Source organism: Myotis nattereri, assembly GCF_964212035.1.
Source record: "Myotis nattereri genome assembly, chromosome: 10".
NCBI lineage: Eukaryota > Metazoa > Chordata > Mammalia > Chiroptera > Vespertilionidae > Myotis > Myotis nattereri.
Genome location: NC_138085.1, coordinates 46,218,377 through 46,275,397, shown reverse-complemented (window position 1 = coordinate 46,275,397; position 57,021 = coordinate 46,218,377). Strand labels below are relative to the sequence as shown.

Here is a 57,021-nt window from a genome sequence, read left to right as displayed (position 1 = left end):
GAGGGGGGAACAGTGGAATCTAGAACTGCCAGGAGCCACAAGATGGAGCGATAACATGGTATGTATCACATCTAGCTATACCGGAAAACATTTTCCTGCACTTTTCAGTTAATAGAGCTGTGATGACTATATGTACCTTCTTATTTGTTATATTCTTGATGATCTGGCATTTGGGGCTTTGATCCTGGAGAGACTGCCCCTCCCAGGGCTAGCAGCTAATTCCTAGAGATCAAAAATGACTCCCTCCGCTCCTCTGCCTCAGAACATACAAATCAACAAATCCAGATATCACATTGTAATGATTTCCTTTATTAAACCCTTACACGCCAAGCCAATATTCCCCTAAAATTTAGGACCTAAATCATCTCAGGGCCAAGTACCAGACAACTGGATACCACCCCTATAGGCTAGAATTTACTGAAATTAATAAAAAGAAAGAAGGCCTGTGTGCTGGGAAGGGGCCATGAGACCAAATCTCAAGGCCTGGCCTGGTGCCAGCACTGACAACTCTGTCTGGGGCATAGTTTATGGCCTCTCTGGATGGGAGTAGTCTTATTTTTCTTATTATTTAAGCAAGCAAGCGTTTACAGAAGCCAAAATAGCAAGGTTAAAATTTCAAGCAGCAGTTTTTATATAAGATGGATGCTTCACTATGAACATTCCTGTATAGGTTTCATGGTGAATGTATGTTTTCATTTCTCTGGGGTAAATGCTTAAGCATACAATTTCCGGGTTGCATGGTATAATGTTTAGTTTTATAAAAAACTGACAGACTATTTTCCAGACTGAATGTATCATTTTACATTCTGAACTGCAATGTATGAGATCCAGTTTCTGCACCCTTATCAGCATTTGGTGTGATCACTATTTTTAATTTTAGTTATTTAATATTCTAATAGGTGTATAGTAGTATCTAATTGTGGTGTTTTTATTTTTTAAATATTTTTATTGATTTTTAGAGAAAAAGGAAGGGAGAGGGAGAGAGAGAGAGAAAGAGAGAGAGAGACATTGATGTGGAAGTGGGACATTGATTGGTTACCTCCTGCACACCTAGCGAAGATCAGACCTGCAACCTGGCATGTGCCCTGTCCAGGAATCTAATTGGCAACCTTTTGGTGCATGGGACAATACCCAACCAACTGAGCCACACTGGCCAGGGCTCTAATTGTATTTTAATTTACATTTTCATAATGGCTAATGATGTTGAATATGTTTCCCTTGTCTCAAATGGATATTTTTTAAATGATCTCTAAAGATCCACTTCTGGGGAAGGTGAGAGGGAACTAATATTAATGATGAGCATTAAATGGGACTTAAAATGTATCTGTAATGTGTGATATTTTAGAAGAATGAATTAATGTATTGTTTATGTAATTAACTGTTAACTGAAAAAATGCACAGAATAATAAACAGAAGCAGTATTTATCATGGAAAGAACTCAGACTTCAAATCAGATAGACTTGAGTTTTCAGGGGTGGGCAAACTTTTTGACTTGAGGGCCACAATGGGTTCTTAAACTGGACCGGAGGGCCGGAACAAAAGCATGGATGGAGTGTTTGTGTGAACTAATATAAATTCAAAGTAAACATCGTTACATAAAAGAGTAAGGTCTTTTTTTTTTTTTTTCAGTTTTATTCATTTCAAACGGGCCGTAGTTTGCCCACGGCTGGTTTAGGTTCTATGCTCCTATCAGGTATGAGACTTCAGGTAGTTGATTTTAACTCACTTCTTTAGTCTCACTTCTCTTACCTGTAAAATGGTGATAATAACACCCGCCTCATAGGATTGTTGTGAGGATTTAATTAAATTAGATAATATATTAAAAGGGCTTAGTATAGTGGTAGGAAAGAGTTAATAGATAGTAAGCTATTGTTCCTGCTAAAATTGAGATTTTGTTATTTTCTGTACTGCTTAATTGTTTAGCCTCTGACTCCTCTGAACATCTAGCAAATAGGCTAGTGTTCATTTTTTGGAATAGTATCATGCTGTAACATGTCTAGTGATCTCATTCTATGCGTCCTAAATGAGTAATAGATTACACTTTCAGGTTGTACAAAGTCAATACTAGCAAGTCCCTAATAAACTATTTTTCCTTGAGGTCCTCAAAATTTATGAAAATATCTATAGTGCTTAACAAAGCCTTTTTCTACATCACTGTGGTTGTGAGACCAAACTAACAATGAAAAGTATTCCTGTCCCATAATCTTAACCAAAGAGTAATGAGCAATCACTTAACCTTAAGAATGACCAAACAGGTTTGAACAGGACTATCTGTTTCTCTGAGGCAACTTAACATTCCAAGATAAAATCTCACCACCCCCCACCCCATGTTCAAAAGGAAATTTGAGTTCTCTGCACTATGTGATAAATGAAGGTGTCGTATTACCAAAGCTTCGTGGCAGGTCTCTAATATGAGTTAGTCCACTTGAGCATATTTCAGTTTCTTTGCCATTGGAGATGACCAGTCTGTCATTAATGACAACATTCTTTTAGGTGCCAACACATGACATTTATAATTTACAGTGGGAATTTAATTCAACTGTGTCAATTAGCTAAGTTTACCTTAACAAATATAAGTGATCACATTTCTAGAAATGTGAATGCAGATTATGAGGGTGAACATGGTGAATCCTATTCTGGTTAATTATGGGGGAAAAAAGAAAACGAGGGAAGAGAAATAAGGAAGAAACAAGAGGTAAGACTATGTGATGATCTTAATGCTCACCCTAGTTAGAATATCACACATAAAAAAACAAAGAGAACATGAATTTCAATGTTATAACTGTGACTTGTAAAATAATAATTATAATAATAAAAATAATATCTTTTATAAATCAAAAGAGTAATGCATTTATTGGGGTAAAAAACAAACAAAAAAACCACATACCAAACAGAATTGCGTGAAGTGAGAAAAGTTTTAAAAAGTGGCCAAGATCACAAAGCTAAGTCTTCTAACAGTGAAGACTAGAACCCAGGTCTTCTAATTCATGGTTCAGTACGCTGTCCATGCGATTCTTATTCCAAAATACTGTGTGTGTGTGTGTGTGTGTGTGTGTGTATTATCATTTAGCTTCTCTGCATCTAGTCTGCTCATCTTTAAAATAGGGGTCGTCAGATTGAGAAGAGAGAAAAAAAATAAATAAAAAATAAGGTGTAACAAATCTGAAGGTGGTCATGGGCATCTGAGGGCTATTTTTAAGATTCTGCCGAAGAACAGTGATACTGTTCTTTCATAATAGTGAGACTGATTATTACAGGGTGTGCCCCAAACGTTACTGCAGCACATCAGTCACGGAGAGTATATACTCCGCCTGGCAACAGTTCAGCACAACAGCCAAAATTAATCAGCAAAGTGTACTCAGTGGGATCCTCGTACTGAAAAGATGGGAAACCACTGGACTAGATAGCTATGCTGCTTTAGTGGTGACAGAGAGTTAACTCCCTGCTCACTGCTCTCGCTGTTGGCACCTTATCTGAAAAGCCAGGACCAGGAGAAGAGCCGGAGTTTGAAGAGGGTTCACAGCTTGATCGGGGAGTTGGTGGTGAAGATCTCCGCTGGACTCATAAAGATCATACTGCAGATAAGAAGCCACCCCGGAAGGCAGGCGAATTAGACTCACAGGCCTCCAGGCCAAAGCAGGGCCTGTGCTTAGCCTTCCTAGGTTTTATTTATATTTCCATAAATTCACGTATTTTTGTTTCAGACTTGTTTCTTAGGCTGCAAGGCCTGAAACAGCCTTGCTGTTTCACACTTCACTGTTGGGGGATTTGGCCATGAACATATATCCCTTTTTAATTTTTCATTAGAGATGTTTTTAAAAAATATATTTTTATTGATTTCAGAGAGGAAGGAAAAGGGAGAGAGAGTGATGGAAATATTAGCGATGAGAGAGAACCATTGACTGGCTGCCTCCTGCATGCCCCTTCCTGGGGATGGAGCCCACAACCCGGGCATGTGCCCTGACTGGGAATTGAATCATGACCTCCTGGTCCATACGTCGACACTCAACCACTGAGCCACGCCAGCTGGGGTAGAGATGAAAATTAATCACTGCCCGCATAAGCCTTGTGTTTCTTTTCTTTTCAATAGCAAATTACTAGCATGGGATTTTTAATCACAATGTTGAGGTAACAATATCTTATTTAGATTAAAGATATATAAACTTCTGAATTTAATCAAATTTTATGCATTTTATCTAGATCATTCGAATGATTCTTAAATTGAAATTTTTGCTGTTTCGCTCTTTCTTTCAATGATGACAGATCACTTGGAGGTCAGGAACTCACATTTTGATGTTGGATTCTATTGTCAGGCACACTTCTCCCTAACTCCTGTGTAAAGAGTAACTCAAACTTCTTGGTTATTTTTAAAAACCATTTAGGGGTATTGAACCCTTATCAAAAATTCATCTTTTAATGGTCAACTTCTGAGAGTAATGACAGCTTTAGGCAACAATATGAATGAATGAATCTAACATAATGTGGAACAAAAGAAACAAAAGAGTATATACTGTAATGATTCCGTTTATCTGTATTATCAAAAGCAAGTGGCCCTAACGCTGTGACACCTTAATGACCAAACGGCGGGTGGGCGGGACTGCAAGTGCAGTGAGGCACGCACAGGTGGGCGGAGCTGCATGATTTCATGCGCTGGGCTTCTAGTATAAAATAAAAAATTGAGCCCTCTCCAGTTTTGCTCAGTGGATAGAGTTTCAGCCTGCTGACTGAAGGGTCCAGGGTTCAATTCCCGTCAAGGGCACATGCCTGGGTTGCAGGCTCGATCCCCAGGAGGGGGCATGCAGAAGGCAGCAGATTAATGATACTCTCTCATCATGGATGTTTCTATCTCTCTCTCCCTCTCCCCTCCTCTCTGAAATCAATAAAAATATATTTTTAAAAAATCTAAAGTTGCCGAAACCGGTTTGGCTCAGTGGATAGAGCGTCGGCCTGCGGACTGAAAGGTCCCAGGTTCGATTCCAGTCAAGGGCATGTACCTGGGTTGCGGGCATATCCCCAGTGGGAGATGTGCAGGAGGCAGCTGATCGATGTTTCTCTCTCATCGATGTTTCTAACTCTCTATCTCTCTCCCTTCCTCTCTGTAAAAAATCAATAAAATATATTTTAAAAAAAAATCTAAAGTTGACAAATTTAATCTATGTTGTTAGAAGCTGTGTAATGTTTTCCTTTGTGGTGGAGAGGTGAGGCAGTGATTAAGAAGTGGTGTGGGGCATCTTCTGGGGTGCTTGTAATATTGTAATTCTTATTTATTTAGTTAATATATTTTTATTGATTTTAGAGAGGAAGAGAGAGGGAGAGAGAGATAGAAACATCAATAATGAGAGATAATCATTGATCCGTCAGCTGCTTCCTGCATGCCCCACACTGGGGTTGGAGCCTACAACCTGAGCATGTGCCCTGACTGGGAATTGAACTGGTGATCTCTAGGTTCATGGGTCGACGCTCAACCACTGAGCTACACTGGCTGGGAGAGTTTTGCTCTTAAATTTATATCTTCCATTCATTTTGAGTTAAAATTTTGTATATAGTGAAGTGAAGGGAGAGGGAAAATTAACCTTTTGAATGAGGCATTTCACAACTATAATTCCAACTAAAATTATAGCTAATGTATGCTTAAGTACCCATCAGATTTATTTTTTAATTTAAAAAATCATTTAATTAACCTAGTTTCAAAACTGTCATTCTTCTACTTGAAAGCAACTGTAGTGGCTAATTAGGTCAAAACCTATTAGTTTTGGAAATGACAAATTGTGAGCCAAACACATTGTACTTGTTTCCTGGTCCAATCAGGCAACAATCATTGGTGGTTGCTTAAACTATTAAGCGACAAGTTCCTGGGGAACTCTGTAGTCGATCATCCAGGAACACCGAAACCCACTGACTAATCTTAGCAACACTAAACACAGGACACCCAGAGCTAACTACAAGCTTACAAAAAATATGGGGGCTAGAGGAACAAGAAAAACGACACTGTGTGGATACAACCAATACAGAATGTGTGAAATTCTAGAGGATAAATGATACAGTTTCTATGACAACAACAAAAAGGTATAAAAAAAGACAGAGGGAAAAATTTAAAAAAATAAAGACAGAGGGAAGTGTTATAGACTAAAATGATCTTGAGACATATTAACTAAATGCAATGTGTAGCCTTTATTTAGATCCTGAAAAAAAAATAAATAAATAAAAACACCGTAAGAGGATATTTTTGAGACAAGGAAAACAACATGGATTGACTTTTAGAAAAAGTAAGAATTTATTAATTTTGTTGGCTATAATAATGGTGTTGGGATTATGTTTTTAAAGTCTGGTAGGAACACATACAGAAGTATTTATTTATAAGATTTTGAAACCACCTATTTATCTGCCTTGCTTTTAACAACAACATGCCTGAAGCTCCAACTAATCAACTTAGTTCAGCTTTTCTGGGGCTGAGCATGTGAGGACCACCTAAAATGTGGGGCCACATTAGAAAAGTAAAATGACAATTATGTACTTGGTATAGAGGCAGGAAACAGTCAGCTATAGTATCATATCCGAATTTGCATAATCAAGAGGCTCTGCTGCATTTTCGTTAGTGTCGTGAGTAGACCATCGTTTATACTTTCTACCATTTGCATGTATTGTTTTTATAATTAGAAGAAAACAACAGGTGTTATGTCTTAAAAAGTAAAAATTAGTAATCCAGAAGAAAAAAAGGTAGGGGCATTAGCAGTAGAGAGCACGTTTAAAAGTATGTAACTAATAAATAATGAGGAATAAAGAAATAAAATGGAATCACTACGGTCAAGCTGTTAAATTACTAAAATCAAGCATGCTGAGGAATGAGGAAATTATTCTATTCTTGCCTCACCTAGCCTGGGGACTTAAACTTTTAAACTTCTCGGCTGAGCGTCAATGCCTAGATGTACATTATTTCCACCGATAACCATCTGAACAACTCAGGAAAAATCGCTCCATTATCCAGACCATGACTAGACACTTGGAAGATTACCATCTTGGACCAACCCATGAGCGAAGACTGCAGGACTGGTCCTTCCCTAGCATGTTCTTTTTTACTCGAAGAACTCGCAGCTTCTCTTTCTCCTTTGGGACACTCTGGATATTAACTAGCTGTGTTTTCAGTTTGCACACCCTAAGTCCCTTGAGTAAATCTTTGTCCTTTATTTCTGGCCAAAGCCTCCTGACCGGGGTTGTCTGATTTCAAAGCCGAGGCTCTGGGTTCAAATAGGTGCACGCACTGAAGAGGTGGCGCTGCAGGAAGAAAGTGGTCCCAGAAGCAAGGACATACGAAGCCCTGCTCCACGGTGCGCCCGGGAAGGACCTCCAGCTTTGCTCCCCCTCCCGCTGGCCGCGGCACCTTCCCGGCTCCTGCGACAGCCCCGGGGGCCGGCCTGAGCCTTCCGCGGAAGGGTAAGCGGCGCCCTACACGCCTGCGGCGCCTGCTTAGGGAGAAGGCGGCAGCGCCCACCCGGGCGCCTACTGTACTGGGCCGGCGAAGCGCCGGAAACCAGACAGAGAGCGTCACTCGAGTGGGCGGTGCCCGTGAGGGCGGAACCGGAGCCGCAGCGGAGGGCGGGGCTTCGGAGCTCCTCCGCTTCCTATTGGACCAAACTGCTGTTAGTCACGGCCTCCTTTCCGTCCCCACCTTTTCCGCGCTGGCCGTCAGTTAAATGACGGGCGGGGCGGGGCGGGGCCGGGCCAGTGGCGACTTCCGGTAAGGGAAGAGAGTTGCAGCCTAGGAGGGGCTGCCGAGAGGTGGAGGAGGAAGAGGGAAGCTCCGGGCGGCGGCTGCAGTAGGTGCTGGCTGTAGGTTGTCGGGGGCAGCGGCGGCTCTCTCGCAGGCGGACGATGGACAGCCAGGGCAGGAAGGTGGTGGTGTGCGACAACGGCACCGGGGTAAGCTCCCGACGGGGAGGCCGCGGTGGCCCCGGGTCTGGGTGGGGCGCACGGGCCCTGGGCGCTTGGGGTTGCACCCTGGGCCCTCGAGCCGTCCGGGCCAACGGGCGCGGGGCAGCCCTTTCCGCCTCCGTGGATGTAGCGAGCGAGGGCCCTGGTCTCCCCGAGCTTACCACCCCCTCATCCATCCGGGTCGGGGCGGCGGGCGAGGCCGGCGCTGCCCGGGGACCCATGCCTGCTGCCCTGCAGGGGCCGGCTCCACGCCCCACGCTGGGCGATCTGGCTAAAGGGTCGGAGGGTAAAAGACGAGGTGAGTTCGCGAAGGGCTTCGTTGCCCCGGGTCGCCGGTGTGTGAAAAGGGGAAAGACCCAGAGGCCTTCCTTTTCCTGTGTAGGTACCGAATGGCAGGCAGGAAACGGGTTTAAAGAAGAAAAAAAAAAAAAAGGAAGTACTGTCAGTGCAAGCCTCAGCCCTTCAGCAGTTTTGAGGTTTTGTGTGTTTTTTTCTTTTTGAGGGAAGTAGAGACCAGATCGGAGTGCATAATTCACTTTTTGTTCTGCATGCCGGGAATTTTGCCCACGGCGGCCCCGCGGAGACCTGCGTGTTCCATTGAATGGTCTTGGGACGTCCAGACCCTCAAGGGGTCCCAGTGTTAGTTCTGCTGACCTTGCGGGAAGTTCATCCGTGTTGGCACCTCCCTCCCCCCGGTTTTAATTTTTTTAAATCTTCACCCGGGGATATGCTTTTATTTTATATTATTGATTTTAGAGAGAGGGGGAGGGAGAGGAAGAGAGAAACATGGATGTGAGAGAGAGAAAAACATCATGGGTTGCCTCCTATTCGCCCCCCGGATCAAACCCGAAACTTGGGTAGGTGCCCTGACCGGCATCCAACAGAGACCCTTTGGTGCACGGACGCTCCAACCAACCAACTGAGCCACACTGGCCAGGACCCCCCGTTTTCGTCCTTAGGTACAGATTACAGATAATGTTGGTCTTTAAGAGTCTAAAACGCAAATAATTGTAAAAATCGGAGTAAAACACTGATTAAGAAATTATTTGAAAGCTGTTTTCTTTCAAACGCGCACACCACCCCTCCCCCCCCCCCCCACCCCCGCTTTAAAAATGTATTTTGGGCAGCCAAGGCAGAAAATTAGAAGACAGATGCTTACGTTGGATGAGTTCCATAGAGGTAATTTTCTCCTACATTACAGTGCTGTCTAACCATTTTGGAGTTGCATATTTTGTGACTTTTCTCCCCCTTCTTCCATAAATGTGACATATGAATTAAAAAAGATTTTACGTGAACTTTCAAATTGGATTGTTGAGGAGGGGAAAAGACCTAATATTCACTGCCATAATACTTCCCTTGATGGAATTTGTTACAGACTTTTACAAGTAATAATTACACTAGCTTTATCTGAACTTAGTTAAAAATGGTCTGTGAGTAATAAGGGTGTTATCATATAATGGGACATCATACAAAATGAAATACTTAAAAAACAGAGGCAGATCTACTGCTATGGAAAGTTGTCTAAGATTTATTGTTAAGTTAAAAAATGATCCAGTTATGTGAGTGTTCTTTATTAAAAATATTTATATGTTCACAGACTTGTGTGTGTATATGAAAGTCTTGGAGGGATACATAAAAAAATGTTCATAGTGATTTCCTGTGAGACTAGGGATAACGGAGTGAGGGAAGATAAGGACTTCATGACTCTAATTATTGGGAAAATGTTCTTTGTGTTTTTAACAGGACGTACTGTTAATTATCTTTAAACAAAAGAAACTATAAACATTTGTTTTATAGTTAAAACTCAGTTAAAGGTACTTTTTAAGAGATATTAGTCTCAAGTTGACCTCTATATAAACTTAAAGCTTTAAAAATTGAATTTAAAACATTTTGTTTTGTGAATATGCCAGATAATTCTCTTTAGAAATCTGAGCCATTTATGTTTTAATGGATTTCTCTTTTTCTTTTTTAATTTTTAGAAAAAGTGGAAGGAAGGGGGGCAGGGAGAGAGAGAGAGAGAGAGAGAGAGAGAGAGAGAGAGAGAGATTGGTTATAGAGACATATTGCTTCCTGCACGCCCGGACCAGGGCTGGGGGATGGAGCTTGCAACTGAGGTATGGGCCCTTGACCCGAATCGAACCTGGGACCCTTCAGTCCACTGAGCCAAATCAGCTAGGGCTGGATTCCTCTTTTTTTGTGGGGGACGGGTGATTCCTCTTTTTTGAAGGCTAATGAACCCTATATTTGTAATGAGTTTTGTGATACTCAATTAGAATAGGGATGTTAACTGTGAGCTCATTAAAGAAAAATTTGTTTTTAATTTATGAGAGAGAGAAAGAGAGAGAGAGAGAGAGATATGATAGATATCAATGGGCTGCCTCTAGCACACATCTGGACCACCAGGGTTTGAACCTGCAACCTGGGTATGTGCCCTGACCAGGAATCGAACCTGCACCTTTTGGTGTATGGGACAACACTCCAACTGAGCTACACCGGCCAGGGTCATGAGCTCATTTTTATGTTACTATTTCATTAGTTTATCTATGTTAGGAAGCTGATTGTATATTGTTGATTAGTCTTATTCTAATTAATAATTTAAGGATCTTGTTCTTTAAGAGAAAAGATCAGTTACTATTACCTACATAGGAAAAAGTGTAGCTGGTTCAAGTAAAAACTTATTTGGTGTTACATTTCTTATTTTTAAATTTTATTCAGATTTTCTATAGGCATAATCAACTTCAAATGAAGGGACAGTTCTGATATGTCCCAGTTTCGATTCCAGTCCAGGGCACATGCCTGGGTTATGGGCTCGATCCCAGTAGGGGGCGAGCAGGAGGCAGCTGATCGATGATTCTCTCTCATCATTGATGTTTCTATCTCTTCCTCTCTGAAATCAATAAAAAATATATTAAAAATAATAATAAATAACAATTTAGAAAAATAGAAACCACTTAGATTCTATATTCTTTTTTATAGTCATCTTGATTTTATTTGGTTAACTGAAGGTATAATGATTCCTTTACAATGATATATTAAACAAGATATTCAAATTTAATTTCTAAAAACTTGTGGAAATAGTTCTTACCCTAAAGCAACTTGCCTCTTACACGTTTTAGGTTTTAAAGTTTTAATTATAGGCAATTTGAGAAGTTGATGATTTTTTTAACTCCTCTGGCAGGCCCTAAGTCGAATGCTCTAAGAGTAAGTGAGTTCTTATGATCACATGCTGACTGTTGGCCCTTGTTCTGCTTCCTCACTAGCCCCCAACCAGTTTCTCATTAGGGCAGCCTAGAGGAGTAAAACTCATCCAATTCTAATGATTTGCTTCATCCTCATAACTGTTCATAGCTACCACCTAAAATAGAGCCACTGAAAGTGGCCAAATAGGTGAAAATCTAGATATCTGCTTAGGTTTAGATGCCTTTCAAGAGTTCTACCTAGGCCTCTGGTGTTGTGTATTCTGTTATCAAATTTGGGTGATTTCATCAGCAGTGAGTTAGTTCACCACCCACAGTGCAGACACCTGCCTACTATGTGACTGGTAGTTTTTAGGTCCTAGTGATACAAAGTAGCTTATAATGCTAGGATAACTGTATTTTCACTAGTGGCCCAGTGCACCTATTCGTGCATGTGTACATTGAAAGGAAAATAATTAGAAGAAATATTTTAATATTGCTATTTTCCCTTTCTCTGTAATGGACACTGGTCGCTGTCTGCTGGGCAGTTGGTGGGGTGATTGGGCCGCTCGCATCTGCCTTGGCCTGGCGCTGCCTGCTCACCTGCTCCACCATCCCGCCACAGTCCTGCCCTCGAAGGGCCCATCAGGGGCTGGCAGCACCTCCACTGCCACCTGCTGCCAGCGCCACGTTGCGGACGCCCACCATGTTCCGTGCCGCCCCCTGCTGGTCAGTGCACGTCATAGTAAGCGGTCAAACTTCTGGTTGAGGGGACAATTTGCATATTAGGCTTTTATTCTATAGGATTATATAGGATTTATAATTCCCATTTATATTTGCATATGGCCTGCTCTATCTGGCTTATGTTAATTTATTTTGTTGAATTCAGAAGTGTTTGGAATAGAAATAAAAAACAAATTTGATTTTCCCTGGCTGATGTGGTTTAGTAGTTAGAGTGTCTGCCCGCACACTGAAGGGTCTTGGGTTTTATTCCTGGTCAAGGGCACTGTACCTGGGTTGCAATTTCCATCTCTGGTCCTCGTCAGTGTGGGAAGCAGCCAATTGTGTGTGTGTGTGTGTGTCTCTCTCTCTCTCTCTCTCTTCCTCCCTCTTCCTTCCCTCCCTCCTTCTCTTCCTTCCACTCTAAAAATCAATGGAAAAAATAGCCCCAGGTGAGGATTAAGGGAAAAAAACCTCACAACACAACACATTTGGTTTTACCTGTAAAATGCTTTGGAATAAATAGAGTGAATATTTTGGTTGAGATCAGGATAATCACTATGAAATTAAAGTAATATACTAGTACTATCAGATAAAATTAATAAAGAAAAATACAGCCGAAACCGGTTTGGCTCAGTGGATAGAGCGTCGGCCTGCGGACTGAAAGGTCCCAGGTTCGATTCCGGTCAAGGGCATGTACCTGGGTTGCGGGCACATCCCCAGTAGGAGATGTGCAGGAGGCGGCTGATCAATGTTTCTCTCCCATCGATGTTTCTAACTATCTCTCTCTCTCTCCCTTCCTCTCTGTAAAAAATCAATAAAATATATTTTTAAAAAAAATACAATAAGTCCAAGTGAAGCTTTATAAATCTGTTTATATTTTGAGAGGAAAAATACTTTTAGAGCAAATGTACAGGAACTCTTTTTTCATCTTTGCTTGAAAGAACATTATAGTGTTCATGTTCTTACCATTAGATGACTCAGTAGGAAGTAAGGGAGCTAGTTTAAACCACAGTCCTATGAAAAGGAAACTATATATGGTAAAAAGCTATTTCTTAAACACAGACTTATTGCACACAATGAGAGAACTAAGTCTCCAAGTCTTAAAATGATTGGAGTGGGGGGGGGGGGAATTTCAAGGTTTAAATGATGCTAAATGAGTAGCTTAGGAAAGAATATTTTCATTTCATCACATCATGGTTTAGATTTAGATTTTTTAAAATACAGACTTTTTTTGCAATAAACGAAATGCTGGATTGCCTGTTAGTTTCTCTTATCAAGAAATAGGTTATTGTAATAATATTCGTGTTGTTATAGCTATTTGTGCTTTCACATTTGAAGTAATGTGAAATAGTGCAGTTGTTGCCGTTGTGACCGAATTATCTTATACCCTGTAGGAATGCTAACACTAGATTACTATGGCAGCAAATGCTTGCAATAAACTACTTAAGCAGAGTAATTTCATTAACAAGTGAGTGATAGCTTTAATTTGAAATAAAAGCCACATTTTCCTTTTTTGTAAAGCACAGGAATAGCAGGTTTACAATTATTTTTCTAGTTTCAGGTGGGGAGGGATTGCCCCAGTTTTTGTCTTCTTACCTCAGGCACTTGGGAAATATTTTGTCCCTTGAAATATATTCAAACAAGAGTTTTAAGATATGAACTACGCATCTGAACAGTTACAGTCAGAAAACATTGAGTGATGTGATTGTTTACAGATTTGCCACGTTGCATGATTCTGAAAGTGAGGCCTGATCATGAGAGGAGAGGCATATCAACCTTCCCAGGACTTGACTTGTGCCCCATCCGAAGCTCTTCCACCTTCACCTTCTATTATGATTTCGCACTTAAATCATTTATTTACATTTAATATGCTGAAAATGGCTCTCCCAGACTTACCGATTCTTTTTTCAGTCAATTCATTTTACAATTTTCCTTAATACTTTGAGGTAAACATAAGAACTTTATTTACTTTCTATATTTGGAATACATATATAATTTATGATTAATGCTTATATTGGGCAGGTGATCATGACAAATTTTATTTATGTAGAAATTTCAGTATGGCGAGGACAATAACAGATTCTCTACCCTTCCACAACATTTCAGTTCACAACAAGTGAGCTGGATTTTGACTTAGTTCTGATCGGGGCAGAGCCCAGCATGGCCTGGCAGGGACAAGGAGTCCCTCGTCTTCTCCGTCTGAAGGCAGGAACAGAAGGCAGTGCTGCCATACGCCAAAGAGCAGATAAACAAAGCCCCAAGTCCACTCACCTCTGGCTCAACTCATCTTTAAAGCCTGTTCCTAACATATATTGCCACTGGCCTGAACACTTTCCCAGAGCTCCTCCACACACATCAGGCCCACATTTTAGAGTGGGGAGGGGCAGGACACAGGAGAGGTTACCCAAAAGTACCCAAATGCAGGCCCCGAAGGGAAGAGAATCACTGCACTAGTGGGTACCAGGTTTCCAGAGTCTCCTCTCCATCAGGACCACACAGCACCGAGAAGCAGTGGTGACAGTATGTCTAAAGATGGAGTCCTGGAGGGCTGAGAGGCATAACCTATATTTCTGTGCTGCCAAAAGGCTACAGCTAAAGCTGAAACATTTCTCAGCAGCCTCCCTGCTAACCTTCCCTTCCCCCCTGAAGTTTTTAATGACATTTTTCTTGCAATGTCTGCTCTTAAAAATAAGACTAAACACTATATTATTGGTATAAGAATTTAAAGACCCTTGGTTCTATTTTCAGTTTTACTGTAGTTGTTAAGTCTGCTAGTATATCAGTTCCTTACGCATAAAATGGAAGTATTAAAGTCAATAATGATATGCCTTCATTGGAGAAGTACGCTATCTGAATATGAAATTGTTACCTGATATTACTAAATATATTTATCTAAATATAAAACTGTTAATAGCCCAAAATGCCTAATAAATGTTTATTTTAATATTATGCTAGCCCAGATTCCATTTAATTTTTCCCATTTTGGAAAATGAGTTGCTTAAGTGAATTGCCAGAGATGAATGCAAGCGTGCTTTAGAATGAAAACTTTAGCTCTGTTGTTCATTTTCTAACATTTCTCTATTAAAAATACTTGTTGTTGCCCTGGCTGGGTGGCTTGGGTGGTTAGAGCAATGTCCTGACACACCAAGGTTGTGGGTTAGATTCTCTGGTTAGGGCTCATACAAGAATCAACCAATGAATGCATAAATGGGTGGAACAACAAATTAATGTTTCTCTCTCTCCCTCTCCATCTCTAAAATCAATAAATAAGTTTTATGCCCTAACCAGTTTGACTCAGTGGATAGAGCGTCGGCCTGTGGACTGAAGGGTCCCAGGTTTGATTCTGGTCAAGGGCACGTACCTTTGTTGCAGACACATCACCAGTAGGGTGTGTGCAGGAGGCAGCTGATCGATGTTTCTAACTCTCTATCCCTCTCCTTTCCTCTCTGTAAAAAAAATCAATAAAATATATTAATAATAATAATAATAAATAAAATCAATAAATAAGTTTTTAAAAAAGTAGTTGTTGACTGAATTTGTCCATTTCCCTCAATATTACTTTTTTTTAAATTGAATTTTTAGAGGAAAGAGAGAAAAAGATCTAAGTGAGAGCAAAACATCAATTGGCTGCCTCCTGCATGCCTCCCACTGGGGATCCTGCCACCACGCCATCCTGGCATATGCCCTGACTGGGGAATGAACCGGCAATCTTTCAGTACATGGGATGATGCCTAACCACCTGAGCCACGCTGGCCAAGGCTCAAATACTTCTTGTGTGACCACTGTGTGCCAGGACCTCTTTGAGGCATCAGGATCTAACATGAATTGCTCAGCTAAGCTCCCTGCTCTCCTAAGGCTTTCTCTGTAGTGAGGGACTTAGGCACTAAGTAATCAGTTTTCTGGTAAATAAACATGAACTCCAGTAGTAGTCAATGCCATAAAGGAAATAAAATGAGATACGATAGATTGGACGACCAGTTTAGATAATTTGAAAGTATCCAGTTTAAAATATTGTATAAATGCAAAGTGGTATTTTTCAGAGATCTATTTTTTAAATGTTTGATTGATTTCAGAGAGAGGAAGGTAGAGAGAGAGAGAGAGAGAGAGAGAGAGAGAGAGAGAGAGAGAGAGACATTGATCGGCTTCCTCCTGAGCCCCCTGTACTGGGAGGGAGAGAGAGAGAGAGAGAGAGAGAGAGAGAGAGACAGACATTGATCGGCTGCCTCCTGAGCCCCCTATACTGGGAATTGAGCCTGCATTCCGAGCATGTCCCCTCATCAGAAAAGGTATCTGCGACTTCCTGGTTCATGGGATGACGCTCAACCAACTGAGCCACACCAGCCTGGCTCAGATACTGTTTTTAAATGGATATGGTACATACCTTGACTAACCCACTTTTACTCTCTTCCAGTTTGTGAAGTGTGGATATGCAGGCTCTAACTTTCCAGAACACATCTTCCCAGCTTTGGTTGGAAGACCTATTATCAGATCAACCACCAAAGTGGGAAACATTGAAATCAAGGTAATATTTTATTTATTGATAAATGAGGTTCAAAACCTATGAGATGTTCTTTGAATTAAGTAGTTTTAAAATATGCCATGAAAAGCAAAGGGGGAGGGCAGAATTTCTTATATTTTTAATTGATATCAGTACCTGAAGAAAGGCATAAAAACAAATTAATTTTACCTAACTTTACGTATGGCTTTGATGCCATTACTCTCTGAATGGAGTAAATCATTCAAGATTTTTATATGAATGTGAATTATTAAAAGAAAGCCTGGCATTTTTACGTTTTTCAGTTCCATATATTTGTCATCATGTATGTTAGTGTTTCCTTGGGACCTTAGACTTTTCCTTTTCATGTTCTTATGGCCTGATCCCCCTACATTTTTATATAGTTAGTCAGGAAAACACAGGGTGTAAATCTTATTGTTTCCTTTTCTCACTGATGTAATAACTGTTTTCCATGATGTGCAGGAGGAAGCGTACAAGTTTTTATGTGGTCTTGCATTATTACCTTACCAGAAAGAGAAAAGCGGGAAGGTTATCATTCCCTACTCACTGTACCTGACACTAGAGACTCAGCATTAAGGATGATGGATTTTTCTCCCATATTAAAGGGATTGGAAATCAAATGGGAGTTATGATATTGTAGAAGAAAAAAGAAACAGATCAACCAAAAGGACTGTTGTCACCAATTGACTTAAATTCTTCTGGTGGCCTAGGGGTCAGGTTATACAAAATGCAGTAGAATTTAGGGGCTCTTTCACTGAATTATTTGTGAACAAGCTAGCATTGTTGGTCTTATCTGGACAATCTTTGGCAAGACTTCAGTGAACTATTAAGATTATGAGTCACTTGAAACATGAGTTAGGGCGAACCTCTTTGGGACATTTGTTTGAACTTTCTAGTAAGGTGGTAATAGGCAGTAGAGATTTGCTACTTGGTAGCTCTCTGCTCTTGGGATTAGAGTTGAATTAGCAATGAATAAAAATATAAATTGAAACTTAGGTTCTTGTTAATTTCTTAAAGACTTAAAATAGTGAATTATTCTCGCCTCTTGTTATTTTACGGATAGTCCCACTCAAGATGTTTTCATTTTAGGGTCTTTTCTTTTGGGAAATTTATGGGATTCCTTATTCTCTTTTTGTGAATTTTTGTTCTGATTGAATTCGATCTTAAGTAGACTTTGCTTAAAATTTAATTAATAATAGTGAGAAGGATAAATTTTTAAATGGAGTGGAAAGTCTTTTTATTCAGTATCAGGTTTGTAAAAAAGAATTTTAATGTACTTATGGATATTAACAGTTTTGAGATATTAAGATATATCACATATAGCCATTTTTATTCTTCAACATAGGCACAAATTTTAGCTCCCATTTTCTTGCCTTTTTTTTTTTACTCCCCCTCCCCCATTTTCTTGCTTTTTAAGGCCAACTGATAGAATTGAAACTAGTCTGTATACTAATGAGGTGTTTTTTACTAAGGAATCCCCAGTCGCATTGCTTGTATGGTGTGGCATTCTGTGTTCTGTTGGCTCAGTACTGCTCAATCTGCTTATTAGTCTTCTTTCAAGTTAAATTGTTCTTCCAGGAAAAGACAGAAACCTGTAAAATTTAACTTGACTGCTGGAGCTTGGAAACACAACCCTAACCTTATCCTCTGCTTACCCAGCTACGCCTTCCTGTTATCATTTATTTTCCTTAATTAAGGTTCTTAAATTCAGTGATGAATTTAAAGAAACTTAACTTTTTGGAATTCCTCTGTCTAGTGCATTGACTTAGACTTTTTGTGTCTTGTTAGCTAAAATGTGGTGGTAGACTGGAAAAAAACCAAAACCTCGAAATTTAAATTGTTTAATGAGTTAATTTTCTTTTAGAAGTAATAACTTTCCTTGTTAATTTGGCCCTAATTATTAACTCCGTAAAATATAGTGGTACTGCATCTGACCTCAACCTAATTGTTCTCTATTGCTTGTATGTTTTAAAAATTTCAGTGAGGATTTTATTTAGGCCTTTTCTGACTCTTACTTCTACCTTCTCTCTCTTCACCTTTCTTGACCTGTTGAAGTAGAATAACAAAAAGATGGTAAGTGAGGTTACACACATGCTCTCTGTTTGTTTTCCACTTTTGCTTGGTGGGACAGTAGTTATTGTTTTGTGTCCCTTTAGTATTGGGGAGGGGGGTAGTTCCATATTTTAATTTTAAGTACTTTGATCCTGTACTTTCCTGATTGCATACAATGGACCAAACCAGAACTGATTTACTAACATAGATTTGAATTGTTTTTCTTGTGTTTCTTATAGATGAATGTTATAATTAAAATGGAATGTGGTGTGCATAATATTAGAAACCAAGTAGTTTTTTATAGGCTATGTGTGATCCAAAAGATTGGGGTGAAGTTGTTACATTTGGATAAATTCACTATATTGATCAATGTCAAATTGAACATTGCCCATCATACATAGCTTGTATATATATTTGCATCCAATACAGTATCATGTGTTTTTAATAAACAGTAAAATCTTAATATGCAAATGAAATATAGATAGTAAAGAGTGGGGAAATTCCTATACTATCCTTATTGACGAGCAGATTTTATAACATCTGAGGGGAAATAAGTACACGGTGAGTCTTATCAGACTTTTCCATAAACAACAGGTTTCTCCCTAAGTAAACGTGGCACCTTTTTCTTTCGAACTAGAAGCTTCTGGGTACATCCCAGACAATTTACTCTTTCATTGTGTTTTTTCAGTGGTAGTCTAAATGCTTCTGTAGTAGGTTGTTTTCAAATTTGTTTTTTAATATTTGTAAGCAGCTTTGACAAAGATGAATGATAGGCATTTCTAGGGATATATGTTTTAACTAGTAGCATTAACTTTGTGGAGTTTTCTTTAGATTAAGCAAAAACATTTAAAAGTGGAAATTCTTATATTTATCTTAAATAAAAGATCATGCCTTTTCTTAATATCCTAAGAAAATTTGAGGCTATTTGTAGAGAACTGTGTAGACTTAATTTCACAAATATTTTTTAAGGAAATTCCTTCTAGGAACTTAATTGTGGTTTTAAAGTGTTTTTGCTCTATTTTTCAATTTGAGGTGACATTGTTCAAATGATTCTTGGCAAATATAACTTATATTGCTTGCTTCTCATAATATATAAATGCTTTTTAAACAGCATCTCTGAACAGTTACTATAACTTTTCATTCTTTCAGGTAATAGGTGATGGTTTAGGCTTGAGGTCCATTAATGAGGTGGGTGGTAAAAATCTGAGGCCTGATCTGATCGCTTATAACTTGGTTCTGAGGTATGAGGGCAAGCTTGACAAAACTCTTAAGATTTTTGGTTTTGGGAAGGAGAAATGTTCTAAGGAAAATTACATGTTTAAGATTTGGGTAAATTTAGGTAGCTTGAGATACTCAAATTTTAAACTAACCTAATAAGTTAAAACTTGTTTTCTTCCATTTTAAATGTTGTCTTTGTTCAGAGGGATGGTAAGATACTTGATGCCAGACATTTCTTTCAGTTAGTCTTGTAGAGTATGTATTTCCTAGATGTAGATACACGAGGCTTTTATTTTTAGTTGGCATTAGGTCTGACATACTTAAGCTCCTATTCTTGCATGGAATGAAAATTAATATTTTGATAAAATTTGTTCAAATGTATTGTGAATGTATATTGATTTATGTAAATTATCTAATTATCTAGTGTAGTACCTTGTACAACACAAAGATATATTCTAAAGGAAAGTAAGTAACAAAATTGTGTATTAAATTATATTTGTTAATGGCCAAAAGTAATATAAGCACTTACAGGTATAAATATCTCCCTTAACATTTTATTAAGAAGTGTTTAAAATATACAGCAAAGTTGAAAAAATTTTATAGTAAAGTCCATACACCCATCACTTAGATCCTGACATTAACATTTGCTGTAATATCACATATTTATCCATCTCTCCATTCATCAGTCTGTCTTGCTTTTTGATGTATTTCAAAGTATTGGTATACTTCACCCTAAATAATTCAACATACCCATGTAATTAAGTAGAGTTCACAAATACAGGGTTTTAGTGTTGCATTCTCCTATCAGATAATGCTAAATAGTTAATGTTGAAGTCATTTGAATATTAAGTTGTGTTAAATTAATTTTATAAAATACTAGTTGCAATACATAAGTTTTAGAGAACATTTCTAGGACCTGCTCTCCCCTCCCTTTTTGTTGTTGCTTCAGTGGATTTTGCAGAAACCTTTTGAAAGGTCTCTGCAAAATCATGGTTTTACCTCTGATCCTTTAAAAAATTACTTTTAAACGTTTTACTCATATACACAAGTTGTCTTCCAAAAATGTATACATACTTTGAATAATCATAAAGGCAGTATTTATTATTCTTAAAAGAAAAAAACATCAATTGAGCTAACAGCTATTAAAGTATGTATACATTTTGGGGGACACCCTGTATATTTAAAGCTCTGTTTTAAGACTTTAATTTTGCTGTTTCTTTTATTTCCCCCATGTTTTAAACTTAAGGTATTACAGCATATAGTTGCTATGTCTGGTGCTAGTTTTTAAAAAATTCGTCAGTACATGTAGAAATTAGGATTATTCAATATCTTGATTAGCTGATTTCTAAAATAAGTTTAAGTTCTAGGACATCATTAACTTTCTTATACATACAAAATTTGGCTTTTCAAATGTGGGTCATCTTAAATATGCTCTCATTGGAGACAAGACTTGTGAGTATTCTGCTTCATGTGTCATAATTTTCTAGCCTTACACTTAAAGATAAAAAACGTTGCTCATGAGATAATTTTAAAGAACTGTTCCCCTGTGTCTTATTTTTTTGTATATCTACAAATTTTAATTTCTCTTGATGAGGCCTGTATAGAAACTTAATTCTAATTCGGACATGTAGGTAGAAGTTTGTAAAATGTACAAGTTATATGGTGCATATATGCTTTATTGTAGTGTAAAAAGAATCATTTTTTTGCTTCTTTCATTATGCTTTATAATACTTGTCATTTTGGTATTTAGTACAAAGAAATGTGCTGCATGCATTGAGCATTTTTCTGCCAGTTTTTTCCCCCTGATGTGCTATTTCACATATCACAGGCCTTATTTTTTGAATATTTGAGCAAAAGAAACAGATGAAACCTCATACAAAACCCTCCAAAATATGAAAATATGGGGTTTATTTGTGCTAATGCCCTTCTTTTGGAAACATATGTATTAAAGGTAAGGTCATTTTATTGATTTAAACCACATTGTATATAAAAATGTATTAAAGTTGGTAAGGCATTGTTCTTGAAATAAAAGATTTTTAACTTGTGGAATGAAATACTTAATCTGAATGTGCCAGAAAGATTAAAATTATTCCAAAATTCAACCAAAATCTGAGAATATAATTTTCTGAAGGTATTTTATGCAAAATTTGATTGGTCTTAAGCTTTGATATTATAATTTTTAGGATCTTATGGTTGGTGATGAGGCAAGTGAATTACGCTCAATGTTAGAAGTTAACTACCCTATGGAAAATGGCATAGTTCGAAATTGGGATGACATGAAACACCTGTGGGACTATACATTTGGACCAGAGAAACTTAACATAGATACCAGAAATTGTAAAATCTTACTCACAGAACCTCCTATGAACCCAACCAAAAACAGAGAGAAGATTGTAGAGGTAAGTTTTTAGATAGAATGTATAATGTATATATTTCTATGTTTGCTTGTTTTTTCTTTCTAAAAATGTTCTTTCTTTTATCCTACCGTTGTTGTTAAAGATAAAGGGAATAAAAACAATTGTTGTTTTCCCCCATATCCTGTTTACTGAGCACCTAACTATATGCTAGTCATTATTTCTAAGTCGGCTATGTTGGTAAATGAAACAAAATTTTGCCACCGTGGAGCTTCCATTCTAGAAGGGCAACACACACACCCACCCACACACACACACACACACACACACAAGTGACTTAATTGAATGGGTTGTTAGAAGATAATAGATGCTAACGGGGAAAAAGAGCAGATTAAGGGAGATGGGGAGTGGGGGAAGGTTGCATTTGTACATAGGATGTGGTAGTGGCCCTGTGTGAGAAGGTGATGTTTAAACAAAGACAAATTAAGAGAGTTGGCCAGGATATATGGGGAAGAGCATTTCAGTCAGACAAAGGGAGGAGTCAGAGTAAAGGTCTTAGAGTGAGTGTAAGCCTAGCATATTAAAGAGTCAACTAAGAAGCCAGTGTGCAAGAGCAACAGGAGAGTAGCTCAAAGAAGTAAAGGGGCCAGATTATCTAGGACCTTGTAGGCTCTTTTTCTTTCTTTTTTTTTTTTTAAATACATTTTATTGATTTCAGAGAGGAAGGGAGAGGGAGAGAGAGAGAGAGCTAGAAACATCAGTGATGAGAAAGAATCGCTGATCAGTTGCCTTCTGCACGCTCCCCTACTGGAGATGGAGACCGCAACCTGGGCACCCATGACTGGAATCGAACCTGGGACCCTTCAGTCCGCAGGCCAACGTTCTGTCTACTCAGCCAGACCAGTTAGGGCAACCTTGTAGACTCTTAAAGGAAATTAGACTTTCACTTCAAGTAAAATGAAGGGCTATTACAGGGAAGGGACGTGTTCAGATTTAGGTTTTTGTGGCTGCTGTGTTGAGTAGATTATAAGGAGACAAAGTTGGAAGAGAATCCTGTTTAGAGACTTTTTCAACTATCTTTGCAAAAGATAATCATTATTAGGATTGGGGTAATAGCAGTGAAGTAATTAGAAGTGGCCAGATTGTGGATCTATTTTGAAGGTTGGGCCCAGAATTTTCTGATGCATTACATATGGGTAAGAGGGTATGGCGCCAAAGGTTTGACATGGACAACTGGAAGGATGGGTTAGGATTGGGGGTGGGGGCAGAGATGGATCAGGAGTTTCATTTTGGACATATTAGGTCCTCATTAGACATCTAAGCAAAAATGTCAAATAGATAGTTCTGTAAAATAAGATCAGGTCAAGAGAAAAGTGTGAGGTTGAGGGTTTAAACTTAGGAGACATCAGGTCATAATATGGCTCACCAACGAAGTGAGAGTAGACAGTAGTCCACAGGCTTAGGACCTGGGAGACAGGAGGAACAATTGGAATGAGATTGAAAAGGTTACTGAGCTAGGCAGTTACAGAGAGTAAGAATTCTACATTCTTAGTTTAGATGAGTATCTTCTCAAGGTTGTCTTTCATTTTGTTATATATGAGGTAGAAACTTTTAATAACTTAGTATTTTAGTAGCTTTCAGTTACTACTTAATGTAAATATTTTGTATTCTGTCTGTGTTTAGATGTTGATGGAAAATTGGGAAGGGTTTTAGAAGAGATTGTATCCCTTTTACTATTTGATTAAGCATACACACACACACACACACACACACACACACACACACAAACACACACACTCTAGAGGCCTGGCGCACGACATTCGTGCACTGTGGAGGGAGGAGGGGGGCCTCAGCCTGGCCTGCGCCCTCTTGCAGTCTGGGACTCTTCAGGGGATGTCCGCCTGCCGTGGAGGTGGGAGAGGCAGCCCAGCTTCTGGCTGAGTGGCGCTTCCCCTGTGGGAGCCCCCTGACCATCAGGGGGCAGCTCCTGCGTCGAGCGTCTGCCCCCTGGTGGTCAGTGTGTGTCATAGCCACAGGTCGTTCTGCCGTTCAGTCGATTTGCATGTGTTTTATTATATAGGATATGTGTGCAAAAATGCCATGAGTTGGTTTCACAGTGCTCTAAGGTCTCACCTTTTTATCTTTTTATTTTTACTCAAGAGTGCAAATTTGGCTATGAATAATAATGTCCTACTTTAATCTCATCCAGAATGTTGGTTTTAGTACAAGTGCGTTTTACTGGCCTTATAAATAAAAACAAGTTTTAACAGACTTTCAGGTTGATAAATGCAAGCCCTCTTCCATTTTCATCCCTGTCGAGGGGGATTAAAGGATAATGGAATAGAGTACTAGTTAGAATATCTAATTGCTAACTGATAAGAATGCATTTCAGAGTTGTAAAATTTAAATTCTATATAGTGAATGTGGTCAGTTGTAAAATTTCTAAATATCTAGATATTCAGAGTGGTAGTCAGCCCCTACTAGTTAAGGTAGCGGTTCTCAACCTGTGGGTCGCGACCCCTTTGGGGTCGAATGACCCTTTCACAGGAGTTGCCTAATACCATCGGAAAACACATAATTACATATTGTTTTTGTGATTAATCACTATGCTTTAATTATGTTCAATTTGTAACAATGAAAATACATCCTGCATATCAGATATATACATTACGATTCTAACAGTAGCAAAATTAGTTATGAAGTAGCAACGAAAATAATTTTATGGTTGGGGGTCACCACAACATGAGGAACTATATTAAAGGGTCACGGCATTAGGAAGGTTGAGAACCACTGAGTTAAGGAATGCTCAGTATAGAAGACCAAAAAAAGTCCTGCCAGCATTGTTCCCAGCCAACCTGGACTTCAGGGAATGAGCATGGTTTTGCCTAGAGAGGACACTAGGAAACTCCTTTTCCCTCCAATGTATTCAGCTGAGTGGAGCTACAGCCTTGGCTCAGGTAGGGAGTGTGGGCTCAGCAGTAGCTAGGCAGTTCTGTATCTGCCAACATTCAGGAATTGCTGCATTATTTTTTGCCTTCCTGTCCTGATATTTAAAAAAAAAAAAAAATATATATATATATATATATATACATATATATATATATATGTAGATATATCTATATCCATCTATATATATAATTATTATTTTTTTTTTACAGAGAGGAAGGGAGAGGGATAGAGAGTTAGAAACATCAATGAGAGAGAAACATCGATCAGCTGCCTCTTGCACACCCCCTACTGGAATGTGCCCGCAACCAAGGTACATGCCCTTGACCGGAATCGAGCCTGGGACCCTTCAGTCCGGAGGCTGATGCTCAATCCACTGAGCCAAACTGGTTAGGGTTAAAAAATATATTTTGATTGATTTCACAGAGGGAGAGGGAGAGGCATAGAAACATCAATGATAAGAATCATTGATAAAAAATAAACCATTGGTCAGCTGCCTCCAACATGTCCCTCCCTACTGGGGATCGAGCCCCCAACCCAGTCAGGGCACTGCCTCTGTTGGGGAATTGAACAGTGACCTCCTGGTTCATAGGTTGATGCTCAAGCACTGAACCATACCAGCTGGGCTCTGCTCTACTATTTTACTGACACTTTTTTTCTTTTAAACTCTTGGAGGTAGTTTGTCTTTGAATTAAAAAAATATTTCCCTTAAAGGACATCAATTAAGAAAGGCTTGTTCAAATGTAAAATGCTTTTACTCTAATTAGCCATTAACAAAAACATTCCGAAATCTTTGCTTTGTAGCACTTATGAAATGCTTGGGGACTCAGTATATATCCAAAAACCTGTCCCTAAAATTGGAGCTCTGACAGCAGAAGTTAATCGAGGCGAAAAGCGCTAAAGTAAATGGAGGACTCTTTTAAGTTTCTTGGTTCTATTTTGGCCAAAAACATAATTAGAATATGTAACTTCTAAATACAATTGTTGTTGTTTTTTTTTCTTTGCATTTTCAGGTAATGTTTGAAACTTACCAGTTTTCTGGTGTATATGTAGCCATCCAAGCTGTTCTGACTTTGTATGCTCAAGGTAGGTGAAGCTTAACTTCTAGAATAATCGATTCAGCAGATATTTATTATGTTTTATGTCAAAGGAATTTGATTTTTCACTAAGTTTTAAATCCCAGAAAAGCACAGCATTTACATATTTATTTAGTTATTTTAAATATTTTCAGTTTTTAAAAATTGTCAAATACATTTTATTTTCCTAAGTAAAAAAAGATTTCTCAATTTTTAAAAAAGTACTATGTTCCCTTTTTAGGTTATTTTGAAGTAAAAAATTTTTTATGCAGTGGAGAATGAATATGGAATTTGGCTTCAGAATTGGTAGATTAAAAAAAAAAAAAGCAGATCTAAAAACATTAGTATAGCCCGGCTGGCATGGCTCAGTGGTTGAGCATCAACCTATGAACCAGGAGGTCATGGGTTTGATTCCTAGTCAGGGCACATGCCCAGGTTGCAGGCTCGATCCCCAGTGTGAGGCATGCAGGAGGTAACCTATCAATGATTCTCTTTCATCATTGATGTTTCTATCTTTCTATCCCTCTCGCTTCTTCTCTGAAATAAATAAAAATATATTAAAATAAATAAATAAATAAATAAATAAATAAATAAATAAATACTAGTCAAAAGAATGCTTGTCAGATACATAAGTACCAAGAAGAAGGTATACATTTGGGAGTACTTTCCTAACTTTTGAGATGTAGATTTAATGGAGGGGGCTACTATGTTTTCTTGGGATTGCCATTAGTACCCGCCTTCCTATCTATTGGGAATAAAATATTGGTTATGTCGTGGAGAATTCTTTATATTCTGATGGTCTCATTAAGGATTGTGGGGCTGTCAGGTGCCACAGAGTCTGTGAGGTACTTGAAATATAAAATTCTAGTCTATCTGGGAAAAAGATATAGAAACAGATAATTTTAATTCAGCACACTAGAGAAAGTTTCTGAAGGAGGTGACACCTGAGCTAACATAAGTCTCAAGCCCTAGCACTTAAGCAGCAGTGTGTATGATCTAGTACAGTGATGGCAAACCTTTTGAGCTCGGTGTGTCAGCATTTTGAAAAACCCAAACTTAACTCTGGTGCCATGTCACATATAGAAATTTTTTAATATTTGCAACCATAGTAAAACAAAGACTTATATTTTTGATATTTATTTTATACTAGAGGCCCGGTGCACAAAAATTTGTGCACTCGGGGGGGCGGGGGGGTCCCTCAGCCTGGCCTGTGCCCTCTTGCAGTCTGGGACCCCTCGGGAGATGTCCACCTGCTGGCATAGGCCCTCTCCCCAGGGGATCGGGCCTAAGCTGGCAGTCAGACATCCCTCTGGCAGCCTGGGAGCCCTCGGGGGATGTCCACTTGCCAGTGGGGAGCAGGCCTAAGCTGCAGTTGGACATCCTTAGTGCTGCAGAGGAGGTGGGAGAGGCTCCCGCCCCCACCGCTGTGCTGGCAGCTGGCAGCCTGGCTTGTGGCTGAACAGAGCTCCCCCTGTGGGAGCGCACTGACCGCCAGGGGGCAGCTCCTACATTGAGCATTTGCCCGCTGGTTGTCAGTGTGTGTATAGTGACCAGTCATTCCCAGTCGTTCTGCTGTTAGGGTCAATTTGCATATTACCCTTTTATTATATAGGATAGAGGCCTGGTGCAAGGGTGGAGGCAGGCTGGTTTGCCCTGAAGGGTGTCCCAGATCAGGGTAGGGGTCCCGCTGGGGTGCCTGGCCAGCCTGGGTGAGGGGCTGATGGCTGTTTGCAGGCTGGCCAACCCCCCCAGTGGGGACCCTTATCCCATGGGGGTGTGGCCATCCTGGGTGAGGGGCTGAGGGCCATTTTCAGGCTGGCCACGCCCCCTGGCAACCCAAGCTCCCAGCCTCTCCTTTTTTTTTTTTTCTGGGATTTATTTATCTTCTATAATTGAAACTTTGTAGCCTTGAGTGGAGCCCAGGGCCGGCCAGGGCAGGCGGGAAGCTTGGCTTCCTCCATCGCCAGGGGCAACCCAAGCCTCCTGCTCGCTCCAGCTCCGTGGCCACTGCCATCTTAGTTGGGTTAATTTGCATACTCTCTCCTGATGGGCTGGTGGGTGTGGCTTGTGCGCAGCAGAGGGACAGTTAATTTGCATGTTTCTCTTTTATTATATAGGATATTTAAATGCCATTTAACAAAGAAAAATCAACCAAAAAAATGAGTTTGCATGTCATAGGTTCCCCATCACTGATCTAGTACTTAGAAAACACACTTTAATATTAAGGTGAGTCATCTGACTCTACATGTGGATTAGTAAAAATCACCATTTAAAAAACACATACTGGGTGTTTTAAAGCTGTCTTTATTACTACATATAGATACTTAGAAAATACGTAGAGGAACTAAGTGTGGCATGTACTTTAACACTCTGTTGTGTAGAGGATAAGGCAGTGAGTAAACTAGACTGGTCTCCTTGCCTTTAAAGCAATTACAGTCCAGCTATGAGTAGTTTCTCCTTTGAAGAAGGAATCAAATTTCACTTTCTGCCTGGCTGGTGTGACTCTGTGGTTGAGTATTGACCTGTGAACCAGGAGGTCACAGTTCGATTCCTGGTCGGGGCACATGCCCAGGTTGGGGGCTCAATTTCCAGTAGGGGGATGCAGAAGGCAGCAGATCAATGATTCTCTCTCATCCTTGATACTTCTCTCTTTTCTCCTTCTCCCTTCCTCTCTGAAATCAATTTTTTAAATTAATTTGTTACTTTACAAGGAGTGATTATCTGCATGTAGGTAATTTTGTTTCATTAAAATAAAATAAATTTCAGAATTTATTTTAGAAAATAATTTGGAAAAAAATAGATACAATTTTTTTAAAATCTAAGCTTTGAAACTGGTGATTATAGTTCTAGTTCTGCTGAAATGGAATTTTTGTTTGACTTGCACTTGAATAAAATTGACCTTAACAGATTTTTCTAGCAATATTCATAAATTTATTTTCATCCAATGAGAAGTTATCCTCTCTTAATTCCTGATATTTAACTATTTTTGTTTAACTGTTGAATATTTAATTGGAGAAATGATAATCTAGCAATGATAATCAAAAGAACTCAAGCCATAGTAAAATTCTCCTTCTAAAGAACTTGTTTAGTACTACTAGTTTATAAAAAGGTAGGGAGAAGCATTCAGAACCATGAACGAAGGTGTTTATTTTAAATTGATATTTGAGAGAGAGAGACAGAAACATTGATTCGTTGTTCCACTTATTTATGCATTCATTGGTTGATTCTTGTATGTGCCCTGACCAGGAATCAAACCTGCAACCTTGGTGTATCGGGATGATTCTCTAACCAACTTAGCTGCCTGGTCAGGGCCCATGGAAGGTTTTTTGAATAAGAGAGGTGGTGACATGGTGATTTAGGGAAGTATGTTTGACCTCATGTACAGACAGAAGTGAAGGGAATAAGTGGAATTAGAGAATTTGGGCTGGAGATTAGAGTGGTCAGGGAAGCTATAAACGAAAAGGTAGGTACTGGATTAAGTCTTAAAAGACCCCATTGAAATTGAGGTGGAAAAAATACATAATCCAATGACAGAAGGGTCACTGAAAATGGGTCAAATATGTACAGGGGAAGAAAGACCAGTATGCAAGCTGGTGCGAGTGGTAGGAAACAAGGTGAGGTGGTATGGGAAGGCCTATTTGGAAAATAAATGTAAATACCTGCTGTAATTAATATTACTGGGAGTATTTTTGAATTATTGATGTTGTGGATGCCTTTCTATTTTTTGAAATGGAAAGTTTCTTAAGAGAATGCAACGTTAAAAGGCTGTATATGATTGTCATGAAGCTTAGAATATCAAGGAAAAACAAATTATTATGTTAGCTTCCAAAGGAGGTGGTTTGAATAAATGTATTCAAAGACAAATCATTACAATTAGAAACTATAGTGCACGCAAGTTTAAGTTGATAAGAAAAGGAGAGAGCCGAGAGCCTATTCGGGAATGGGAAAATGATAAAGGAATGCTTAAGCACGTTACAGATAATGCATGTTCTGGTTCCAAAATATTTTTTTTTTTAATAATTAGAAAATGGTTTGGGTTTTTTTGGGGGGGTTCCCCCCAAATTAATGCTGGTGCAAAAGGCAAAACACTAACTTTTGCAGCCATTTATATTTTTAAATAGCACAAATGAGAAACAAGGCAGCTTCTTTGCTGGTTCTTTTATTATAAGGTTTAATTGACATTGTCTTTCTGGTTTCTGATGAATAATTGAGGTTACCTTTGACTAACCAAGATCACTTGTTCTCAGATTTCTAACTAATATCAGCAGGAATTTTCCTGAAACAGCACAGTTTGAATATACTATATGGAAAAAATAATAATACAGACTAGATTGTTTCAACGGGTTCACGATCCACTTGTGTAGTATTTACCTTTCACATCGCTTTTCACAAAAGTTATTCAATATATTTTAGAAAATTTTACTTGAGGGGAATTCAGAGATGAATATTAAGTTGGAAAGAAAAATAAAGAATTGCACTGAGCATTAAGAACATGTGTTTTTCAGTCCTATGTCTCAGGATTGGTTTTCCCCCCATTTCTTGGGGTAATACATGATTAGACTAAAATTCTCAGAAGCGGTATGTGAGAGAATACCAACTTTAGTGTCTGTATTAGGAACACACTTTAAAATAAATAATAAAGAAATGCTGGCTTCTAGACCATTACGATTGGTGAAGTTTCTAGTTTGGCTTCTATACTAATAGTTGAAATTTTCTGGCTTTGATTTTTCTGATTTGGCTCTACTGTACTTAAAACCTCATGTTTCTTACACAGGCTTATTGACTGGAGTAGTGGTGGACTCTGGAGATGGTGTAACTCACATTTGCCCAGTTTATGAAGGCTTTTCGCTCCCTCACCTTACCAGAAGACTGGATATTGCTGGGAGGGATATTACCAGATATCTTATCAAGGTAAGCAAAAGACGATGTCCTAGAAATTAGATTTGTAGTTTGACTTAACACAAAGTTGAATGTATCATCTCAGGATTCTAGCAAATCTGCTGCATCATTAGTAAAATGGCCCGGTTGCTCCATTATCCATATAAAAATCCATATGAGATTTATGGACGAGATCTCTGGTATACTAATGAGAATATGTTATTTCATTATATAATTATGTTTGCTATTCCTGAGGAAGGGATAGAGAGGTATTTAAAAGATGGAAGATACCATAAAACTGCCTTGAACAACTTAGGCAGGCTTTTCTGCCATAAAACCTTACTTTGAACAGATATATATTAAAGCTATAATCTTGCTTGGGTTGACTGTTCTTGTCCTTCCCCATAAAACGCATCGATAGCAAAGTAATATTTGATTAAAAATAGGGCCCAGATGTGCCTGACTTTAATATTTAGTAATTTTCATGGAATATATCTAGTTTTCAGTGTTTGCTATTTTAAAGTTTACTTCTTACTCTAATTAGTTATAATTTTCTTTAAAACATTGCTGGAGAAAGTATATGAGGTCACTGTTTGGAGGCATGAGTACTTTTTTAATGTTTTTTAAAAAAATGGTTAGAGTATTGTCTGTACCAGAATTCTGTAGTTAGTGTATCTCCTCTGGGTCAGTGGCTCTCAACCAGGGACGGTGCTGTCCTACAGAGGCATTTTGCAATGTCTGGAGACATGTTTTGGATGTTACAACTGCAGGAGTGCTATTAAACATCCTGTAATGAACAGGGCATCCTATAATGAACATTCCCCACAACAAAACACTATAATGTCCAAAATGTGTATAGTGATGTCTGTGCAATAAATTGGGTTGCATTGAGTCTTCATCTTGACATTGGGTTTCTTTAGTCTCAAATTAGAATAATAATGAGGTTAGGTTAATGAGAGTTATAATACACTCATTCTAGGCCAAAGTTCTGTCTTAGGGTAACCACCAAAGGAATTTCCAAGGGTGTTACACAAAGATTAGGGGACTTGTTTTTTAGAGGTTTTTATGAAAAGTCCAGTTGTGTTTATATGTATATTATGTTTTTATTGTTTTGTTTTTTTCCTATTATCAGGTTGAGTTCTTCCCGCCCCCCCGCCCCATTTGTTTAACATGCTGTTGCCCATCTGTTGTGTCAGACATTATATTAGAAGCTAGAGATAAAATTTTCTAAGACCCAGAGATATCATGAATATGGTATTGAGTAAATTGCAGACAATAGGAATTTGTGACTAAAATAATATTTATTTACGAATAGACTTAATGTTTACCAAAACTATCTAAACATTAGTACTCAAACAGTACTCTTTCTTAAACTAGCTTGTTTCACTAGCTTGTTTCACCTGTTATTCATGAGCTTTTGATTCTGTTACTCTGAAGCTTCTCTGCAAAAGTGAAATAAATTCTTCTATGGTAAAGCAATGTCCCTGTTTCTGAAATAATCAGTAAGAGCTTAGGATCCACTGCATTTGTTATTGATGTGACATACTTAGTGAGCAATGACAGCTTTTACAGAGTTGAACTCATTCAGAGTAATTGTGAATTTACTGCCATATTTTTTGTGTGTGTCAGCTGCTTCTGTTGCGAGGATACGCCTTCAACCATTCTGCTGATTTTGAAACAGTTCGAATGATTAAAGAAAAATTGTGTTATGTGGGATATAATATTGAGCAAGAGCAGAAACTGGCCTTAGAAACCACAGTATTAGTTGAATCTTACACAGTAAGTATTTCCAGTGTTTTAAAATGAATAACCATGATTATTGGTGTGTGCTTAAGGAGGTTTTTTTGGAATGCAGTTTCTTAATGAGATGTTGAAAACAAATGTGAACTTGAAATTATAACAGTGAGACTTAGAACTTTGTTACAGTTTATGTGAGGGGATTTGCTCCTACCTGATTTTTTTGTTGTTGTTGTTAATCCTCACATGAGGATATTTTTTCCATTGATTCTTTTAAACAGCAGAAGGGATGGGGAGAGACAGAGAGAAAGAGACACATAGATTGGTTATCTCCTGCACGTGCCCTGACCAGGGCCAGAGATTGAGCCTGCAACTGATGTGTGTGCCTTTGACTGAAATCAAACCCGGGATCCTTTAGTTCTTGGGACAATGCTCCAACCACTGAGCCAAACCGGCTAGGATTGTACCTGAATTTTTAATGTATTGCTATCTTAATTCTATCATATGCATCTGGGTATCAAATGCTTCCAGATCTCATCTTCGATCTAATTATTACTAAAATGAAATAGAATAATAGTCAGTAAAAACAAGTATTCTTAAACCATTTGATTCATGTAAGCTCTGTATATCCCAAATATATACAAAATAGTCATTTTAAAAATAAGTATACATTTTTATGAGTTATATTGTCTTATTTTTAAAGATACAGATCCACATGGTAATGTAATACTGTGTGATTTAATGGCCCTGAGGATTCTTTCCTGAAGCTTTCTTGATAGTCCCTCTAGATTTATAACTTCATCTATCTGCCTTGTTTGGAAGAAAGTGGCATGAGACAAAGGATGAGGGACCAAGACTGTATGACATGTTTTATTAATTTCCTCCTTTCTCAAAGAATTTGGGGCAAGTTATAAAAATATGTACGACAGGAAAAAAACAGCAAACTGATAAGTGAAGAGGGATCTGGGTGAACAAATAAAGGATAGAGTAAGATTTGATGCAAAGAAATGGGAACCATAGCGTCTTAACAGTTCCTGGGGGTAGGTAGTTCCTAGAGTAGGTGACTCCAGTGTGCCAGTAGCCAGGGTGTCCAGAGAAGTCACACCATCAAAGAGGCTAGAAATGTCAGGTACAGAGATTTTGCTAAAAACAGTCTCTGCCATGTGACGTTTTTCTAGGTATCTTGGGTGATATCATATGGTTTTTAAATTCACCTGGTGGTTTTGTTTATTTTTCTAAGGTTAAATGTTTGGATCAGTATCTTTTTTCTTTTTAAGACATTTGATACAATTTATAAAAAGATAATTCTGGCGTTTTTGAAAACTCATTGTTTTGCATATATCTGTAAACAGTTACAGCAAACATGGAGTAAATGTTTAAAAGGACTTGCTCTGTATGAATTTGCTGTATTGGAAAGTCAATTTTGAAATCTGAATATAATTATTGTAATTATTATAAATTAAATACACTGTGAGACATGTCAATGTACAACTAATTCTGTTATCTCATAAAGAATTCATTAAATGCCAGTATACACAAGCACGCCTATTACTTAGGTTCATCCAATGAATTATGAGGTGATGTAAGAGAGGGAGTTTTTCTTTAACATTTCTCATTTAATTAAATATAAACAAGATGTGACTTAACTCTTCTTTTTTTTTTTTAATATATTTCTTTATTGATTTCAGAGAGGAAGGGAGGAGAGAGATAGAAACATCAATGATGAGAGAGAATCATTGATCGGCTGCCTCCTGCACACCCCCTACTGGGGATCGAGCCCACAACCCAGGCATGTGCCCTTGGCTGGAATCGAACCTGGGACCCATCGGTCCACAGGCTGACGCTCTATCCACTGAGCCAAGCCGGCCAGGGCAGACTTAACTCTTCTTTGCTTAAATTAATATTTTGTCATTATCATTTAAAATTTAATAGAACCTAATAAGTAGGATACAAAAGAACTGCCTAATAAAAAATAGTCTAGATCAGTATTCCTTAAACCTTTTTGATCATAAAGTAATTTTTGGATAAAATAATTTGACAGAAGTTCCACACATGATATAAAGTGTTTTGATAACAAAATAAGTTTCACAGAGTAATTATTTGGTGAAAGAAATTATTTAAAATTTTTAATTGAATCTGTTTATGCTACATGGTAAAAATATTTATAAAATTACAAATATGTTAATAAGAGAAGCACATTGATACCAGGTATAATTCAAGAGCAATGGTTGATAATGCTGCCTGTTTATGCTTAGCTGAACACCAATGGAACATCCTGCACTCACGCATTGGTGATTTCTCCACAAAATTCCTGATCCTTGGGGCAAGGCATACCATTTTTAACAGCAGGATAGAGTATGGTAATAAAAACAATTATCTAACAATACTTTGTTTTACTTTTCTCTTTTCAAAAATGTATTTCGGGAGAAATATGTTGCTGATAATGATTTTGGCTATAAAACGTGTTCTGGGGAACACTGGAAGATTTTTTAATCTCTTGCTAACACTTGGTTGATCTTGGTTTCTAGCTCCCAGATGGCCGCATTATCAAAGTCGGTGGAGAGAGATTTGAAGCACCAGAAGCTTTATTTCAGCCTCACTTGATCAATGTTGAGGGAGTGGGTGTTGCTGAATTGCTTTTTAACACAATCCAGGCAGCTGACATTGATACCAGGTATGTTAGAAATGGTGGTTTCAAAGTTATTTATCAGAAATAGAAATAGATGGAATATACATAGTTGGAATGACCAAGTTGCCTGTTATCTCACTCATGTTTGTTTGTTTGTTTTTTAAATATATTTTATTGATTTTTTTGCAGAGAGGAAGGGAGAGGGATAGAGAGTCAGAAACATTTATGAGAGAGAAACATCAATCAGCTGCCTCCTGCACACCTCCCACCGGGGATGTGCCCACAACCAAGGTACATGCCCCTGACCGGAACCGAATCTGGGACCCTTCAGTCCACAGGCCGACACTCTGTCCACTGAGCCAAACCGGTTAGGGCTCACTCATGTTTTTTAAATAAATAAGGCAAAATAATTTTTTGATAGGGTGGTATTTGATGTTTACCACATTGTATCATTGTGTCTCAGAAGTCATTTTAAACTGTATTTTGAAATAATATAAACCTGAAAAGTTGCTAGGATAATAAAGAGAACGCGTGCATACTCTATCCATTTTACTGATGTTCTGCTGTACATGCTTGCTTTATTATCCCTTCTCTCTTTTTTCTTGAGCTATTTGAGAGGATGAATGTTAAGTCCTCTATACTTCTTAATATTCACTTTGTAGTTTCTAAAAACAAAAATATTCCCTTATACAGCCACAGTGTAATTATTAGATACAGGAGATTGATTACTAATAAATAATTTTTATATGTTTATTTATTTACTAGAGGCCCAATGCACAAAATTCATGCAAGAGTAGGCCTTCCTCCCCTCCGGGCTGCTGACACCAGCTTCCCTCCGGCACCCGGGACCCAGGCTTCTCTCCGGCCCGCCAGCAGGCACTCCACCCGGGACCCGGGCTTCCCTCACAGTACCGGCTTCGTCCGGAAGGGATTTCTGGTCTAATTAGCATATTACGCTTTTATTATTATAGATTAATCCTCACCCGAGGATTTTTTTTTCTAGTTTAGAGAGTGGAAGGGAGGGAATTGGGGGAGGGGAGGAGCAAAAGAGAGAAACATTGATGTGAGAGAGACAGATCAATTGGTTGCCTCCTGCATGCACCCCCACAGGGCTGCAGGATTGAACTTGCAACCCAGGCACATGCCCTTGATCAGGAATCGAACCCGAGACCTTCGTTGCACTGAGCCACACCATCCAGGGCATTACTGATAAATACTTAAATCCACCAGATTTCAGTTTCATCCACTATCCTAATAGTGTCCTTTATACAGTTTTTCTTTTCTCCGGTAAAGGAGTAAATGTAGGGTCACACATTGTATTTAGGTGACACAATTCCGCGACACTTTTTATCTGCTGCCAGTCCTCAGTTTTTCATAATATTGACATCTTTGCAGAGCACAGGCCAATTATTTTAGAGAATTTTTCTCAATTTGGGTTTGAATGATTTCTCATGGTTGGATTCAGGTTACAGATTTTGGGCAAAAATACTGCGTATGTATGTGATGTGTCCATCTCAGGGCATCACATCCAGAGACGATGTCTGTTCCGTATTGGTGATGTTAGTGTTGAGCTCTTAATGACGTTTTCTCTTTGCTCCACTGTATTGATGCCCTGTTTTTTTCTTTCCTAATTTATAAGTAATTTGTGGGAAAATACATTGAGATTTTGTAAATCTCCTGTTCCTCACCAAACTCTGCCCTCCACCTTTTTTAGCATGTATTGATGATTCTTGCCTAAATCCATTTTTATTTTTAAATATATTTTTACTGATTTTCAGAGAGAAGGAGAGATAGAAACATCAATGAGAGAGATTCATGGATCCGCTGCCTCCTGCACACCCCACACTGGGGATCACGCCTGCAACTGGGGCATGTGCCCTGACTTGAATCGAACTCTGGACCCTTCAGTCCACAGGCCAACACTCTATTCACTGAGCCAAACCGGCTAGGGCTCCATTTTTGTGATTATTGCAAGAAGGTGATTTTCTAATTCCATCATTCCTTCTGTATTTATCAGTTAGCATTCTAGCAAAAGGAAGTGCTTTTCCTTCTCCCTCTTTGTTTGTTCATTGTCAGTATGGATTCACAATTTTCTTCTCCAGTGGATTATAATTTATTACTGTCTTTACTTTGCTGCTCAAATTATTCCTGATTTGACCAATGAGAGCACGTTCAAGCAGGCTCCTGTGTCCTTTGATGTGCCTCCATCTTTTTCGCACATTCTATTTGGGGGCACAGGATATTCCTGGCTCGTCTTTAATTTTGTTTTTTGAATAAGTAGAACCTTAACAATATAGTCAGAACTACATTAAAAAGTGTATGTATGAGGAGTACTCTCCCCCCCGTTTCCCACCCTAGTCCTCTCCTCCCTCCTGTAGTAAACAGTTTCATCAGTTTCAGGTTCACCCTTTCTGTGGTTCTTGTTTTCTCTTACACAAAAGGTAGTATACTGTAAGTACTCTTGCACTTTGCCTTTTGTTGTTGGTTTTTTTTTCTTATTATATCCTAAACAATCCCATACCATTTCCTAGAGATAGTCTTCATTCCTTTTTCCAGTTGCATTCTTTTTTTCAGTGTATACATACCACGGTTTATTCAGTGAATCTTAGTCATTTAGGTAGATTCCAGTATTGTGTGGACACATAATGCTACAATAATAACCTTGTCCACATTATGTTTTTGTAGTTTGGGGCATGTATATTCTGAAAATATCTCTAGAGGGGGAATTTTTGCCTCGAAGGCTAAGTGGTTGTAGTTTGTTATTGCTCATTTCCACTAGTAATACACAAAGGCACCTGTGTCCCCACAGCTTGTTCAAGTTTGTCAACTCTTTTATGCTGGTTTGAGGAGTGAGAAATGATAACTCAGTGTAGTTTTAATTTGCATCTCCCTTAGGAGTGAAATTGAACATAATTTTTCTATGTTTAGGGCCATTTTTATATCTTTCTCTGATGAATTATCTGTTCATGGCTTTTGCCTGTTCTATAGAATTTTTGTAATTACTTTTCCTCACTTTTTAAAAGTTCCTTTTATATTAGCTCTGTTATCTATTACAGATATACTCCCCTAATTTAACACTTGTCTCTTGCTTATGGTGTTTTTAGCCATACAAAAAATTGTTTTTTATTTAGTTGTATAATTAGATACATAATTTGCCCAGCCAGAGTGGCTCAGTTGATTGAGTGTCATTGTCCTGTGCACCAAGAAGTTTGCCAGATCAATTCCCAGTCAGGGCACGTGCTTGGGTTGCGGGTTTGATCCTCAGTCGGGGAATGTGTGGAGAGAGGCCTATTGATGTTTCTCTCTCATGTCCATGTCTCTCTCTCCCTTCCACCTCCCTCTGCTTCCCTTCCTTTCTTCCTCTCTCTGGGCATGTCTTCAGGTCAGGATTAAGAAAAAAAAAGAAAAGATATATTATCTGCCCTGGCTAGGTTAGTTCAGTTGGTTAGAGCTTTGTCCCAATATGCCAAGGTTGCAGGTTCAATCTCCAGTCAGGGCACATACAAGAATCAACCAATAAATAAGTGGATCAACAAATCGACGTTTCTCTCTCTCCCTACCTCTCTAAAATCAACCAATAAATTTGAAAAAAAGATATATAATCTTTTCTTTTATTGCATCTGGAGTTTGAGTTATAGTTAGAAAGCCCTCCTCTACACCCAGGTTATTGAGGCGTTCACTCAAAAGTATTTTGTAAAGCAAGTGTTTGCTTACTTGTTTGTTTAACCCTGAGTTAAATACCCACCTAATTTTTGTGGGATGGGTGGGGAGTAGCATAATAATGGAAATTAATAAAAATAGCAATTGGCTCATAATATCCTATCTAATAAAAGAGTAATATGCAAATTGACCATCACTCCAACACAAGATAGCCACCCCCATGTGGACACAAGATGGCCACCACAAGATGGCCTGCAGGGGAGGGCATTTAGGAGGGACCAGGCCTGAAAGGGAGGGCAGTTGGGGGTGACCAGGCCTACAGGGGAGGACAGTTAGGGGCGACCAGGCCAGTAGGGAATGGCAGTTATGGGTGGCCAGGTTGGCAGGGGAGGGCAGTCAGGGGCGACCAGGCTGACAAGGGAGGGCAGTGAGGGGTGACCAGGCCAGCAAGGGAGGGCAGTTGGGGGCGACCAGGCTAGCAAGGGAGGGGAGTTAGGGGTGACCGGGCCAGCAGGGGAGGGCAGTTGGGGGCTTCAGGCTGGCAGGGGAACAGTTAGGCGTCAATCAGGCTGGCAGGGGAGTGATTAGGGGGTGATCAAGCTGGCAGGCAGAAGCGGTTAGGGCGATCAGGCAGGCAGGCAAGCGGTTGGGAGCCAGCAGTCCTGGATTGTGAGAGGGATCCCAGATTGGAGAGGGTGCAAGCTGGGCTGAGGGACAACTCCCCCCCCCCCCCCCACACACACACACGAATTTCATGCACCAGGCCTCTAGTCTATATATAAAAGCCTAAGCGACTGTTACCACTGGTCAACTGGAACGATCGGTCACTATGATGCACACTGACCACCAGGGGGCAGAAACTCAATGCAGGAGCGGCCCCCTGGTGGTCAGTGTGCTCCCACAGTGGGAGCGCTGCTCAGCCAGAAGCTGGGCTCACGGCTGGCTTACGGGCTCGCAGCAGCACTACCGAGCGGTGGCAGCAGGTGCAGTGGGGCCAGGATGAGTGGGAGCAGTGGGGCGTCCGGCCTGACTTGGGCTCCTCCCTGCTGCCTGCCGCTTAGGCACTGCTGCTTCTCCCGAGGGGTCCCGATTGCAAGAGGGCGCAGGCCATGCTGAGGGACCCCACCCATGCACAAATTCGTGCACTGGGCCTCTAGTAAATCTATAAATCTAATGGAGGATGATAAAACATCTAACCTAGACTTCATAATTATGATAAATTCTAATAATAGGAATTAGATAGATGCTTTTGTCCTTTGATTTAATGAAAATTGTAATTAAAAGTACATTTCCTGTTGGTGGTGATTAACGTTTTGGCATTCCTAAAACACTGGGGTCAAGTTCAGCCCCTCTCCACAGACCCGGAGTGGAAAGGAGCACAACTCAAAATTTAGTTTGTTTGTGTGTTCTACATATTGAAGGCATACATGTAAATGCTCATGGTACTTATCACATGGAGCCATACTTCAGCTGCTTGGCTTATTTATGGGACACGCATGTGCATACTTTTGCAATTAAAAACAAAAACGCTGTCCTTTTAGAAGCTAGAATTACAGTCGCTTGAGCCATTGAGAACCTAGGAGTAACTACTGAAGACACGAAACCAGTTTGAATGAAGCCAAAATGGATGTGACTCAGCTCCTGAGCTTTACTATGAGAAGAATTCCTCAGACCCTCCCTCAGATTATGTTTTACTACATATGTAGCTATTTTATATTTGATTAACCAACAACATATTTAAGGAAAGGAGAGGATTACTATAGGAAGCAAACATGTTCATCAGTCTAACAAAAAATAACAGTGACAACCTCAAGGCAAAGGAACAAAACGGGAAACTACAAAAGGCAAATGGAAAAATTGAAAAGCAAGAACTGGGAACATAATAGAATGTGGTTATTAGAGTAAACAACCCCTTCTCAGAGGCTCCGGAAAGCACTGTTATAACACAGTCCAAATAATGATAGTTTGTAATGTAAACTGGTCATTGTTAAAAGACTCGGTTACATTTCAAGTGTGTCATGTTTTAGAAGTATATTCATCAAAATTGTAACATTTTATATGAAAGGAGGGCTTGTTATCCAATAATAGTAGTAATAGCAAACATTTAGCCTGTGGTTTATATGTTGAATTTTATTTCATTCTCCTAGCAACTAGCTGACATAAATAACAGGGACTCTGAGATACTGTTTTTCTAATCTGAAACCCCAAATGGTTATCTATTGTGTCTTTCTAGATCTGAATTCTATAAGCACATTGTGCTTTCTGGAGGGTCTACAATGTACCCTGGACTACCATCACGGTTGGAACGAGAACTAAAACAGCTTTACTTAGAACGAGTTTTAAAGGGAGATGTGGAAAAGCTTTCCGTAAGTATCAATAATCCAACTAACATGCCTTTAAAACCCTGTAGAGTAGCTTGTGAATCTTGCCAGCCACCAGAGGGCGCAAGAAGTCTTTCTAAACAAATTTCTAATACAGTCAAGTATAGCCTTGAAGAGATAGGAAGCACTGAATGGTCAAGGTCATAAGGACTGTCCCAGAATGGTCATATTGCATGGCCTCTTGTGTATTCAGTGGATGAAGATGAGTAGGTCCAGGCCAAACATTCTGGGTTATCTGTAATGACTAGCCTAGAATCAAGGTGTCTCTTAAATGCATGGGAAGAACCTGCTGTACTGTGGAGGGATAAATGCCCCACTTGGTGGTTTGGGGTTGTTTTTTGTTGTTTTTTGTTTTTAACTTTTTGGATATGTAATCAGCCTTCATTGCTACTCTTGGACTCATATTTCTGATTTTAGATTATTTTCTGGCTTTTTCTTGCATATGTCTTAGCTCCCCGATCAGATTATAAAACATCATGTCTTCAATTCTTTTGTATCTCCATCAACTATCATAGCTCCTGAAATAAACTTTAATTAGTAGTTGTTGGTAAGTAGTGTAGAAAGAAAATTTTAAACTAGCATAGTTAATGGTTGTTTGACGTTGATTTTTCCCCCCATAAACTGGACTGTGAAGTACACTATATATTGTGTGCTCAACCAACAGTCATTTAATTCTGAATAAATCTCAGGTTTGTCTCATGGACTTTAATCAACTGTATTAGATGAGATTACACATTACAGAGGACTGACTGTACATATTGGAGACACTAATAGTACATTTCTCATATGTGACTCAAAATTGGTGAAATTAAATTGAGTGTGGACACACATACATTAAATAAATTAAAAGACTGAAAGGAGCCATATTGTCCAAGTCCTTCACTCGTTGTCAGATTTTATTGAGTTACACATATACTTTAAAATCGGTTTCAGGTGATCATTTATTTATTCAACATATATATGTTGAATTCCTTCAGGGTGACAACACTGGGATAAACAAAACAGTGGTGAATAAAAACCAAATCCCTGCTTTTAGTTTATGAAGGATAGCATCTCAGTAGTGATAAGTACTATGAAGAGAAGGAAAGTAAGGTTGGGGGTTAGAAAGTGGTAGGAGTTGGGGAGATGGTGTGTTCCTTCATGTGGTGTGATTGGGGAAGGCCTCTGATGAGAAAACTTTTGAGCAGAGACCTGAATGGAGTGAGGAAATGAGCCATGTGACTGACTCTCTAGGGGAAGAACCTTCTAGGCAGGAATAGCAAGTGCAAAAGCCCCAAGTTGGTGGGAGCTGAGAGAGCAATGGAGAGGGCTGGGAGGTGAGGTCAGAAAGACAGCCAGGACACAGTAGAGTTTGACTTTGCTCCTAGTGAAATTGGATTTTGAGCAGAGAAAGGCTAGGATCTGACTTGCTTTTAAAGGATCATTAAGTCTGATGTGAACAGGCTTTGAGGGGAGGGAGAGAGGTGAATGTAGAAAGACAGGTTGGGACGCTCTGAGAGAAGGGAGGAAGTGGTGGAGGTTTACAGAATAGGGGAGGAGGAGTAAAATGTCTTAGAGAGTGGGGGAGAGGGAAGAAATGTAATGGGATTGCCGAGCAGCACCAGGGCTCAGTTGCAGTAAGTGATGCGTTAGAAGTAAGGTGCTTACTTTTCCTCCTGTAGTGTTCAGTTGCTTGAGGGCAATGCAAGTAGAGAGTTGATCACCTGAGTTGCAGTTTTTCCAAGTAAGTGTGAGAGGGAGAGGACAGACTCGCCAAGGATAATGTCAGGAAATGATGGAGAGGGCACCCACTCATGTAGTGAGAGCAGATATGAGGAGAAATCACCTGGGGATCTGTAGATGACTTAGGCAAGGAGTAGTGGATGGAAGGAGTTTCTGAGGGCCTGTGGAGCTGTAGGGAGGAGGAGAGAGGAACAGCAATGAAGAATAAGAATGTCTGTTACCAAGTACCCGGGTCAGGAAGTGCTGTGAGAGGGAAACAGCAGCCAGCTGAGAAAGCTTCAAGGGCAGCAGTGTCTTCTGGGAGCCCAGCTTCCCTTAGAGTGGGGTTGGTCGGCCTGCAGCCCTGTGCCCCAAACAGCTGTTCTGCTGTAAATACAATTGTTTTGGACAAAGCCAGAGCCATTTTATATGGAGTTACCTATCACCACATATTTCTATAGCTTTCCAGAGAGACCTGCAAAGCTTCAAGTATCTGCTCTCTAGCCCTTTACAGAAACAGTTTGCTCACCCCAACCTACGAGCAAAACAGTAATTCAAATAATTATAACAGGTTAGCCTCAGAGTTGATAACTGGTGTTTTTCTGAGATGTATTATCCCATCTTACGATTCATTTATGTGACATAAAGATAATTTAGAATGACAGTTATTTTGAGTCCTTTTGCAGGATTTGTGGCACTGTTAATAAAACTGCTACATCATTTTAAGGTTTCTTTTAGGTGTTAACTGACCATACAGATTGAGGTGTGTCCTTGTTAGGCAGTTAATACTGGCCATAGAGTTTTTTTGTTTGTTTGTTTGTTTTTTTGGCCATAGAGTTTTAAACTTTCCCTGCTTCTCTTTCATTTGGTTACTGTGTTCATTTTTTCCAATACCCCCAGGATTTATTTTGAACATATTTGGTCTTTTTGAGAATATTTTATTTGAATTTGAAAAAGTAGAAAGAGAGCTTTGCTCATAAGAAAAGAGTTTCAATCTTTCTCTATTGCATGAGACTAAAGTCATAGCATGTTAGACCTTGAAGAAACCACAGAAGTCCTCTTATCCAAACTCTTCATTTGACAGCTAGCTAAGTGGTCAACCCCTGTGTTCATCCACCAGTTGATGGGAAAAGCTGCCTCAAGCAGAATCTGGTATTTGGGCTCACAATAGGGTGGTCATGGGATTTATCATTCAAATCAGGACACTTGATAGTGCTGTTACTAATGATGGGGTAACAGGTGTAAATCAGGACTGTTCTAAGCACACTAGGTATGAGCTTTGGGCAAATTACAGAATGTCTCTACCTCAGATGTCAAATCCTGCAGTCCTACTTAGACCACAGGATGTTGGTGAGAATTCCGCAGGAGAATATGTGAAGTTGTTACACAGCACAAAGCACTATGCACATGTGACATTTTATCATCTCTCTTCTTTAGAAATTTAAGATCCGCATCGAAGACCCACCCCGCCGAAAGCACATGGTATTCCTGGGCGGTGCCGTTCTAGCAGACATCATGAAAGACAAAGACAACTTCTGGATGACCCGACAGGAGTACCAAGAAAAGGGTGTCCGCGTGCTGGAGAAACTCGGTGTGACTGTCCGATAAACTCCAAAGCTTGTTCCCATCACACCCCTAATGCTTTCTTTTTTCCTGTATTGCCAATCTTTGAACTCATTAAATTCCAGGACATGGAAGAGGCCCCTCTTTAACCTTTAACTGAAAAGGTCAGGTTTTATTCTGGAGTCTTGGGGAAGCTTTGTTAAGTTTTTGTTAATGTGGCTAAATCTGACTGTTTAATGCAACCACTTCCTTACAAACAGAAGGAGAGGGCAAAGGGTCCTGTCTGCTGCTTTGTCTCTGCTGAGTAGGCATTTAGATCATTCCTGTAGGCTTCCTAGTTTCACTTGACTGCTCTAATGCTGCTAGTTTCAGCGCACTAGGTGGTATGCCTTTATTAGCATAAGAAACTTTAACAGGAGCTTTTACACGTTATTGGGGTGGGGGGTAAGGGATGGGTGGGCAGCTGCTGAACCCTTCGGGCATTTCATCTATATTGTGACGCTTTCAACACAGATTTAAGTACCTTACAGCTCTGGTATTAACATTTTAGGGAAATATTGGGCTCAGGACTAAATTGTATTGGGTGAGTGTTTGTGTGTAGGGGCCAGGGGAGTTGATCTTTTGATTTTGATATTTTGATTTTTGAGCTCTTCTGCTCTGGGTACAAAAGATGAACTTTATTTACAGTATTTTGATTTGGCAGGTTTTCTTCTACTTTTGATCTGCCTGGAACTGTTTTCATATGATAGAAAAAAATAAGTATAGTATCCTATGTGGCGTAGGGATTTCTTTTTTAATCAACCTTGTTATCTGGGACTAGACTCCCTAAAAATCTATCAATAGAAGAGTAACATTTTTAAAAATGCTATTGGACATTCAAATTACAGATTTAAAAAGTGCTTAAGAGCTGGTATTTTCTAAGAGTTTCTGTTTATACCAGAAGCATTAAGGTAAACCCAGTGCCAAGTATCATTCTTGCAAATTATTGTTTTAGATAACTGACCAGTGCTTATGTAATAAAAACAAGTAAAAACATATAAATAATTACTGGCAGTAGGTTATAATTGTTGGGTTAAAAATAACATTGAAATATGGGACTTGTTGCCAGTTGGGTAATTTTCATTCATTTTTTTTGTTTTGATTTGAACCTTAAGGAGAGTAAAATTTGACTATTTAAAATGTTGGCAAAAAAAAAAAATCAATATTTAAATTTGTATCTGTATTGAAAAATTAATCATATCAACATAATCGCAGCCATTTTATGCTTGAAAGAAGAATTATTGGTAATTTGTAAATGTTAGCAGACCTTCCTTCCTAATTCAGAAAATCATATTTATGAATTCTGTCAGAATTACTTGGTATCTGAAAAAAATACTCAGGCCTGAATGCTTTCTAATTGGAAAAACAAAGTAATAAATTATATCACGCTAAGTATAAAATGCAGATTCTGAGGGGAAAAGTTTGTTGTTTTGTTTGTTTTTCCCCAAAAAAATTATTTACTAATAATGAAAAGAAAACTTTGCTTTGAAAGGAGAAGCTTATTTTTCTGGGTAACTGAAATTGGAGAAATTATTGGCTTTAGAGTCTCTTTTGTGAGAAAACTTAAAAATCAGTTTATATGAAATAAGCAGCAAAAGGAGGCTAGTTTTCATTATGCAGCTTCTGTTATTATTAAGTATTTTTTCTCTGTTTACCTCAATTTGAACAAATAAAAGAAGTTTGCCTGCATGCTGGCCATGCTTCAGTACATGTGAATAGCCTATGAATAACATCTACTAGATTTTAGGGACCTGGATGTCTGAGTACTTTGGGATTCTAAAGTGTTCCTAAATCATGTTCTTATCAATCCCCCAGCCTTTTGAGTACTGGACTTTTGTAAAGGACACAAATGTAGGACCAGTACCTACTAGCTGTTCATTTCAGGTAAATGGATTGACTCTTGGCCTTTGGTCATGATTTTATAATATGGGGGCAGAAAACAACGAAGAATGGGATAGGCTCTTAAATAAAACAATGAAAGAGCACTTATCATCTGTCCTTTGTAGGATTTGGTTTTAATTTCATATTCTGCTAGCAAACATGACATTAAAATGGTGTATTAATATATATATAGTATAATTTTAAAATTCCATTTTATAATTTTCCTATTCCAAGGAGAAATGATGCATTTAGAAATTTTGGGGGTGGGTGAAGTGTTGTGTTTCATTGAATTTGTCTAGTATGAGTTTTTCAAATTAAAATTTTTTCTGTTATGAAAGAGATCTGATATTTAGCTCTTAAACCATTGTCATTTAAATTTCTAAAAATGATTAAAATTATTTTCTTTTAAAATTAGGATTGCTAATACTTTGATCTTTGAGAAGGGCTTCTTAGAAATAGGTCCTATGGTTAAACTTTTTTCTTCAAAACTTGTTTTTGAATGTTAACTTTTACACAGTTCTGAGCACTGTTAACAATATCAGTAAAGTATTTTGAGAAATCATTGGAAAGTTAAAAATTCTGAATTTAACATGAATACACTTCTTTTTGATTCAGAAAATAAAATCAGGTTTTTCAAAGTAAATTTGAATTTTGCCTTTCTCTTAATAGTTTTTCTCTTTAGTTTCACTTTCTTATATTCATTTATATATTCATTTTTGCTAATGCAAGATGGATTGACAACTGTAGGCCAAGTTTCATTCAGTGTTCTATTATTTGACCCCAAAACCTCTTCATTTCTGGTATGATTTCAAATACTTGGGGGGGGGGGGGCGCAGGGTTTGGGGAGGATAAAAAATAAGAGCAAATGACAGCTATAGCTATATTAGAGATTTTTAAAAAATATGTATTTTATTGAATTTTTACAGAGAGAAAGGGAGAGAGAGAGTTAGAAACATCGATCAGCTGCCTCCTGCACACCCCCTACTGGGGATGTGCCCACAACCAAGGTACATGCCCTTGACCGGAATCGAACCTGGGACCTTTCAGTCCGCAAGCCAACACTCTATCCACTGAGCCAAACCGATTAGGGCTTTTAGAGATTTTTTTTTCCTCAAGCAGAGACTGTTTTGTTTCCCAGAAGATACCCTGTGGTTTTCAAATAGTAGGTAGGAATGGTAGGTAGACTGGTATGTCACATGCCTCTGTCCAAGGATATTTCAGCTCATCTGCAGACTTTTAGGCATATTATTTTTAATAAAACAACTAAAGAAGGATGGAAGTTTATTAAACTGACATTTGCCTTTGAGGATGGAGGCTGGGGAGTAGACTCAAGTGTTTTTGTTTTTCCTTCAGGAAATTGTATGCTTGAATCTCATTGCTCCCTTCATGGCCGAAGTCCCCAGGACCTCCTGAGTTTGCCTCTGATGTCTTAAATGTCTTAGTTTCCAGGAGTATAGTGTGACAGCTGTCTACAAATGTTACAGAGGAAGACACTATATAAAGTGTCCTTGTGGATGGAATGAAAGTCACAATTTTGTTCATCCATTGTACAGCTGAGTGCATTTATTAACGATTTTAGAACCATTAGAGAAGGTATCCAGCTATAGTGAACCAGACACTCAGGGATTGCTTTTAGTTAAGTGTTCGGTGCACTGTCTAACCTTATACTCAGGCCAACTGCCCACAGTACCAGGGGTTTTGTAGGTTCATTTCCATTCAGCTCAAATTCTGTGACCCATTAAAAGACTGGAAATGTTACGTCAGAGGTAAGTGGAGGAAGTGGGGAGGACCTGGGAAAGCATATTTGCGTCTATTGTAAGTATCCCAATTTGTGTTCTCTGCAGATGGAAAGTATCTAAGTAGGTAGGGGGAATCCAAATGATTTCTCACTTCTCTTTGGCTGAACATAATTCCTGTTCTCTCTTATTTCTACACTCAGTTCCTTCCACCCAATAGAGAAAAAGACTGGAAAGGACTGCAAATAATTTTCCTTTAAACAGAAGAATTAGTATTTTAACTGTGATTGAAAGGTTGGATTGGGGATTGCAGAGACCAGTCACAAGGATAATACAGGATAGTTTTCAAGTGCAGGGTAGGCTCCTGAGCACAGTGCCTTTGGCTAATACCAAGTTGAGCCTTTGCCGAGTGCAGTGGTTCTCAACCTTCCTAATGCTGCGACCCTTTAATACAGTTCCTCATGTGGTGACCCCCAACCATAAAATTATTTTCGTTGCTACTTCATAACTGTAATTTTGCTACTGTGATGAATTGTAATATAAATATCTGATATGCAGGATGTATTTTCATTGTGCAAATTGAACATAATTAAAGCATAGTGATTAATCACAAAAACAATATGTAATTATATATGTGTTTTCTGATGGTCTTAGGCGACCCCTGTGAAAGGGTCGTTCAACCCCCAAAGGGGTCGCGACCCACAGGTTGAGAACCGCTGGCCTAGTGAATGCTTTTTCAAGATTAGTGAAAAGAAGACAAATGAGCTGCTTTGCCCTTGAATGGGGGCTTGAAAAAGAGTGCCCTGACTCTCAAGAATAAGAACTTTATTCATTAAAACTATTATAAATATTTGCATCTTAATATTTTAATATTTAACATTTTAATATTACAAATGTTTGAAATATTAATATCGAAGGTTGACATTTTAAGCAATTAGTTCAGGAAATTCTGAAGTTAAGATCTGCCACAATATTAATTTGATCTTTTTGTTAAATGAGTATCTTGATACTATGCAGGGATTGGTTTTTTAAAAAATATATTTTTATTGATTACAGAAAGGAATAGAGAGGGAGAGAGATAGAAATACCAATGACGAGAGAGAATCACCTACCAGCTATCTCCTGCATGCCCCACACTGGGGCTGGAGCCCACAACCTGGGTATGTGCCCTGACCAGGAATCAAACTGTAACCTTCTGACTCTACCACTGAGTCATGCTGGCAGGCGGGAATTTTTTTTTTCTTTTTTTTTAGACCTATCAAAGTATACACAAGAAAACTGCAAGGCCTGTCTTGCTTCAGGAACCAAATCTTAGGATGTCCTGAGTAAGAATTCTCTTTTAGCTTTTCTGTTTACGTATTTCATGCCAACTTACTGTCTGAAGAGTAAGAAATGTGGGCCTATACTGGGGCTCAAATGTAAAAATAAGTTGATAATATACATTTGACCCTTTGATTTGAAACCTTCAGTCTACCTACGTGTGTGTGTGTGTGTGTGTGTGTGTGTGTGTGTGTGTGTTCTTAGATCTACATTTGAAGGCTTCTGCATTGCATTTAAGAATTGTTGAAAAGGAATGTAGGTTTGAAGCCTAAAGCTACGATGATGAGATACAATTCAAAGGACCTGGATGATCAAGCAGGGAGGCCATTTTGCTTATTTTGTTCTTATTTAGCGGTTTAGGTGGGATTTCATGTTTGTATCCTACAGGAAATGATAAGAGTATAATTACCTAAATTTTTTAAATAGTCAAATTGCCCCTTAATGTCTTTCTCAGTATAAAGTTCGAATCACACGGACTGTTTAAAAGTGCAGGTTCCTGACCCCCACTGTGGACCTGCCAAACTTGACTGGGGCCTGAGGGTGTGCCTGTTCTGCACTGATGGGCCTAATCCCCACTTCCCCAAAGCTCCCCCTATCTGCAGTAGGATATCAACAGGACAAGCAGGCTCCAAATTACAACCCACACCTGTGTGCCATTGCCTCGTTCCTCTGAAAACTGGCCCAGCTTTTAGCTAATCGGTTCAGCAGTGTGTGGGAAACCCACTCAGAGCAGTGTTGATGGGTCAGGTCAGCATGCTCACCTCCACTGTGCCTCCCCAAACAAATTTCAGTCCCGTTGAGGGATGCTATCCTTCACTCAAAATGCAGATTCCTCTGGGAAAGTTAAAGCACCACCATCAGTCACTTACACATCTGTGTGAACTGCCAGGAAGTCCAGTGACTCAAACACACCTCCCGCGGATTAGCAGCTCTGGTTAAAGTGAAGGGGAGGCCTGCAAGTTTGGCCTACGGAGTGCCTAGGAGACAACAGGCAAACTCCAGAGGAAAAGTAGAGTACTCACTGGGGCCAGGTCACTTCTTAGGGACCCGTGGAGATGGAAGTGGTGAAATAGAGCAAACTGCCAGTTTCAAAGACATTTTTAAGAGATATTTTCTCCTCACTTCTGGCTAGCAGGGCTCCCAGCTCCCTGAGCTTGAGTTAGCACAGCTCCGTGCTGCAGTTCAGCCGCTCGGTGGATTAAAGTGATTTGTAGTCTGGCCAAGGAACCCACCTACCAGATGTAAGTTTACTTCTGGAGAGGAAATATCTGTTTTAATTTCCATGCAACTGACATACAAATGAACTTTCGGATGCAACTTAGAGACCACCTATCTGTATATACAGTTTTTTCAAGTTCTGATTTTTTATTTTTTTTTTTAACATATAAACCCAGTTGGTTCCAGAGTTTGGAAGTTTGTGGAATTTTTTTTATTTCAGTTGATATCTGCTAGAGAGAGAAACAAAAGCTTACCTCTGCATTTTCTCTTTTAGACAAGGGTAATTTTAGCGAGAGATTTGAATGGAAAGGAGGAGGGAGGGGGCAGGCTGCTACTATGTATTAAAATTAAGTACCCAGCTGCAGATAGGTACCTGAAGGAGAAAAATTAAGTAGCTAGCTGCAGGTGAGCACACGAAGGAGGAAAATAAAGTGGGCCGCTGCAGGTGAGGCGGTGGTTAGCTGTCTAGTGCGGGAACCCTCTGGAAAGACGTTTGCTGGATCCTCTGGGTGAGTAGGAAATAACTTTTATCTTGAACTGAATTCTATAATCCGTACGAGTAAGCTTTGGAGTTCTCTCTAGATGAAGAGTGCGTAGTGACGCTGGATGCATTTTCTTGCTGTTTGTTTGCCTGCATATTTCATGCCTTTTCTCCGCGAAAGCTTCTCTCAACGTTTTCGGTTTCACTCGAGCACGCGGCAAAGAGCCTCCTGCATGTCAGATTCTGTTAGAAGCCTTGTTTGTTCTGAATGTTTGTCATGAAATTTGTCCAAAAGTGGAAGTGTTTAATTGTGCATAATGGCCAACAGTCGTTTTCATGACTTCTAGAAATACATTTCTTATGGCTTAAAAACAGACCGAAAACTCAGTTTAAGGTCCCTTAAAGTACAGTGCTGTTCCTAAGGTGGGTTTTTGGGGTGTCAGCGTCTACTGTTTGCCTTTCTCAAACGGGTGGAGGTGATGCTAGGAAGACTGTCTTCTGACTTGAAGCTACCGTTCTTGTAAAATGGGTCCACAGTTTTGTTTATTTCTTTAGTTTTTGTTAATCCTGCCAATCTCAGAAGGCAGTTGGCTGGAAATGGTCTCTTTCCCATTTCATATATGTAGCACTCTTTTATGCCTTCAACATTTTGTTGTTGTTGTTCAGACAGTTCAAAAGAAGCTAGATTTGTGGTGTGAGCCAACAAAAATCCTCTCTCAGGTGCTTCAGAAACAATGAGAAAGGCTTCCTTGAGCTTTCTAAGTGAACGTTGTCTTTGTTTTGTTGCATTTCTGTGTCTCTTGAACAAATAAGTGCGGGGAAAGATTTATGTCATGATATTCCCCTGGCTTAAGAGTCTAATGAGGTTTGGACTTGTGGAGCTGGCTCCCACCTCCACCCGCCATCGAATCTCTGAGACTGGAGGACTTTTGAATATGGCCCACAAAAACCTTTGCTGTTGCCGCATCCCCTGAAACGACAGGATAGAATGAGCTACGAAAGAGCACCTTCAGCTCTTGGAAGGCAAGATTTGCCAACTGGCAAAGTAAACCAAAGAGTAGCTTGCTCCACTAGCTGGTTTTATTCAGAAGCTCGGACCGACATTGAAATTTCCACTACATTTCAATACAGTTACTACTTTCAAGAATATATCCTGCTTTCTTCAGGCTCGGGGCTTGTCTGCTAAAATAATTAGCTGTGAGGCAGCCGGGGAAAGAGCCGCATCTGCAGAGGCGGACGAGGTTACAAGGAGAGGAGCGGGTAAGCCCTGGCTTGACTCACAGCTGCCCACCCTGCGGGAGCAGAGCTTGCCACGGGGATGCAGACATTCAGAGGAGAAACGAGGAAACCATCCACCCAGGTGGCTTGGGTTCTGACTGTGTCGTGTAAACTGTTTCCCTGTAGACCACGGGAGGATTTTGAGGCTCCGAGGTGTTCCCTCGCGCCCACCTTCACCTCCTTCCTCTCCTAGCATTTCCAGCAGCCTCAGGCCAGGGGTGCCTGAGCCTCCATCCCGAGGGAGCTCATTGCCACAGGGATACCAGGTTCTTGAGGGGACACTTCCCAGGGCTCCTTTGCACTTGGAAACACATGAATCAGAAGCCAGAGAATTTTGTATCAAATTAAGCCACGGCAACCGCTTAACATCAGGGTATATTTTTCCAAAGGCTTCTTAACGGGTTTTCTGTGAGATGAAGACAAAGGGTTCCCCCTGTCCCTCGGGCACCGGGCTCCTGGACCCCAGGCTGCTCTGTCTGTCTGGTGGCTGCCGTGTGCCTGGAGAGAGCGGCACCCCGGGTTCCTGTGCCTCAGTCACTCAGAGAGGAAAGTGCGGCCCCCTGTGTCCAAGGGCCTTGGCTTCGAATCCCTTTTGGGGCAGGAGTGCCTTTCCCCGCCTGGGTTTACTGCCTTCCAGAGAAGAGAAGGCATCTAAACAGCGGGGCTGGGCGTGCGCAGTGGCTTCGCTTGTGAGCGGAGACCACGGGGTCCTCAGGCCCGCTGCTAGCGGGAGGCGTCCCGTGGGACCCAGGAATGATGCCGACACAACAGAAGGCTGCCATGGTCGTCACTCACTGAGCACCCACTGAGCACTGTCCACGCTCTACCTGCCTTCTCACGTTCGTTCAAGCAGGAGCGACTATGGATGAGGAAACGGATGTAAAGTACAGTGAGCAGAGCAAGGACTCGGGGCTAGAAGTGGTAGGGGCAGGTTGAATTCAAACATCTCTCCAGCTACACAGCCTTTGCTGCAGCACCCTACAGTGGCTCCGCGTGACGGTCGTCTGTCTCTCAAAACCTTTATCTTGAACTGCCCTCCCCGCACCCCCGCCCTTGGGGAAAGTACTTGTCCTTTGTGTGTCTTAATTTAGCTCAGGAAGATGAGGAGGGTGCCCGGCCCCGAGCGGTTGCCGTCCCAAGTGCCATTAGAGAAGCGCTTTGATATGAAGTGCCCTCTAAGAGCTTGCTCTTCTGTTTATAGCCAACTATTCCCGGGAAGGAAATTGAGTGGACGCTCTGGGAGCGAACAAATGAATGGCCTGCTGGCCACAGGCATTTCTATCCGAGCAGCTTGTCACACCGTTAGGGTTGATCAGGTTCGGACTTTCCTTTGTTGGTCAGGTTTGTTTTTGCCTAGCAGGTGTGTTCATTCTGGTTCCAAGGCCCGAATTTAGATCAGAACCTGACAGATCAGTCAGTGGGGTTTTCAAAATCTCCACTCACGACAGGACGGTGAGAAATGGGAAGAATGTCAGTCATTATGGTTGCAGTGGCCCTTGGAGTCCAAATGGCCCTTGGAAATAACACTTGGAGAAGGAAAACATTTGAATCACTTACGTCTGTGAAGAACGTGCCCTGTGTGGAATGCCCTGAGCATGGCGAGTGCGGGGGCAAGCTCTCGGGGTGACTGTCATCAATGGGGACAGCCCAGTGGGCGGCCGCAGACGCTAAAAAGTGGAAGACGACAGCCCTGGCCGGTGTGGCCTGGTTGGTTGAGCATCGTCCCACGCACCAAAAGGTCTCCAGTTCCATTCCCATCAGGGCACATACCCAGATCCCTGGTCTGGGTGTGTGCAGGAAGCAACCGATCGAAGTTTCTCTCTCACATCGATATTTCTGTCTGTCTCTCCCTCTCCCTTTTACTCTAAATAAATAAAAACATGTTTCTAAAATTTAAAAAAAGGTGCCAGAGGACAGGATGTTGCCTCCTGAGAGACAGTAACTGCTCACAGACAGACCTTCAGCGTGTCACTCAAGCAGCAGCTAAAGTTCCTGATCTGAATTCAAGGATGTTTCCCAGGTCTCCAGCGGCGGATAGCAGTGTTGTTTAAGGTGGTCATTCTTGCTCACATCCCGCTTTGGCCGGGAGCAGAGGGAGGGGCCTGGACCTGGGTCCCCTGTCCCCGCTGCAGGAGGACACAATTAGCAGTTAGCCTGTGTCTGCAAGCCCCGGGGAGCAAAGGGGAGGAAGGAAGGAAGGAAGTTGTGTAGGATAAACAAAACAAAGCACAACCAAAAAAAGCCACAGAAAAGACTTCAGATGTGCAAGAATCTGTAATTCCCATACTCATGGGATAGCCGAGGGTTAGGACCTGGATTAAATGTTTTCCCATGAAATGGGAATACCAAGAAAAAAGTGATCGGGAGGGTGGAGTGCCTGGCTTGCTCTAAAGAGGTCTTGGAAACTGTTTCCTCTTGTGTTTCTGGATGTGGACACACAGCCAGGCTGATAGATAAATTGTTTAAAAGGCTATCCAGCAAGTTTTACCATAGGGTCGTTCGTATTGCCAATTGGACTTTAACTTTCCATGGCAGGCTTACATAGCTTTTATGAGCTTGTTGAAAATAATTCAGCACTTAAAAAAAAAAGGGATTTAAAAAAAGTGAACCTACAGATAAAAACAAAACAAAACAAAACAAAAATACAAAATGATCTCTTGCGTATTCACCAAAACCCATTCCAAATGAAGCCATCTCTGGCAGACACGATGTTAGAGTGACTGGTGTCCGCCACAATTCAGGGCTTTTACAATATCCGAGGGGAGATTCCCAGGATTGACACTGGGCGTCACACCGCTCTGAGAGGCGGCTTTTCCCGCATCCCAATGGCCCTTGGGAGAGAACCGAGCAAACACCTCTAAAAAGCAGGCGTGGTGGGCATTTTAATAGGCTGCTGAATGACCTTGATTTGAAGTGGGCCAAGATGACACAGCCCCATGGCATGCGGCGGCGGAGTGTCAGCTGTGCAGCTGTTCTGGTGAGGGGCTGGGGGGCCGGCTTGCGTGGGAGCCAACGGTTTTGCAAGTTTTGTGCATGTATATGTGTCAAGGTTATTCGAAGATGGTCTGTCACGTTGAACTTGACACGGAACCAAGAAAACAAAACGAAAACATGACAAAAGTCAGTTCCCTCCAATGTTTGTTTCAGTTTGTGCAAAATAAGCACATTTGCAATTTTGTGTGTATTCCATTGATTTTGTGGGAAACACAGTTTTTATTCCTTCACTGGGTAGCATTGTTATTGTGTGTTAGTGGCCATCGTTGGACCAGGAAGCTTGCGTGTAAGGATGGGGATCCCATCGTTTAAAGATTCAGGCTGCGTTTCCTAAATGAAACGGTGATGGGGTAGAGCACGTCCCAGGACCTTCTGGAGAACTCGAAGGGGATGGCCTCTCAGGTGTTGTCCCCTCCTTCCCTGCTCAGGGCAGCCCTCAAAGTGGGTCTGAAGCCAGGGACATTTAAAATCACTCGTATTTGCGTGAAAGTCTCTGAATTTTGAATTTAAAGAAGTTAACTGTTCTGTGGGGTTCTACCCCAGGTAAGAATAGGGGGGCAGTGGGGGAGGGGGGCGGAAGGGGGTAGCGTAGCATCCCCAAGGGAATTCTGTGAAACCCACGTGCCAGCAAAGTGCCTACAACTCCCTCATTTCTGGGCCCCTCGTTCTCATGTGTAAACAGCCAGTTCCAAGGTGCTTGGAATAGTTATTATTTCCGGTCTCTTCCTCAAAAGTTCACTTTAGGACTCAGATTTGAGGACTTCATAGGTCTTGTTATTATTATTGTTTTCCATATGAGAGTAAGCCTTAGAGTACCAAGGCCGCAGCGGCCGGGGGATCGGGAAGACAGTGATGACAAAGCAGACGCAGGGGCTCAGTTAACTCAAAGGAAACCTAGAAACGGGGTGTTCGTTAGGGCGACCGCCTCCACGGGCGCTGTATGAGCGGACACTGGTCATGATGCTGTGGCCACCAAGCATCTTTCAAACTCACTCACTCGCCTCCCTGCAGCCGGGCCTTCCCGGGCCAGGGGGCAGCATAGGCCTGGGGCTTGGCCTTAACTGGACCCGGGCGCTCCCGACACGTGTGTGAGCTCCCAGCACCTCTTCGTCCTTCCTTTTCTGCTCTAACCGTCCCGGGCGGGTTATGTTGTTTGCAGCTAAGTGCCCGACCAACTAAGAATGGCTAGAAAGCAATTCTTTTTTTTCCTTCAGGAAAAGCAGTCTTTTTTATGGAACCTGCCTTGGTGTGGGGCAGTTCGGTCCTAAAGAAACCAGTGCTTGGCAAGGAAGGACATGAGATAGCTGCAGAACATTAAGCTCAGGGATACAGCACGCGTTTATTCTCCATGCACGGCAGAGGCGGGCTCAGCAGTCAAAGACAACTTCCTCGTTCAAGTGCCAGGCCCGCTCAGGCCCCTGCATTGGGTAGAGCGAGAACCTGACTTAAGGTTTTCATAGGATCCGAAGGTCAGAAGAGCCAAGAATGTACTCAGCCATATCCTGCTGTGGTTTCTTTTTGGTTTTGTTTTTTTT

General features: G+C 40.1%; 1 protein-coding gene across 4 annotated transcripts; it reads left to right on the top strand.

Moving 5' to 3' along the window:
* Nucleotides 1-7,716: 7,716 nt before the first annotated feature.
* On the top strand, nt 7,717-46,266 carry ACTR2 (actin related protein 2). Of its 4 annotated transcripts, none has more exons than XM_081100621.1 (10): nt 7,718-7,917; nt 16,240-16,350; nt 18,403-18,417; nt 21,798-22,013; nt 25,928-26,000; nt 30,765-30,901; nt 32,498-32,647; nt 35,134-35,279; nt 41,128-41,260; nt 44,414-46,266. In XM_081100621.1, exons 1-10 carry the CDS (start codon nt 7,870-7,872, stop codon nt 44,582-44,584), a joined length of 1,200 nt encoding a protein of 399 aa, XP_080956747.1. In that variant the 5' UTR covers nt 7,718-7,869; the 3' UTR covers nt 44,585-46,266. The 4 variants fall into 4 exon arrangements, with proteins under 4 accessions (XP_080956748.1, XP_080956747.1, XP_080956750.1 ...); XM_081100624.1 differs by lacking the exon at nt 18,403-18,417 and adding an exon at nt 11,654-11,834 and having other exon boundaries at nt 7,738-7,917; XM_081100622.1 differs by lacking the exon at nt 18,403-18,417 and having other exon boundaries at nt 7,717-7,917.
* Nucleotides 46,267-57,021: the final 10,755 nt, after the last annotated feature.

Bases quoted from the DNA above. Each gene is read 5' to 3' on its own strand.
- ACTR2 (XM_081100621.1), top strand. From the start codon at position 7,870: ATGGACAGCCAGGGCAGGAAGGTGGTGGTGTGCGACAACGGCACCGGG. The intron at 7,918-16,239 runs GTAAGCTCCCGA...ACTCTCTTCCAG, and splicing joins TGTGCGACAACGGCACCGGG to TTTGTGAAGTGTGGATATGC. The intron at 41,261-44,413 runs GTAAGTATCAAT...TCTCTTCTTTAG, and splicing joins GAGATGTGGAAAAGCTTTCC to AAATTTAAGATCCGCATCGA.